The 72089-nt window shown below is 39.5% G+C and overlaps 1 pseudogene; it reads left to right on the top strand.

Moving 5' to 3' along the window:
• The first annotated feature begins 25698 nt into the window (after positions 1 to 25698).
• On the top strand, positions 25699 to 48747 carry LOC148860802 (uncharacterized; annotated as a pseudogene).
• Positions 48748 to 72089: the final 23342 nt, after the last annotated feature.

The raw sequence follows: 72089 nt of genomic DNA, 5'->3' as shown, positions 1-72089 counted from the left end.
GTCAATAGTATTTGAAAATCCAATTACAAAATTAAGATTCGATATAACTGAATCGAATTTGTATAATTCGAATATCGTAACCAGTTGAATTTGGATCGGATCTGATTCGATTCGATAAATATCTGAATTTGACCGATTATTTAATTCTTATATAATATATAAAATATTTAAATTTTTTATATAATATATATATATGGTAATTAAATTATATAATTAATTTATATATTTATATACTTTATATAAATAAAATATTTATTACTTACCTAAAATAATTAATTGGTCGAATTCGAAATGAATCAAATATTTGAATATTTAATCAAATTCGAATTTGAATATTTCACTATCCGTCGGATATCAAATCGAATTCGGATGTCAAATTTTCTAATCGGATTTGAATTCGGATATTGCCTAATTCAGTTCAAGTTTGATTCGTTTACACCCCTAACCTAAATGGCAACATATTGGCCTAAAAACTTCTACAACTAATTTAAATACTTTACATACTTATGGTATTGAAAATAAAATTATTTCTATTAATTTTGATAATGCTAGTAGGAATGATTCTAGGCATGTCAATGATGCACGAAACTCCACATCTGAATTCAACATTCGATCCTATTGTCTTGAATTTAGATGATGTCTTTACATAATAATATTTATCTATTTTAATAAATAAAATTTATATAATCATATTTATAATTATAACAAATATATTTTTATGTGTTATATTATATATGAATTTATATATATTATGTTTAATATGTTATACTTAAATTTATTTATTATAAAAGTAATTAACTTTTTTTTTGTATTTAAAAATATTAAAGCAGAGTCAGATTATATCTGAATTTGATCCGAGTCCGTTAGGATTTGATTTCAAATCTGATTGGATTTTGGATCAGATTCAAATTTTGTTGAACCCAATCCATTTACAACTCTAAATGATTTAACTACAAAAATTTTAAATTTTCAATTAAAACCATTTTTAAATGAAAAATTATTTCATATTAGATGTTATGTCATATTTTAAACCTGTGTACAACAAGTTTTAAATCAATGTTTTAAGTATTAGAAATGCAAAGTGTATTGAAAGGACAATTTTAAAAGACATATCAGGACACCTTGGATACACATGCATATTGGAGAAATATCAAGATATGCATGGATGTTCATGCAAACACTATATATATTTTAATAAATTATAAAATATATCAATAAGGCCTTAGTAAGGTACACATACATAAAAATCACACATTCTAGTGGGTTTCATGAAGAAAATATCTTAATAAACATATAGGAAGTTAGGAACACATTCAAATTTGTTTAAGTATCTAAATGTCATGTTCACACTTGACATTTTACATTTGAATTCATATTTCCTACTTCTAAGAAGCAAAAATGAAAAAAAAAAATTATCTAACTCCTTAAAATAGAAATCATTCACAAGAATGAAAGTGATAACTCTTTTTGTATTCAAATGGTTATTTTTTATTTATTTTATTTTAAAAATAAATGAAAATTCAAAAGTTAAATTCTTGACATAAAATTGTATGGGATTAAGGATATATCAAATTATATTAACCAACCATAAAACATACATTGCACAACTTCTAAGTGAATATATAATTAATAATTATTCCTTTTGAAATAAGTTCTATCTACTTTTGTTTTTAATTCCAAAAAAAAAAAGATAAATATTGAAGAAACTTCAATTGCTCTGTGAATATGATAGATCATCCATATATACAACATACTCAATCCTTATGGTCTTATCTCAAGGAAATATAAATATCGAAGAATTGATCCACTACGGTATTTAAGGCAGTTCATAAAAAGAGAAGAAACAGGCCGACCTACCGAGCAACACGGGGAGGCACCCTAGACCAGTAGGGAGCAGGAAATAGATCAAGATTCCTAAGACCAATAGGCACCAGAACGGCCCATCGGGAGGTCATCAACATGATCACCAGAGGGTCAATTGTAGTAGGGTGTACCACCTCAACAGGGAGAAGCTCAGTTTGAGACTTCGAACACGACAACGATAACTTGTTGAAAGGTTCTTGCAGAGAAGAAATAATCTACTTCACGAAAGATGACACATGCGGTATATAGTATCTGCATAATGACGCTCTAGTTGTGAAGTTAACAATAAATGATTTTGAGGTGAAAAGGATTCTGGTTGACACAAGGAGCTCAACTGGCATCATCTTTCAAGATACATTCGAATGAATAGAGCTCAGTAGGAAAGACCTACGACCAGCTAATATACCCCTGGTTGGGTTCAGTGGAGAGGTAGCCTGATTTCTTGGTTAGGTGAGGGTACCAGTTGTGGCGGGCTCGGCCCCCACTTGGTTCGTTTTGATCACAACTTCCTTGTGGTCGCCACACCCTCCCCTTATAATGCCACCTTGGGCCGGCCTATCTTGTACGTCCTCCGGGTGGTAGTGTTGACCTACTACTTAGTAGTAGACCTATTCATGGGTCGGGCTGGGTTGGGGCGGGCTTTGTATATGTATCAACAGAAAACACTCAAGGCCGAGCCCAGATCTGGCCCGACCATTGGGCCTAAGTCTTGAGCCTGAGCCTTTCCCTCATATAAAGCCCAAAGCCCAAGCCTGAGCTTGAGCCTGGCTAGAAATTTGAAAATAGATTTTTTTTTTCTTTTTTATTCATTAAAAAAGTGTTTTATTTATATTAAAAACCTTTAAAACTCAAAAATAATAAACATCTCACTATTACTTGGAAAAAAAGAGAAGAAGAACAAAGAAAAAATATTTTATGTATATTTTTATTAAATAAAAAAATATTTTTATTATTTAATATATTGTATCAAGTCGGGCTTGGGCTCGGGCTTGAGTCAGGCTTTTTTTTTGAGAAAACCCGAGCCTGACCCGAAAAAAAGTTGGGCCCAGTGCTTTAGGCCCGAGCTTGAGCCTGTGTGCCTAAAATTATGACCAAGCTCGACTTAATAACGGATCGGGCCGGACCAGCCCATCGAGCTACCCGACCCATGAACAAGTCCACCTGGTAGTAAAATTCCCTATTATTAGAGTATTGGAGTCATGTGAGGTGACCAAATCGAGTCTTGCAAATGCTACGTAGCAACGTTGAAGACCAACAACAAAATAGTCGTAGACATCGACTTGAAGCTGTTCCCAGAAAACATCGACGAGCAAGCTTGCCCAATGGAAGACACTGTCCTAGTGCTGGTCTTAGAGGCCGAGCAAGAGAAGACAACACAAATAGGAGCTCGCCTAATCGAACCAGTGCACTCCAATCTGGTAAGTTTCCTACATAATAATTTAGATGTTTTCGCTTGGTTGGCAGTAGAAATGCCAGGCATAAACCCTTTCATAATAACTCATAAGTTAAATGTTGACCCCTCAGTCAGACTAGTCCGGTAGAGGAAAAGAAACCTTTCCCTGGAAAGATGGAAGATAGTAGACGAGGAAGTAGGGAAGCTACTTATAATAGACTTCGTTAGAGAGGTCCAATATCTAAGCTAGATTGCGAACCCAATACTTGTGAAGAAGGTCAATGGTAAGTGGCGCATGTGTGCTGACTACACAGACCTTAACAGAGCTTGCTCGAAGGATAACTTCCCACTTCTGAGAATTGACCACCTGGTAGATGTGACCTCAGGGTTTGAGCTATTGAGTTTCATGGATGCATACTCCAGCTACAAGCAGATTTTGATGGACCCAACTGATGAAGAAAAAACCGCATTTGTAACAAAAATGGGCTTGTATTGTTACAAAATCATGCCCTTTGGCCTAAAAAATGTTGGAGTGACCTTCTAACGCCTTGTAAACAATGTTTTTTCTAATTTAATCAAAAATAAAGTGGATGTTATGTAGACAACATGGTTATAAAAACTGAGTTTTCAAACTCTCTAATTGACGACTAGACTGCATTTTTAACGTTTTTAAAATGTATAACATGAAACTCAACCCAAACAAGTGTGTCTTCAATGTCACATCAGGCAAATTCCTTGGATATATAGCTAGTCGATGTGGCATCGAGGCTACCCCGAAAAAATCCAAGCAATATTAGACACGAGACCTCCCAAGTCAGTTAAAGAAGTGTAAAAATTAACTAGCCGAATAACTAGATTGAACCAATTTATGTCTAAGTTAGTTGGGTAGTGTCTACCATTTTTTAAGGCCATAAAAAAGAACCAAAGTTTTGAGTGGACCGAAGAGTGTCAACTCACCTTTGATGAGCTAAAAAGTATTTAAGTTCGTCACATTTGTTAACCAAACCCGAACCTGGGGACGAGCTTAAGTTCTACCTCTCTGTGAGTGATGAGGTAGTTAGCTTGGTCCTTGTTAGGAAAGTAGAAAATTTACGACTAGCATACTGTGCAAGTAAAGTGTTGCACGCTTCTAAGACTAAGTACCCATACATTGAAAAGTTGGCCTTCGTGTTAGTGTTAGCAGTCCGAAAGCTAAGACCTTACTTTTAGGCCCACACTATCATGGTCTTGACCGACCGATCTCTGAGGCAAATCCTCAAGAAGGTCGATGTATTAGGGAGATTTTGTTGCAAGGTGCACCTTCAACTCACCGGCCCCTAAATTTGTTGAGATAGTAACCACTTTAGAGGCGTCGACCAGTGTGGCACCAGCCCTGGCCTAGGATGAGGAGCCTTGGATCTTCCATGTGGATGGCTCATCCAACCAGTGCAGAAGCGGAGCAAGCAAGGTAAAGATGGAATACACCCTCTGGTTTGCATTTCCAGCTTCGAATAATGAAGTTGAATGTGAGGCACTAATAGTCAGGCTATCACTGGTGAGGGAAGTTAGGGCTAAGCATCTTGTGGTTTGTAGCAACTCGCAACTAGTGGTTAACCAAGTGAATGGATAGTATGAGGCTTGAGAACCCGCCATGTAGGCCTACCTGGCCAAGGTAAGGGAGCTCCTACCCAACTTCCACTCTTGGCATATCTAGCAAATCTCAAGATCAGAGAACACAAAAGCTGATTCATTCTCAAAGTTGCCTAGTGTGATCAACTCTACTAAAAGGACAGTTTACATAGAAGACCTGCCACGCTCAACAATAGAAAGGGTGGCAGAAGAGGTTGTCTTCATGCTGACAATAGAGCCGAGCTAGATGGATCCGCTCATTAACTATCTACACCATGGGACCTTGCCAAAAGAGTGTAACACGGGCCAAAGGGTAAAGTGATAGGCAGCTCACTACATATTCGTGGCGAGCAATTGTACAGGAGATCATTTACGTTCCCCAGCTACACTACTTACGTCAAGCTAAAGCGGACAAAGTACTGCGAGAAATTCATGAAGGTCTCTATGGAGAACACTTAGAGGGCAGGGGGCTCGCCTAAAAAGCGCTACGACAAGGCTACTATTGGTCTACATTGAAAGCGGAGGTGATCGAACTAGAATAGAAATGCGACAAGTGCTAGCGACCCGCCAACATCCTACATCAACTTGAAGCCGACCTGAAGTATCTCACCAGACCATGGCCTTTTTCACAATGGGTAACCAACATACTTGGCCCCTTTCCACCAGTGACCGGGCAGAGGAAGTTTCTAGTCATGGCGGTTGATTATTTCACAAAATGGGTAGAGGTTGAGCCATTGATAACTGTTACAACTCAAAACGTGCAGAATTGTTTTTGGAGAAACATCATATGCAGATTTGGGCTACCAAAAGTACTAATCTCGGACAACGAGTAAGCAATTTGAAGACATCAAGTTTCATAACTAGTGTGCAGAGATGGGCATACAACAGAATTTCACCTCGGTCGCTCATCCTCAAGCTAACAGTTAGGCCAAGGTAACAAATATGGCGATTCTCCGTGGCCTTAAATCTTGGCTATCTCAAGCTAAAGGTTTGTGGTGGATGACCTAACCAGTGTCCTATGGGCCTACCAAACGACTATTAAAATGATGACCGACGAAACACCTTTTAGCTTGACATATAGAATGGAAGTTGTGATTCCAACAGAAATCAAAGTGTCAACCTTACGATCCAAGACTTACGACGAGGAGACCAATGAGGACGATCTACGGACCAACATCTACTTGATAGAAGAAGTTTGTGATCTTGCCACATTTGGACCGTAGCATACCAACGACGAGTGGCTTGGTACTATAACATTCGAATCAAGAGACACCAATTTATAATTGGTGACCTAGTATTCAGGAATGTTATGGTGCCTGAGCCCGATGTAGGAAAGCTAGGTCCGAATGAGGTAGTCCCTTATAGAGTGAGTTTTCAGAGTAACAAGTGAAAATGCATACGAGTTTGAAACATTGGAGGGGAAGCTAGTACCATGTGTATGGAATATAAACAACTTGAGGAGATACTATTTGTGAAAAAACTGTTCCGAGCTACGTCCATGAATTTGCAAAATTTTACTAAGTATGAAAATGAAGCCTAAGGGATGCCAAATTTCTAATCAGCACTAAGGCATTAGGGCCGATCTCCCAACAACTCGGCCAAATAAAACTTAAGGGATGTTAAATCACTTTTCAGCACTAAGGCACCCAGGCCGACCTCCTAGCAGCTCGACCATATGAAACTTAAGGGGAATCTCAAATCACCTCTTTGGCTCTAAGGCCCATAAGCCAAACTGCTTCTACAAGCACGTCGGCCAAAATAATTCATGCAATGCAGTATTTTAATAGAATTGAAAAATACAAAATAAGAGTAGGTAGCATGTACTAAAGCGAGTTTCATTCATGTTGTGGAGTAAGTACATCAAAAAAAGGAGAACCCTCAAGAAATAAAGTCTGTAATAAAGAAGCACGCAAGCTTTGAGAAGCATCTTACAGGAGCACATAGGATCCTAGAAACATTAACTGAAGAAGAAACCCTGCCTGACCTACTCTTCATCACCACCCTGCAGCTTGTCATTGACATCGTCTACCTCCTCGCCCTCTCGTTCATAATCTCCCTCCTCTTCCTCATCAGGAGTCAAAGGCTCCTTGTCAATTTGCACTTCTAGCTCATTCGACACATCTTTCATGGATACACTGCCAAAGTCAAAATTAGGGTGCAAGGTCTTCAGGAAGTGGTGGCAAAGCTTGAAGCCTCTTTTCATTGTGGGAACAATGTTGACAACATGCTCCTAGGCGAACTTGGGCAATAGACGAAAACATTCGATAGATGCAACCTCAGCCTAATGTACTATTGTCGGTCTTCTTCAGCGTCGTTCAACTTGTTCTACATTCTTGCATAGCAATGGTCTCCCTGGCCTCGTTCAACTTGTGCTGCATTTCAACTAGCATTCTTGGGCAACAATGGTCTCCCTGGCCTCGTTCAACTTATGCTGCATTTCAACACTCAACATGATGAACCATTGTCAGTCTTCTTCAGCATCGAACTAAATCTCCTGCATCTGAGACTGCAAAGCATCAATGTTCGCCTGCAAATTGCATCTTTCTCTTCAGCCCGAGGTGACCTGATCCAGTAGAACCTGACCCATAGTGTTCGCCTACCAGAAGAAGAAAAGTACAATTAGTACAAAGGCCATAGAACAAGAGAATAGAAGCTTCAGCAAGCAAAGAGACGAACCTGGAGAATGCATTGACTCATCTTAGCGCTGACCTCAATAGGGTCCATGCCACGATAGTATTGGACATCCTCGGGGAGGAGCATACCTCTCCCCATTCGAAAGGCCACCTAGGGATCATGAAGGCAGTTGAGCACAAAGACGTTGATGTTTGGGATGAAGCAAGGTATGTTCGAGGGGTAAGGACTAGTAGGCCGTTCCTCTTGGCTGACCTAGAATGAAGAGGCGGTAGGATCCATAGGGACCTGTTCAACGTTCATAGGGTCCCCACCTCCCTCAAGGTCGACAACATTAGGAGCAATTGCCACTGACCTCGCCTCAGCAGTGGACAAGGTACCCACCATTGATGAGCATTCAGCCATCATCTTCTTCCTAGACGTCCTCTTCTTTGTTGCGGCCTGAAGTGGTTCCATACTGATGTGGATAGTAAGACAAGTTACATGTAGTACCTCAAGTATAAAACAATAAGCACAAGAAATACCAAGCTAAAAACAATAAAATAAGTTGGATTTTTATGGGTTTTAGACCTGAACCTGAAGTAAAACTCCTCTTGGAATAGTTCCGCTATAGTAACAATGGTAGCAAGTTGGCCTCCCGTGCAGACGCGCAGCGATGGAGGGATTGGAAGGTGCCAAAATGGGTCAACTCCTCAAAACCCAAGCTCCCAGTGCTTGAAAACCCAAGCTGGAGCTGAGCTACAACTCAAACAAGAGAGAAAGAACTGAAAAAACCCTACAGAAAACAGCCCCCTTCTCTTTTATAAGACTCACTGGCTTGCTGGACAAGCTAGTTAAAATATTTACACATAAGCCCCTAGAATGTTTCCCTCTCACCAACAACTCCTTAGGAATAAAACTAACTTCAAATGAACACCTAAAAGATAACTTTTGTTACAAAAAGACCCAAGAGACCAAAACCCAACAAAAATGCACCCAATTGCCCCTAACAAAAAACCTAAATTATAAAATGATGAAAATACCCTTGGTCCCAAATTGTCAACAAAGTTATCCAAAGACAACAATTTGGGATCCCACTACAAAAAAACATGAAAAACAGAATATATTCACACATTTCTTTTTTTTTCTTTTTTTTGCCTCATCATTCCCGTTGGGTTAAAAAGAGCTCGACCCCGTGCGAGCAACAATTTTAGTAGCCTTGCACATGTTTCCATCTAGCTTCATAAACTCCTCTTCACTAATCCAAGAGTTATCAATTGATGGTTTCCCTTTCAACTTGACCAAGAACCTAAAATAGGACCCATTTCGAGTGTTGGTGACTAGACATCTTCTACACCCTCTACTTGTTCAAACTCATTAGAACTACTGAACCTTTGTGCTTGTCCTTGCCCATCCTTTGTTACTGGTTCTAGGTTCCCATGGTAATCAAAGAGGTCTGCTACATAAAATATGGGTGAAATGGACAAATCAGTTGGTAGCTCAATTTCATATTCATTGTCACCAAGCCGTCTCAGCACTTGACATGGACCAATCTTTTTCTGCTTCAACTTATGGTAGGCCCCAACAAGAATCCTCTCAGGCCGCAAATAAACCATGAATAGATCACCCTCATGAAACTCTTTCATCCGATGATGTTTATCCTTAGCTTCTTTATACCTCTAGTTGCTTTCTTTTAGCTTCTGTCATACATTCTCTTGAATCTCTCGAATGGATTCAGTTAAGGCTTTGACATCATCACTCACTCGCCGCAACCTTGCTATAGGAGCTAGATCAACAACACTTGTAGGTGACCGACCGTACACAACCTGAAAAGGAGTTTTCCTTGTAGATCTATTAACTAAATTGTTGAAGGCAAATTTAGCTTGTGGTAGGATAAGATCTCGTTGCTTTATGTAGTCTCCAACTCAACAAGTTGCCTAAACTTTGGTTCACCACTTTAGTTTGTCCATCTGTTTGTGGGTGAAATGTACTACTATATTGTAGGGTAGTACCCATACGCTTCCATAAAGTTCTCCAAAAGTGGTTAAGGAATCTTGTATCATGATTTGATGTGATAGATCTTGGCAATCCATGCAACCGAACTTCTTTGAAAAACAAGTTGGCTATATGAGAAGCTTCAGAAGTCTTTTGCAACCAATAAAGTGGGTCATTTTGGAGAAACGATCAACCACAACAAAAATAGAGTCATCACCCCTAGCTCTTCTTGGCAACCCCAACACAAAATCCATAGTGATATCAGTCCACGGTGCTTCTGGTATGGGTAAGGGAAGATACAAACCTATATTTTGGTGCTGCCCCTTAGATGTTTGGCACTTGTGACATCTATCAACATAACAGAACACATCATTTTGTAGCCTTGGCCAAAAGTACCTTTTGGAGACCATTTCAAGTGTCTTATTGCTACCAAAATGTCCCTTGCAATGCAAATCAACAATGAGTAATGCCCTCAAGGATCCTGATGGAACACATAACCTATTGCCCATGAATAAGTAACCATCATTCCACACAAACTTGGCTCAAATAGCCTTGTCACCTGTTGCATAGCTTTTACAAATAGGGCCAAAATAAGGGTCATCTTGGTATTGGTCTTTGATGGAGTTGAATCTCACAACATTAGTAGACATTGTTGATACCAAGTGAACTCTCCTACTAAGAGCATCAACTACCCGGTTTTGTTGTCCAGCCTTATGCTTCAAAACAAAATTATATTCTTGTAGAGTAACCCATTTAGCATGTCTTCCTTTTATCTTCTGTTGGGAGTTAAGGTGTTTCATTGCTTCATGGTCTGAATACAACACAAACTCCTGTTAGATAAGATAATGCCTCCAAAATTTCAATGCTTGCACAATGACATAAAACCCAACATCATAAGTGGAATACCTCCTCCTAGCATCATTGAGTTTCTCACTAAAGTAAGCAATTGAATGGTCTTCTTGGCTAAGGATAGCTCCAATCCCAACATGGGATGCATCACATTCAACTTCAAAGAGTTTGTTAAAATTAGGTAAAGCCAATACCAGAGCCTTGGTCATCCTCATCTTTAGCTCTTGGAAGCTTTTCTCAGCTGCGGGAGTCCAAGTAAACTCACATTTTTTCAAGCATTCAGTAATGGGTGCCACAATTGTGCTGAAATTCTTTATAAACCGACGATAAAATGTTGCTACCATGAAAATTACGAATTTCAGTTAAGATCTTTGGTGTTGGCCACTCTTGAATAGCTTGAACTTTTTCTTGATCCACCTCAATCCCCTTGGTTGAAACAACATACCCCAAAAACACCAATCAACCTGTCATAAAATTACACCTCTTCAAATTTATATATAGTTGATTTTGTCTCAAGACTTATAGGATTGCTCTCAAGTGTCCTAAGTGGCTATCATGATCTTTGCTGTAGATGAGTATGTCATCAAAATAAACTACCACAAACTTCCCCATGAACAGCCTTAAAAATTGGCTCATGAACCTCGTAAGGGTGCTAGGAGCATTAGACAATCCAAATGGCATAACCAACCATTCATAAAGACCTTCCTTAGTCTTGAATGTAATTTTCTATTCATCCCCCTCTCGGATACAAATTTGATGGCATCCACTCTTAAGATCTATCTTTGAAAAGACTTGTGATCTAGCCAATGTGTCTAACATGTCATCAAGGCGGGGTATGGGAAACATGTATTTAAGTGTAATCTTGTTAATGGCATGAATGTCAACACACATATGCCAACTACCATCTTTCTTTGGTGTGAGAAAAGCTAGTACAACACATGGGCTTAAGCTCTCATGGATCAACTCCTTCTTCAACAACTCCATTACTTGTCTTTGGAGCTCTTCATGCTTCTTAGAGCTCATTCTATAGTGGGTTAGGTTAGGCAATGCTTCTCCCGGCATTAAATCTATATGATGTTGTACATCTCTTAGGGGAGGAAGGCCATCGGGTAGTTCTTCAGGCATCACATCAGCATACTCATGAAGTAGCTTCTCCACCAACTCTGGAATAGGTGTTTCTTTGCTAACTTCTTTTGTAACTAGCACGTAAACAACATCCAAATTCCCATCTTCTTGAGCCAATTTATTTGAGGTGAAGAGAGTAGTGGTTGGCTTTGTTTCCTTCTTTGGAAATGAATCAAGTTGCATTGGTTTAAGAGTTATCTTCTTATTGTCTTTCACAAAGCTGTATGTGTTCTTGTCCTCATAATGAATGGTCTTACGGTCATATTGCCATGGGTGACCTAAGAGAATATGGCATGCATCCATCCATTGGGACAACATCACACCATACCGATTCTTCAAATATATTACCAATAGAAAAATTAACTAGGCATTTAGAAGAAACTCTTACCTCATTTCCTTTGTTGAATTATAAAATACGAAATGGTCAATGGTGTTTAACAATCTTGAGCTGTAATTTATCCACCATCTCTTGAGAAACAAGATTCTCACTACTCCCACTGTCAATAATCAGGTTACACAATTTCCTACTAGTTGTACAACCTATTCTAAAGATATTCTTTTTCAACCAGTCCCCTGGTAGTGGTTCTTGAGGTGCTAGCATAGAGTGTCGTATCACTAGACCTTCACCCTCAATATCCCCATCATGTTTTCTTCCTCTAAAGCATTAGCTTCAGTATTTTCAGTGACTTCATCAACCAAATGTGTTTTCCCTTCAATCCTTCTCTTAGGACATTCATTTGAACGATGTCTCAACTCCATACATCTAAAACATCTAATGGTAGTCTGCCCTTGATTGCTTTTTGTTGCATTTGAAGTTCCTTGGACTGTAGGTCGTGTTTGGTTGTTCGCACGACCCCTACCAGCCCCAACACTTTGACCTACTGATGAAGATGTACCTTGGACAACACTTAGCCTCCTCCCTGAGCTCCAACTCAGTTAAGCTTCAACCTTTAGAGCTAGCTGCTATGCATCCTTTACCTTATATGGGCAATGTAGGCTGACTTGATCTTGTATTGGCAACCTCAAACAACTAATATATCTACATGCTTTTTGCTGTTCAGTTTCTTACATTTTACTTTGAAGAGTTAATCTATTAAACTCTTTTATGCACTCCTTAACACTATTTTCCCGTTGCCTTAAATTTTACACCCTTTAGTAAAGAGTTTTCTTGTAGTCTGGTGGTAAAAATTGGGATTTCAGCTTCTCTTTCATTTTTCCCTAGGAACTCACCTTTCATTTCCCCTTCCATTCTTTTTCCCTTTGGTAATTTTCCACCAATCTAAGGCTATCCCACACATCTTTGCTGTTACAAGCTTCACTTTTCTTTCTTCATTCGTTTCTTTCCAATCAAAATGATTTTCAATGCTGTCCAACTAGTCTAGAAACGCTTCAAGTTCCAACTCACCATCAAACTTAGAAATATGAAGTTGAACACCATGACCTTGATTTGATTGTAAAGCTTGCACTATTCAGTCTTCCCATTGATGGTTGTTATTCCTTCCGTGTTGATCACTTTTAGGTTGCTCAATGTCTTCACTTGATTCTTCACTAATAATGTCAATGAGTTGTTTATCAACTCTAGGAGCTTTTCTTCTTCCTTCCTAGCCCCAAATCATTTTCTACGTCACCATCCCTAACAACATTTTGAGCTACAAGTTGAGCAAGATGTTCAATCTATTCTCGCAGTCATCTTATAGCCTCTTGGAAAACCTCTAAAGTGGCATGTTGTGGTCTTCTACCACCCCTACCACGTCCACCCCTTACAGCCATGATAATATAGAAAACACAAGAAGGAGATGAACTTTGAAGCAAATCCAAGGAAAGAACTTGCTCTAATACCACTTCATGTTGGACAGTAAGACAAGTTACATGCAGTACCTCAAGTATACAACAATAAGCACAAGAAATACCAAGCTGAAAACAACAAAATAAGTTGGATTTTTATGGGTTTCAGACCTGAACTTGAAGTAAAACTCCTTCGGAAATAGTTCTGCTACAGTAACAATGGCAGCAAGTTGGCCTCCTGCATGGACACACAGCGATGAAGGGATTGACAGGTGCCAAAATGGGTCAACTCCTCAAAACCCAAGCTCCCAATGCTTGAAAACCCTAGGTAGGGCTAAGCTACAGTTCAAACAAGAGAGAAAGAACCAAAAGACCCCTATAGAAGCAACCCCCTTCTCTTTTATAAGACTCATTGGCTTGCTGGACAAGCTAGTTAAAATATTTATACATAAGCCCCTAGATTGTTTCCTTCTCACCAACAACTCCTTAGGAACAAAACTAACTTCAAATGAACACCTAAAAGATAGCTTTTGTTACAAAAGACCAAAGAGACCAAAACCCAATAGAAATGCACCCAATTACCCTTGACCAAAACCCTAACTTATAAAATGACGAAAATACCCCTGGTCCCGAGCTGTCAATGAAGCTACCCAAAGACAACAATTTGGAATCCCACTACATAATGAAAAACAGAATACATTCACACATTTCTTCGTTTTTCTTCTTTTTTTGCCTCATCACATACTCACCATATCTGAAAAAGACAAGAAAGGTATTATCCGATCTAATATTAAATTTTGAAGTAAAATATAAAGGACATGTTGGCCGACCTACCTACGTGACTCAGGCCAGGCCCAATAAGCATATACTCGACTAAGAAATTATCTACTTGAAATTGTGGACTTACAAGGCATTGCACCTCAAGTCACAGACCTTCATCGAACTCTATGCTGAATTTCTAGCAATCCCTCCACCATATAGTGTCCATGTTCTAAAGACCTTCATCGAACTCTATGCTGAATTTCTAGCAATCCCTCCACCATATAGTGTCCATGTTCTAACTGGTCCTATGAGAAAGGAGGAAGTATTTGTTCTTCTAGTCTTTGAAGTTGGAGGGAAAGCCAATTAACAGCTTGTAATCGCGACGGAAGGGAAGATAAAAGGAAATCAACTCGGAAAGCACAACAAGGATAAAAGGTTGCAAGGGAAAGCAGAGGCCAACGACCAACACCTCCTCAAAGACACAGACCTCATTTCGATCGTGACTCCATGGAAAGTGATCTGGGTCGGTCTAGATGTAGTCGAACTCATTGGGTATTTGATATATAGTGTACAACTCAACTATACGCTCACCGGTTAGCTCAGAATGACCGAATGGGACTTCCTCCTCTTGGGCATCCACCTCCACCTTTGGTTGAGACATTGAGGTCTTGGCCTGAGAGCCCTCCTAGTCTCGTGACAAGCCCTCCCCTATCACCCATCTAAAGTTCAAAGACCGATCCTCAGAAGGACCAGAACACATAGCTACAAAGGAAGTGACTCACTAGTTGATGGGAAACAGAAAGTCAACACTAGCGATGAACAAACTCGGATAGGTGAACGAACAACAACACCTCGATAGATCTATCCTCCGATCAGTCACTCTTTGCCTCAATGAAAGCTCCAAAAACAGTGTGAGTAGGACCCTGGTGGGGACCTCTATTTATAATTTGCTGAGAAGAAAAATCAAGGGTTGAGGCACACTACCAGCGAATCGATGGCTGAGAAGGCTTCACCACGTATGAACTATTTGGATTTTGAACCTTGTGCACCCCTTTAAAACATTTAAAATTCGAATTTGCCATGGTCCTGCCTATTCTCGAGTTGGATCAAGTGGGTGAGCCAAGCGACTTATGAACCAGCCAGACCGATTACCATATTGAGAGCCAATCCCTTCATTGATCTGACGTTGACTCGGGAGTGGGGGGTAATTTGGTTCTTTGAATGACATCACGACATGTGGCTTTGAAGTGACACCTCGACATTGAGTAAGCAGATCGCCTCAGAAGGTTGGCTAGTAGCTCCTTGCCAGGGCCAACCTAAAGTACCCCGGCTTGGTCGACCTGAAGGACCTCCAAACAAGGAGCAACCTACCTCAAAGACCGGCCGAGCTAAGAAAGGTACTATCGACAACCTACAAGGCATGCTCATTGACTTGTCACATAGATCCGTTGCCAGACTGAATTCTCTAGAATATTAATGAGTTGCCCGTTAGGCCGGCCTACTCGCATCACGCGCATCAGAGTCAATCTAATGGATCTTAACCCTCTGTGCAGATTACGTAACTCATGTCATTACTCTTTTGCAACTTAACGGAAACAACTTTACGAGAGTCAGGGAACTGTTACAGGAGATCTCAGACCACTCTGACCTATAAAAAGGTCTCATTTTCACCTGAAGAGTTATGTGCGATTAAGCTCTCGCACTCTCTAGTCTCCCAAGAACTCCTAAGCATCGGTGTCTCCACCCCGGGTAAAAGCAACCTGGTCACTCCAATTTTCTCTTTCGCAGAATCACACAACTCGACCAGACTTAGCTCGGCCACCGACAAAGTGAACATCCAATTCAGCGTTCAAATCATCTGCCACGTGAGAGTCACCGGATCGCACTCCACCATAACCATTATAATGTATATTTTGGAATTGATGGCAAAATTGATTAAAATTTAGTTTAATTTATCCACCTATGGATTTAGCAACTTTTCTTGATTTTCAAAAAATGAGAAAAGTTGTCAGCCCTAGATCACTCGATGTATGGGTCAAGTGACCATTTCACTCTTCCTATTTGGGTTACTAATCCTTATAATGTACATTTAAAAATGATGGGCAAATTAATTAAATTGTAGTCTATTTTGACCACATATGAGTTCAATAACTTTTATTGGTTTTCAAAAACTAAATTCTCAACCTTAAATCAATTTTCTCTCTTTATACTTGGAATGCTAACCCACACCTCATAAAATTTTCCTTCTTGGTGCCAAAAGTTGTGGCCTTTCTATTTGGTGCCAAATAGTTTTTCACGTTTGGAAAAGCATTGCCTATTTGCTTCATACCCATTACGCATGAAATGTCTAAAGTATAATAAACTACATTAAGTTTGATCCATTATTACCCATCTCTGATGCATACATTTTTTTTTGTGTTTTTCACAAATCTCATCATTCCTCAATCTGCACTACTGTCCCAACATGTTCTAAAGTCTCTTCGGGGGTCCCAACATGTTCTAAAGTCTCAACATGTTCTAATGTGCAGTTACATTCTTATAGGTGTGTTTGCATAAACCCAACATGTTCTAAAGTCTCTTCCTTTGATCAAAACACTCTACAAACACCAACTCCACAACGACAAAACTTCAAACTCATCTTGATACAAGAATTAATTAGAGCCTCTTGACTTTTCATACGATGATAAAAAAACAAGAAAAAATATTATTAATATTATTTATATGCAAATACAACTTAATAATTAATTTAATTAAAATAATGTTGGACATATTACTTGGTCATGCAAAAAATTTTCGTCCATTGTTCTCAGGCTTGCCATGTTGAGACTCGAGAAGAATACATTAACCTAACCCCATACGGACATAAGCATGCTTGTGGTTATAAACAGTAAAATAAGTTTGTAATAATTTACTTAAAATTCCAAAATGTCCTTAATTATATATTTATCTATTTTTTATGCAATGGTTTTCCTTTTTAAACTAGATAATTCTCTAAAAGCCAAGGCTCAATCTAGAAATCATATCCTATGGACTAGTTCTCAAAACCAGATCTCACATCCTGAAAGTATCATGTGAACTGAGTTCTCAAATCAAATCAACATTTTGGTCTTACATAAGTCACAACCCCTTAAACAAGTATGTATATTTATAGAATTTTTACTTTAAGGAGATCACATCTCTCCTCAACCAACCCCACCCCAAAACATATCAATATATTATTAGCATCATCTATATTTAGAATTACATATAAGCCCCTCTCAGGGGTTAAATTTCAAATAGAAAATAAATAGAAAGAAGACAATGAAAAAAACAAAATATATCAAACTTCCACTTTATCTATACTAGAAAATGTATACGTGTGTTGCATGTGACAGTTTCAAATGATGTTGACAATAATAATATTTTAATGTTTTTATTAGAATTCAAATGATGCTGACTTCCACTTGATCAAAGCATATTGTACTGGTGGGTATGTTGTCTTTCAACCTAAAGACCTAATTTCAAATGTTCTCATGGTTTTTATCAATGTTTTCAACTTGCAGTTGAACCAAACAATTGGATATATTAGTTTGTCTCTTGGACATATTTTTTTAGTATGTATTAACCTAAACCACTTTTTTTTTCTTTTTTTGCAAAAGGAAAAAAAAATCATTGACTTGGTCAACAACCAAATGACCTTATTGGTTGAGTCACTAGCCTATTTGATCAGGTCTATGGGCCGTGGTTAAGACATTAATTAAGTTATTTATTTTTATTCATTTCCATCTTTACTAACAATAATTCTCTTTTTTTTTAAATATATTTTTACTTAATATGAAGAATATATAAAATTAATGGCATATTCAATTTTTTCTATAAAATTTATAAAGAATTTTCTATATTTTTATTTTCATTATTTAATTTATGACATAATAAAAGTTACTTATTTACTAGGAGGAAATGCAATTCCAATATATTATTTGAATATTTGTTTTTAATATTGTGTCAAATCAATTGATTAGATTGATCATTTTGTCTCCCAATTCAGGATTATAGGTTCATTTACCACCAAACCACTTGTCTGTAGTGGCATAGCTAATTAAACCATTATACATGGTTAACAGGGTCGTGTGTTAGACATTAATGCTCTTTTTCTTCCTAATTTTTAACTTTATTTAATAATAACATCATGTGTTGACCCATTTGAAAAGGATAGTTGAACTACTAACCCATTACCTAAATGGGAAAAACTATTTTGCTTTTCTAGTTGATTTTAAATCTCATATTTCATTCCCATCATTAATATAAAATCATATTTTTACATTTATTTTTGTTTAATATGATGAATATATAACATTATAAATGTATCAAAATACTTTATATGAAGCTTATATTTTTCTTTGAGAATATATATATATATATATATATATATATATATATATATGTTCTTAATATTTATTACTTAGTTATGATTAGCCCAAAAAGGTTACACTGTTAACCTGCAATCTAAATATGAAAATGGTTTCATTTTTAGATTGATTTTATATTTCATTTATATCACTCATAAGAATAACTCTTGTTTACCACACTTATTTTTGTTTTATATGATTAATATATAATATTATATATGTGTCCAAATTTTTTCCCTAATTTTTTTGTATTATTCTATTTTAAAAATTTTATTTTTTTAATTATACATCATGGGTTGACCCATTTAACTTGAAAGGTTGAGCAAGTAACACACCCCTAGATGGGAAAATGGTTTCATTTTCCATCGGTTTTAAATTATATATTCTAAGTCCATTACTAATATATAATAATAGAGATGCATTCAATTTTTTACTCTTTATTTTCTATTTTTGTATTTTTTTTTATTTCTAATTTTTTATTATTTATTTATGACATCATGGAATTATCCATTTAACACAAATGGTTGAACCACTTACCCACCACCTAGATGGAAAATATATTTCCATTTCTAGGTTTATTTTAAAAATATAAAATTTCATTTTATTAATATTATTGTGTATGAATTTATTAGAGTAATTTAATAATGAGAAACAAAAGTATTTCAATGTTGAATTCAATGAGAGAGAGAATGGGATTTATTTATTGTCTTAAATATGAGACTTAATGAGAGGTAATTAAACATACTTAATAGTATTATTTTAATTACTTTTTCTACCCTCTCAATAAAGACAAACCCAATTTAAGAAGAGGGGTATTTTAGTTAATAAAAATTCCAGAAACCCAAAACCTCATTCATACTTTTATTATAGTATAGATATAGATATAGATAGTTAATTAATGCATTTTCTACAAATTGTGCAATTGTTTGTATTGTTGTTTCTGTTATCTTATTTGGGACATTCGTAGGCATGCTTAGTGCTTAGCATGATATGTTACTCTCTTTTAGGTTAGTGCAAATTCAACCTCATTGTTAAATCCATCTGATATTCTCAATCTTTTGGACTCCCTAATGCCTATACAATCAAGTTAAAAAATAAAAATAAAAAAGTTATTGGATCCCATCATATTTGCATGCATTGTATTGTATGTGCTTCTAAGCTGCTTGTTAGAATTCCTTTTTGAAATCATGCCTTTGACATTTACTTGTTAATAACACTTTGAAGCATGCCTCTGTTATTGTGTTATGCAACTAAGAGGTATGGGCCTAAAGAATGGTATGCAACATTCTAGGCCTACTAACCAATCAAGCCAATGGATCTGATAAAGATCGTTGTAATCTCCTCATATTTTTTTTTAACTCTTCAATTTTGACTTAGAAACTCCTAAACTTCATTGGGGTTACTGGAACAATTATTCCTCTATATTTATAATAAGTCTACCAGTTCTGTTCTAATGGTTTAAAATTTCTTATCGTCTTTCTGAACAATGCTTCCTCTTTTATAATGAGGAGCAAGAAATGTAGGAGGACTCAAAGATTCTCATCAAGCGAACTAATATCGATGGAAGGAGGTGGGACAGACGACTAGAATTTCCCTTTGGGTTTTAAGAGGATTTATGTGAGTTTAGGAATAGGTGAGGGATTTCATGAGGGGTCTTTTTGTAAACTTCTAAAATGAAGGGGGGCTAAGGTTGGGGTTTTTTGTAATTTCGAGTGAGGGTTCATAGGAAGGGTGTGATGCTGATCCTTAACGTAGGGAGAGACCAAATGGCGCTTTAGTATTTTTTTTAGGGCCTGTGAACACATGAAAAATTTGGTAGCTTGGGGTTTAATTGTAATATTCTAGCAATTGGGAAAAGTGGAGTGGATTTTGGTAATTTGGGATTAGGGGTATTTTGGTAATTTAGAAGAAATGAGGTATTTTGATAATTTGACATAAAAGCTATCTTTGGAAATTTAATATGAAGGGTATTTTGGTAAATTTCCATGATGAGTGGTATTTTGGGAATTTAGTATCCTTTTGCTCTAAAGGTAATTTGTGAATTGGGTCATTGAAATGGAGTTTACGACTAGTTACCATCAAATTCTGGGGTTTGAATTTGATCCTTGATCTAAACAAGTATTTTCAAAGTTCTAAGTTTGATGATCCTGGTTTGAAGGGTTTGGTTTAGGTCATCGGATGCAGGGGTAGATAGGGCCGAGCAAAAACCAGGTAGGTTCAACGGTGGATTTTGAGGATTTGCAATTGAGATTCAGAATCTTTTGATTTTCTGATGTTTCAAAGGGAGATTAGAATGGTTTGATCGGGTGTTTGTGGATAAGTTAAGGTTCAGATAAATGGTTGAGCAGAAATCGAGTGTTGACAACTGCCCCTCTGTTGTGACATAGCAGGTTACAAAACAATAAGGACCAAAAGAAGCATATTGAGAGTTTTGCAAAGGGTAATCTTAAAAGAAGATTAATGTGAGGAAGGAGGTTTAAGGCAAGGCATTGGGTTCCCATGCGACATCTTTCCATCATGTGAATGCTAGCTTTATTATTTTGCACTTGCTTGATTGTTGGGGAATGACATATCCTCAAGGAATGGGGCATAATGCGCATGTGAAACCCAAAATATAAAAAGGACCCAGAGTTATTTCCACTTCCCATTCAATTATTACTATGATATTTAATTATTAATTTGCACTTTAATGTCAACACATAAAGAGGGTTAGTGCATAGAGACTAACATGACTTTGGAAGAAAATTTGTAAGGGTCAAAGCAAAGAGAGTGACGTGACTTCATCAAAAAAATGGTGAAGGTGAAAGCACAGAGGTTTACATGTCTCTAACGAAATATTGGTGGGGGTTAAAGCATAGAGATTGACATGACTTAATTAGAGAATTAACGTGGGTCAAAGCATAGAAGCTTACGTGACTACAATGGATGGACTATTAACAAGGATCAATGTTAAAATCATATCAACCTTTTGTTGGATTTTAATCTCATAAGAGATTAAATCCAATGGGTTTGATTGGTCAATTATATGAGAAATTGCACCTGCACACCTGGTTGAAAAATCAGTTTTTCTCTTACAAAAAAAAAAAAAAAAAAACCCAGTTTTGAACTTGTCCCACATTGGATAAATACAAGGTTTGTTTTCAGTATTTCAATAGGAACTGATTTACACTCCTTAGAATTAGTAGAGGAGAGTATGGGGATTCGATACCACGCAACGTGTGCGCACGCGTGTGTGTGGCGCAATGAGACACTTTAGAGGCGCACTTTGCTCGCACCCGCGTGGCTCGCGATGGGTGGCTTTGGTTTTGGTGCGTTGATGACCGTTGATCACCATTGATGAGATCAACGGTCACGATTCGATCGCGAATAAAAGATAAAAAGCATACTAGGGGCTATGCATTAAGCTAATCACATTATATTGAGAAAGTACTTGAGAAATTTAAGCATTTAGGGTTTAAAGAATATAGCACCCCATATGATTCTAGTATAAAGCTAGTAGAAAATACTGGTAGAGCAATTGCACAACTTGAGTATGCTAGTGCAGTAGGGAGCTTGATGTATGTTATGCTTTATACCAGTCCTGATATTGCATTTGCAGTAAGTAAATTCAGTCAGTTTACAAGTAATCCCGGTGCAGAGCAAGGGAAGGCAATTGGGAGAGTTCTTGGGTATCTCAAGAGAACTTTGGAACTTGGCTTTTTTTATTGTGATTATCCAGCTGTACTAGAAGGGTACACTGATGCAAGTTGGATTACTGGTAATGGAGATAACAAGTCCACATCTGGATGGATTTTTGTCCTTGGTGGGGGTGCGATCTCTTGGGCATCCAAGAGACAAACTTGTATATCTCACTCGACCACGGAATCCGAATTCATAGCCTCAGCAACTGTTGGAAAAGAGGCTGAATGGATTAGGAATTTATTATTGGATATAAAACTTTGGCCTAGTCCTATGCCTCCAATTTTCATTTACTGTGATAGTGAGGCAACTCAGTCAAGGGCCTACAGTGGTACCTACAATGGTAAGTTCAGACATATAAGTCTGAGACATGAATTTGTTAGGCAACTGATTCAAGATGGAGTCATCACTATAACCTATGTGAGGTCAAGTAAAAACATGGCTGATCCTCTTACCAAGGGTTTAGCCAGAGAATTGTTAAGAATGACAACCAAAGAGATGGGATTAAAACACTTTACTTAGTCACCTGTAATGGTAACCCAACCTGAATTGAAAAGCCATCAGTATTGGATTTAATGAGTAACAACAAGTTACAGCAATGTGACTGTTAGCACTGACATTGAGAAATTTCCCATCAAAACATAAACAGTGCTGTCCGTTATGATGAGAGGTTGAGATAAACTCTTAATGAAGTTCTGAAATGTGTCAAATAATGGAGCACATAGTGGAACTTCACCTATGTGAACATAGAAGTGGTGCCGCTTCTCATGAGGGTTTGGGTTTGCTCTCGGGATTGTTCATGAAACCAGGAAAGAAGCACATGACCATAACAGTGCTAAGCAAAATTTGAAACTCTTGTAGAGACTAAACATTTTTATATGTATAGGTGTCTCCGGTCTGTCTTGAGAGTAGTTGGTTTAAGGTCTTGCAAAGACTAAACATCTTTTGTATGCATAACTGTGTCATAGTAGTTTGGATTGAGAGAGAACTATGTAATTGATCAATCAATGTGGGGGATTGTTGGATTTTAATCTCATAAGAGATTAAATCCATTGGGTTTGATTGGTCAATTACATGAGAAATTGCACTTGCACACTTGGTTGAAAAATCAGTTTTTCTCTTACAAAAAAAAAAATAAAATCTGTTTTGAACTTGTCCCACATTGGATAAATACAAGGTTTGTTTTCAGTATTTCAATAGAAGCTGATTTACACTCCTTATGAAAGTCAATAGGAGCCACTTTGGTTTGACCTAAATCAAACTAGGGCATAATAATTGTTCCCTCTAGCTAATATGAGTGCATGTGATAGGGAGATTCATACAATGAACTCTCTAAAGGCCTTCCATCATTAGCATGAGGATGGGTCCTTCAGTAATGAGGAAACACACCAGAAAATGGGCTATCCATTTGTTGTCGGGCTTGTTTGAGTGTTTCATGAGATGATAGGGGGGGCATCATAGACCGATGTGGGAGGGCTTCACTAGAAAATGGGAACTCTCTCACGGTACCTTGACGTTCAAGAATATGATGGGTAAGCACTTACTGGATAGAAAGGTTTACCTGAAAATGGCTCTAAACCTTGTCTGACAGAGGCCAAAGGGAAAGCTCATATGATGAGTGGATATGATTCTTCACAGAAAGGTGGTGGGGTTATGCAGCTGAAACAGTTGGCTCCATGCACCCTATGTGGTTTCCCACATTTCTAGAGACAACACGTAGTCTCCATCACTGAGAAATGAGGAAAATCTCAGAGATGAATAAATGGAAATGGATCGTAGATTAAAATCTATATCTATGTAATGAACATGAATCAAATTAGGTTGTGGACTGATATTTTCTCTTTTATCAAAAAATGGCAAACAGATCATTTGCAAAGCTTCTTGACGACAACAAGCTTAAGGGCCCAAACTATGCCGACTGGTACAAAAACCTTATGTTGGTCCTAGCTTTTGAAAAGCTAGACAAAGTGGCAAAGAATCATGCCCTGGAGTGTTCGGGCAATAGGGATTCTGAGGCCCGAATGTGAGACTATCGGGAATGGGAGGAGAAAAACTCCCTTGCCCGGTGTTACATCATTGCCTCCTTGGACAACCTAATATAGAGGCAGTTCGATCAGATCGAACTAGCCAATGACATATTGGATAGTCTCAGGACGATGTATGAAGAGTAGAATTGTTCTACTCGACAAAAGGTCTTGAAACAGTTCATGACCGCACATATGACCAAAGGCTAACAAGTTCACGACCTTGTCTTCGAATGACGGGATACATCAACGAATTGGAGGCTCTTGGATCCGGGCTGGACCTTGTGACCCAGATAGATGCTATCCTTAATTCTTTGCCTTCTTTCTTTAATCCGTTCATTATGAATTATAATATGAACAAGCTGAATATCAGCTTGCAAGAGCTCAGCAATATGTTGCAAAGAGTCGAAGAACTGATTAGAAAGGATGAGCCTGTAGCTATGCTTGTTGAAGCTAGCAAGACAAGCAAGAGAAAAAGGAAGGCAAAGAAGTCTCATAAGAAAGCCACTAAGGGTAAGAAGTAGAAGAAAGACAAAGCATCGGATGCCTATCACTTCTGCAAGAAGACTGGCCACTGGAAATGGAACTGTCCTGCCTACCTGAAATCCAAGAAAGGTAATTTCGAAACTTGTGTTATAGAAACCAATTTATTGATTGCTTCTGCATCCTGGTGTATTGATCTTGATACAGGAGTAATCAAGATTTGATCTTGATACCAATCTTTTGGAGAAAATATTGATTGGAGCTGTATTCACAAGCCATCCTGTTGATTCTTGCGAATGGTCAAGTTCTTTTGGAAGAACACTGTTGATTCTGCTCCATCCTGCACTACGCCATCTTCAGTGGTAGCAGATTTGGATCATTCCTTGGGCGTGAACACCTCCATTGGGAGATACCGTTTCTCTGTATCAGGTATAATCCCTTCCTACTCCTTTTGGTTCAGATCTGATTTAGTTTATGGTTCAAGAATGATCCTTAAAAATATAATTTTCTAAATAGGGAATGTGATTCCCAATTGAAGGAAGAGAAAAATTTTTGAAATTCGCCCCCTTATTCCGCAATCTTTGGGTGTCCATGTGATGGATATCCTGTTCTTCAATCTCAACAGATCAAAAATCCCTTATAGTAGCTCACACTGGCAGTTAGTAGTCACTGGAAGATCCCTTAACAACTCATATTACCCTGTAAGCATTTGATTTGTTTACCCTAAAATTGTGTGTTTAAGGCTTCCGAGTCCAAAACCTCCTAGTTCGACTGGTTTTTATTTGATTGGAGCCATGTGATAATCGAATCTACTTTTGACTTCGGCGGCAAAATCAACATTTTCTCCAATTTCAGAAACCGGATTCCAGGAAACCTATCTTAGAGTGCAGCTCAAATGGTGCCGAGAACTGCATTTTCTTCCTTCTCTTCTTCGTTATGTTGTAGGCAAGCTTCTGCTCATACGGGTACTCTCTGTCTCTGTTGTCGTTCTCTTTCTTCTTTCTCTAATTATACATCTGTGCCCCATCTACCAAACTCTAAAACCGTGGAATGTTCTTCCAACTCTGATATTCCCCACGAGGGTACCCAGTCCCAGTTGGAAATTATGGTGGCGGATTTATACTGATCAAGAAAAATGAGTTCTGACGATGCATTAAGTTTCTTCAATCGAATGATTGATTTGAAGCCAACTCCTTCAGTTTATTCGTTTAATCTTCTATTACGGACAATTTACAGAAGCAAGCACTACAAAACTGTGATTTCCCTATATAAAAGGATGGGCGCTATTGGAATCTCACCCAATAGACATATGCTGACGATTCTGCTTCACTTCTATTGCTATCTGAATTGGGTGGATTTTGGTTTTTCAGTTTTGGGTAGTATATTAAAACGGGCTTATTATCCAGACACTTTAATTTTCACTTCTTTGATGAAGGGTCTCTGCATGGAGGATAGGATTGCTGAGGCAACTAATCTGCCTGAGGTGATGGTCAAGTTTGGTTATCCACCTGACGTGATAACGTATGGCTTTCTAATTAATGGACTTTGTAGAACAGGAAAGACTTCAGCAGCTTTTAGCCTGCTCAGGGAAATGGAGAAAAGGGGTTGTAGGCCTAACGTGGTTGCATACAATAATGGTTATCGACCGTCTTTGCAAAGAGGGATCTATGGATGAGGTGCTAAAACTGCTCGAAGAAATGACCCAAAAGAACATTTCCCCTGACGTTACCACTTACAGTTCTTTGATTCACGGGGTTCTGCATATCAAATCAATGGAAAGAAGCTATTAGATTTTTCTATGAAATGATGGATCGAGGAATTCCACCCAATGTAATTACATACAATATATTGATGTGTGCACTCTGCAAAGAAAGGAAAATCAAAGAAGCACATGGACTATTATTTTTTATTATCCGAAGAGGGGAAGATCCCAACATAGATTCTTATAATACGTTGATGGATGGATATTGCTCAATAGGTAAGGTGGATGTTGCAGAAAAGCTCTTTCATTTCAGGGTCACTAAGGGTCTTGAGGTGGATGTTTTCAGCTATAATGCATTGATAAATGGATATTGCAGAAATAGGAGGATGGATGAGGCTGTGAATCTGATGTGTATTTGCTTACACTAGCAAGTGCACTAGCCGCACAAGTAATAAAGTGATGAAGAGAGTATCGTTCCCATGAGGATTTATGTAGCAACTACTGTTAGTACATCAACCAACTCTTATCTGATTAGCTGAAATTTAAATCTAATTCAAATCTGAAATCCTAACTACAAAACTAGCTCTAACAAATTTGATCAAACACCTTGCAAGCAAATTGAGAAGACAAGCTAACTATGCATAAAATTGATTCAACAATTAGATCTCTAGGTCATTCGATTATATTAAGATTTAGCCTTGGTTTGGTGAAACCCCAAGGCAATGAATAGCCTCTCTCAAGCGCATGTGCATTCTATGCATGAGTGGTGATTCTTCTATCTCTAGCAAGAATCTAATCCCCATGCATGCATTAACATATAGAAATTCTATGGCATCATTTCAGATTTGAATGATCACCAACAGAATTGTGCAAGTTATCTCTAACCTTGCACTCAATTCGGTTCTTGAGTAGTAGATCTAAAATCTTAGAGTCTTTCTCAAGCACTCTAGGATTTCCAAGGAACAAATCATCCAAACTGAATTAAAGTTACCTGAATTCTCTCTCCACCAATTCAGATATTACAATTTCATAATCTGAAATTACAGGTCTAAGATTACAAAATAGCAATTCAGACCTTGCAAGTTCATGATCTAAAATTACAAATCTGAGCTTACAAAATAGTAGCTCGACTAACAGTTCTACAATTGAATTTCTAATCAGGAAACTTCAAAATTGAATATAATTCATTTGAATAACCCTAGAGAACTAATTACAAATCTGAATTTACATGAAATACCATTCAATTATAGCAAGAAAGATTGAATTAATGGAGAAAATAAACATAAAATCCCTAACTGAATTCGATTACCACTTGTGCAGAAATCAAGGAAGAAGACAACCTAGATTGATATCCTCCAATGGCTTCTTCTCCAAATTCGAAATCAACTTCTTCTTCTCTTGAATATTCTTGAATATTCTCCTCTCTTCTTCTCTCTTGCGCCAATCTTTCTCTTTTCCCCAAAAGGTTTTTGACCCTTCTCTTGAATATTCTTGAATCTTCTCCTCTCTTGCGCCTATCTTTCTCTTCTCCCCAAAAGGATTTAATCCAAAAGGTTTTTGACCCCTTTTCCCCTAGCTCTCTTCTCCTTTTATAGCCTTCTCTTTAGCCTCTTTCTCTCATCTAAAAAGTTCTCTCCTCTAGAAAGTTTGGTGTCTTTAGCCTCTTGAACCTTCTAAAAGTTGCTATTCTTAGCTCTCTTGAACTCTCTAGAAGCTGCCGCCCCTAGCCTCTCTTGGCTGCACTTTGGGCTAATCTTGAGCTACAATTTGGGTTGTTCTTGAGCTGGAAATGGGCCTCCTCCTTACTGGGCCAAATAGGCTCCCTTGGAAGGTTGTGGCTGGGCTATCTCTTTGGGCTGTCCCAAAGAGTGTTGCATGGGCTTTAAGAGCTGAATAACCCTCTTTTGACCTCTCGGCTGGGCCTTGCTCCCAACTAGGTTGTATCACCTTCAATTTGGCCTCATTTAGCATGGTTTTATGCTCTTTTTCCCTAGACTTGTCTCATTTGACAATTTCCTAAAATCAAGCTCAACTGAGGTAAGAATTCCCACAAATTGGCATCAAAACCATGCATTAACACCAGAATTTATATGTAAATTGTGCACACATCAAAACACCCCCACACTTAAGCTTTTGCTTGTCCTCAAGCAAAGACATCAGCCATAAACTGATCATCCCCCCTTTTTCTCACCATTTACTGGATGAATTTTTAGGAGGAAAATGCATTGAGTGGTCGGAAACTTGTGTAAGTATTCTGCTCCATTCTTATGAATTACCATTCTTATCACATACATAAGAGTCAAGGAAGGGAAAAATATGAGATTTTTCAAGTTCCAACTTTCACTCCCATTCAATATGTACATCAGCTCCTTGACCGCCAAAATTAACCATCACTTTGAGCTTGGTCCCAAATCTGTCACTGCACCTTATTGAGTGTTCAACTGTATTTTGTCCCTTCGAACCTCAGTCGTCACCGAATTCTTTTCTTTTCTTTCCCCCAATTTTTTGGTTTGAGTGCATTTTATACTCTCCATCTCACACGGGGTATTTTCTTCTTTCTTCTTTTTCTTTTGGTGTGAGTGCATTTTATGCTTCATCTCACACTCTTTTTTTTTTTGAACCTCATGCATTAATAGTTCAAATGTAAACTAGCTTGAATGATCATCAATTATTCCAATCAAGTGCATTCTACACATGAAGGTAGCTAGGGCCGGTCATGCTGAAAGTCATATTCAACTTCCTTAACCTCATGAATTGTGTTTGGATCATTCACAAGAGTAAACTCGGACACTTATAGTGGTCTCCCTCAACTCAATGTGTTCCCTCTTTGAATTCACCTAATGAACAGCAATGATCTTAAGGGGATTTCTAGTTTATTCGGCTTATCAATGCATGTATATAAGTGTTGGGATGATTGAGGTGCATAACTTCAGCCTCTCCCCCACACTTAAGATGAACATTGTCCTCAATGTTCTTAGTGTTAGGGAGTGAAAATGAATCCAGCAATGAGGGTAAGGGCATGAAGAGCAATATCAAGTAAGGAGAGGGGTTGAGAGGACTTCCCTGAAGATCATTATGAATTTTATAATACCTCCTTTGATGGGAAGCCCCTATCTATGAAAAATCACATAAAACTAGAAAGAACAATAGCCTACCAATTTAACATCCTAACTAAAAAAACTAAACTCAAATGCTAAGAAAAAGAAAAACAGAAAGCAAACAAGAAAGTTTATGACAGCTCATCCGAAACTCGATAGTCTAGTGAGATCAACGGTCGTCTAAGTATACAGTGGATGGAGTAGCCCAACATTCCTCCCACTAAATATGGCTTGAGGTGCTGACCATTCACCTTAAATGTGGCATGTACCGGGTGGGTGACCTCTACGGCCCCATGGGGAAAAACCTGTGTGATGGTGAAAGGCCCCGACCATCTGGATCTTATCTTGCCCGGGAACAACCAGAGATGGGAATTATACAATAACACTTGTTGGCCTACATGAAAGTCACGTCTCAATAGGTTCTTATCATGCCATCGTTTAGTTCTCTCCTTGTAAATCTTGGCATTCTCATAGGCGGTAAGTCTGAATTCATCCAACTCATTTAGCTACAGCCCGCCTCTTGGCTCCTGTGGCTTGTGAATCAAAATTCAAGAGCTTTAGTGCCCAATAAGCCTTATGTTCTAACTCAACAGGTAAATGACATGCTTTACCAAAAACTAGCTTGTATGGGGACATGCCGATGGGTGTTTTGTATGCAATTCTATAGGCCTATAATGCATCATCTAACCTGATTGCCCAATCTCTCCTGGCAGAGTCTACAGTCTTCTCCAATATTCTTTTAAGCTCCTTGTTGGCTAATTCGACTTGGCCATTGGTTTGACGGTGATATGGGGTCGCCAATTTGTGTGTAACACCATATTTCCACATTAGTCGTTCAAACTGGGTGTTGCAGAAATGGGTTCCCCTATCACTTATGATAGCACGGGGTGTGCCAAATCTGGTGAATAGCTTTTTCAGGAAATGTACTATCCTCCTAGAGTCATTTGTGGAAAAGCTATGGCTTCCACCCATTTAGACACATAATCAACAGCAACTAGGATGTACTTATTCCCAAAAGAGTTCGGGAAGGGTCCCATGAAGTCTATACCCCATACATAAAAAATTTCACAAATCAAGATATTAGTGAGGGGCATCTCATTTTGCTGGGAAATGTTACCTGTTCTCTAACATTGATCACATGAAGACACATACCTATGAGCATCCTTGAACAAGGTGGGCCAATAGAAACCTGATTGCAAGACCTTGGCTGTAGGGCAGTTGGCTCCAAAGTGGCCTCCCGCTTCTCTATCATTGTAGTACCGGAGCACTGACTCCATCTCCTCCCCGGGAACACATCTCTTATGATCTGATCTGCACATAGCTTGTACAAAAAGGGATCCTCCCACAAATAGTATTTCACATAAGAGAAGAACGTCTTCCTCTGTTGATATGAAAGGTTAGGGGAATAACATGTGCAACAAGATAGTTTGCAAAATCAGCAAACCAAGGTGATGAGTCTACCTGAATGGAGTAGAGGTGCTCATTCGGAAACTCCTGTCGGATGGTGCTGATTGTCTTCTCTTTTAAGTCTGCATTATCTAGCCGAGAGAGATGATTAGCAGCTAGGTTCTCGGCACCTTTCTTATCATGGATTTCCACATCAAATTCTTGCAGCAATAGGATCTACCTAATCAGCCTCGATTTTGCATCATTCTTGGCGAGTAGGTGCCGCAATGCCGAGTGATCTGTATACACAATGACTTTGGACAAAATCAAATATGAATGAAACTTATCAAAAGCAAAGATTACCACTAGAAGTTCCTTTTCTGTTGTGCTTCATTCAAGGTTCTACTAGCATAGTAGATCAGCTGAAAGTGTCTGTTCAATCTTTGTCCCAAAATAGCTCCTACGGCTGAATCACTCGCATCACACATTAGCTCAAATGAAAGTGTCCAATCTGGTGCAATCATGATGGGTGCATTGATTAACTTGTCCTTCAAAATGTTGAAGGCTTGTAGGCATTTGGCTGTGAACTCAAAGGCCACATCCTTTTGAAGAAAAGTAGACAATGGCTTGGTTATCTTGGAGAAGTCATTGATAAATCTTCTATAGAACCCGGCATGTCCCAAGAAGCTTCTTACAAAATGGACTAATGTTGGTGGTGGCAACCTCTATACCTTTCTGTAAAATTTTATGCCCAAGCATGATGCCTTCTTGCACCATGAAATGTCACTTCTCCCAATTTAGCACTAGATGTGTCTCCTTGCACCGCCTAAGCACCTTCTCCAAATTGTTCAAACATGCATCAAAGGAAGAACCAAAGGCTGAAAAGTCATCCATGAAAACTTCCATTAACTTTTCAACCATATAAAAAAATATTGATATCATAGACCACTGAAAAGTTGTTGGAGTGTTACACAACCCAAATGAAATTCTCCTATAAGCAAAGGTACCGTAAGGGCAAGTGAAGGTGGTCTTCTCTTGGTCTTCCAGTGCAATTGGGATCTAATTGTAACCTGAATAACCATCCAAGAAACAATAGTACTCATGCCCGGCTAGCCTCTCTAACATTTGGTCAATAAATGGGAGAGGAAAGTGATCCTTGTGTGTGGCTTCATTCAACTTTTTGTAGTCAATGCATACTTGCCACCCGGTGACGGTTCTAATCGGGATGAGTTCATTTCTTTCATTTGGAATAATGGTCATGTCACCTTTCTTGGGTACTACTTGCACGGGGCTCACCCAAGAATTGTCAGAGAAAGGATAAATAATTCCGGCATCTAAGATCTTAATGATTTCAGCCTTCACCACCTCCTTCATGTTTGGGTTCAGGCATCTTTGGGGCTGAATTGAGGGCTTGCTACCATCTTCCATCAGAATTCTATGCGTGCATACCGATGGATTGATGCCCTTGATGTCGGCTACCTTCCAAGCCAAGGCTGTCTTGTATTCTCGTAACACTTAATAATTTTTCTTTTTGCAACGGGCTCAAGGCTGCTGATATGATTACCGGTAGAACTGATGATGCCTCTAAGAAAGCATACTCCAAATGAGGTGGGAGTTGCTTTAGTTCAAGGGTGGGTGGTTCTTGAGTTGAAGGCTTGCTTGTTGGCATTGGTGATCTGCCCAAGCTCTCCAACTTGAGAAATCCTTTCCCATGGAACTGTGGATTGGCATTCAGGTATGTTGCCATGCAATTAACCTCTTCATTTTCTTCCTTTGCAACTCCTCCTTATAGGCAAAGTTCAAGAGGATCTGCCATCCTATTTACCTGAAAGCAAACATCAATTGCATAATCAATAACATCAACCATGTAACAAGAATCATCACTAGAGGGTTCATGTTTCATAGCATCAGACATTTTAAAAAGTATTTCCTCATATTGAATCCTAAGGCTGATTTTTCCTTGTTGGACATCAATCTACCTTCTCCATAGCTAAAAAAGGTCTCCCTAGGATGAGAGGAACATCAACATCTTCTTGCATGTTTAATACAATGAAATCAACTGGAAAGATGAACTTATCTACTTTAACAAGCACATCTTCTATAATTTCCCTAGGATGCTTGATGGACCTATCAGCCAATTGCAATGCAACTCTTGTGGGTTGGGGTTCTCCCAATCCCAATTTTTTGAAAATCGAATATGGCATTAAATTTATGCTATCTCCTAAATCACATAATACCTTTTCAATTTTTAAACTACCAATAGTACAGGGGATAGTGAAACTCCCTGGGTCTTTAAGCTTTTGGGGCAGCTTGTTGAGAAGGATTGCTGAGCATTCTTCATTTAGAGCAACCGTAGCCACATCTCCCAATTTCCTTTTGTTTGCCAATATCTCCTTTAGAAATTTTGCATAGTGTGGCATCTGGGCTAAAGCATCATCAAAAAGAATATTAATACGTAAATTTTTAAATACTTCAAGAAACTTACCGAATACCTCTTTAAATTTGTGTTGCTTCAACCTATTGGGAAAGGGAACTTATGGCTGTTGGTGTTTTTCTTGTTGCGGTTCAGATTGCTCCTCCTTCTTGTTTCCGGTTTCAAGGGGTGCATCTGCATTGTTTTCAGCCCTTGCTTTCTTCTCTACTTCCAGCAGCTCCTTACCACTTCTTAAAGTGATAACCTGCACTTGTTCTCATGGATTCACTTCTGTATTGCTTGGTAGAGTGCCCGGTATTCTTGCCGAAATCATTTGCGACAACTGCCGAACCTGATTTTTCAAGTTCTTTATTGAAGCCTCTTGGTTCTGAAATCTGGTTTCAGCACTGGCTATGAACTTGATCATCAGCTCCTCTAGGTTAGATTTCTTTTCCGGTTGATGGAAATTTTGGGGAAAGGGCTTCGGTCCATGCTGATTTGGCCATGACTGATTCGGGTAGCCTCTCCATCCGGGGTTAAAGGCATGGTGGTGCTAATTTCCCTGCTGCCTTGCAAAGTTGCCAACAAAATCAACCTATTTTGTGGACTGCCTAAACTGATTGCCAACTTTGCATTCAATGCTGATGTGACCTCCCCCACACCAATTACATGTCATAGACTACGCATTCATGGTTGCCATCTACATCTCATCAATTTTCTTGCTAAGTGCACCTATTTGCACATATAGAGCAGTGTATGAGTCCACATTGTGAAGACCATGCTACTTCTTCACTTGTGTTCTCTCTGAATGCCATTGGTAATTATCAGTTGCAATCTCCTCTATGAGTGCATGGGCCACTTTGGGGGTCTTATTGTTGATGGAGCCCCCAACTGCCGCATCTAGGATGGTCTTGTTGGCTTCGGTTAGACCATTGTAGAAGGTTTCCTTAACAGCTCCTTATACCGCTCCCATGACTCATATAAAGATTCTCCATCTTGTTGGAAGAAAGTGGTGATGTCATTTCTCATCTTTGTTGTCTTGGATGGAGGGAAGTACTTGGAGAGGAATCGGCTAGCCATCTCATCCCAAGTGCCTATAGATCCGGCCGATAATGAATTCAGCCAAGTCTTGGCCTTATCTTTTAATGAAAATGGGAATAACCTCAGCTTAACAGCATCATCACTCACCCCATTATGCTTGAAAGTGTCACAAATCTCCAAGAAATTGGCTATGTGAGAGTTTGAATCTTCATGAGCCATCCCACAATACTGAACTGTGTTTTGGATCATTTGAATTATGGCTGGTTTGATCTCAAAACTATTAGCAACAATGGCTGGTCTTACAATGCTTGAAACAGCTCTGGTTAAGGTTGGTTTGGTATAGTCCATCATAGTTCTTGGTTCGGCCATCTCTTCAATTTCAGCTCTAATTTGTCTAGCAGCTCGTAAGTGGATGCAGAGGGTTCTTTCAATCTCTAGGTCGTAAGGGACTTCCTCCAGTTCAGGTCTGCTTGTCATTAACTATACAAGTCAAAGCAAGAAAAAGACTATGTACTAATTCAGAATTGAAAATAATTAAACAATTAGCAATCCTAATCTAACAGCAATTTACAAGGCAAAGACTGAATGTTATCTAAGAAGACAAAGCTTTAAACACAATAACAATCAGCAGGCTGAATATGGACAGATCTGAACTCTGATATACTAGCTTGAAATCAGAGAAGTAGCCTATCAACTCTAGCAGATTGCACACTTGAAGCAAGAAGAGCAGCCTGACATAGAGACAATCGGCAAGAAATTCTGATTTCAACAATGAAGATTAATATACACTGATCTGGATATCAGCCTAAGATTTTTTTTTCTGTGTGCGATCTGATTCTTGCACTCAGCACTGAAAGCTAATGTGTATAGATCTGAACTCCACTGATTTTATGAGATATAAAGAACCATAAATTGATTCAACTGGCAATACTAGATTAGCAATCAAAACTAAACAAATCAGCAATAGAAGGGAAACTACAAATATTAGAAAATACAGATCTGAATCCTACTTCAAATAAAAAATATATCAGATCTATTAAACCAGAAATGGAACAACAGGCTTTTAAATGAGAAACTAGAACAACAAACTGAGAAAGAGGCAATTAACACTAGGCAAGAAAACTACTCATATCAGCAAGGGAAGTTATTCCATCTACAGATCTGAACCTATCATACAACAGAAATAAAAATCAGATTACCTAGTATAGGACTAGAAACATTCGGCAAGAAAAAGAGATTACCTAAAATAGTAGATTAGTGTGTGCAGATCTGAATTGTAATGTATAGAACTAGACTATCTCTATCAGCTATACTACTGAATTAGAATAGCTATAACTTTTTTCTTCTGTGTGTTCAGATCTGAATTCTGATTTTAGCAATGAAAGTTAATGTATATAGATCAAAACCACGCTCTTTTTATAAAATAAATAGAACTAAAAGGCAGCTACACTATTAAGACTAAACAGAAAACAAGGATAAAGCAAATCAGTAATAGAAAGAAAATTATCTATAACAGCAATGGAGGCTACAAAACACAGATTTGAATCCTAATATGTAGAGTTAGAAATCAGATTAACAGTGGCTAATAGTTCCTAATATTGCTGCAATAAGTCCCCGGCAATGGCGCCAAAAACTTGATGCGTATTTGCTTACACCAGCAAGTGCACTAGCCGCACAAGTAAGAGAGTGATGAATAAAGTATCATTCCCATGAGGACTTATGTAGTAACTACTATTAGTACATCAGCCAACTCTTACCTAATTAGAAGAAATTTAAATCTAATTCAAATCTGAAATCCGAACTACAAAACTAGCTCTAACAAATTTGATCAAACACCTTGCAAGCAAATTGAGAAGACAAGCTAACTATGCATAAAATTGATTCAGCAATTAGATCTCCATGCCATTCGATTAGATTAGGATTCAACCTTGATTTGGTGAAACCCCAAGGCAATGAACAACCACTCTCAAGCACATGTTGATTCTATGCATGAGTGATAATTCTCCTATCTCTAGAAAAAATCTAATCCCCATGCATGCATTAAAATATAGAAATTCTAGGGCATCATTTCAGATTTGAATGATCACCAACAGAATTGTGCAAGTTATCTCTAACTTTGCATTCAATTCGGTTCTTGAGTAGTAGATCTAAAATCTTAGAGTCTTTCTCAAGCAATCTAGGATTTCCAAGGAACAAATCATCCAAACTGAATTAAAGTTACCTGAATTCTCTCTCCACCAATTCAGATATTACAATTTCATGATCTGAAATTATAGGTCTGAGATTACAAAATAGCAATTCAGACCTTGCAAGTTCATGATCTAAAATTACAAATCTGAGCTTACAAGATAGCAGCTCGACTAACAGTTCTACAATTGAATTTCTAATCAAGAAACTTCAAAATTGAATCTAATTCATTCGAATAACCTTAGAGAACTAATTACAAATCTGAATTTACATGAAATATCATTCAATTACAGCAAGAAAGATTGAATTAATTGAGAAAATAAACATGAAAGCCCTAACTGAATTTGATTACCACTTGTGCAGAAATCAAGGATGAAGAAAACCTAGATTGATCTCCTCCAATGGCTTCTTCTCCAAATTCAAAATCAGCTCCTTCTTCTCTTGAATATTCTTGAATCTTCTCCTCTCTTCTTCTCTCTTGCACCTATCTTTCTCTTCTCTCCAAAAGGAATTCGCCCAAATGGAATTCTCCTCTCTTCTCCTCTCTCATCTAGAAAGTTCTCCCATCTAGAAAGTTCTCTCATCTAGAAAGTTCTCTCCTCTAGAAAGTTTCACGCCTTTAGCCTCTTGAACCTTCTAGAAGTTGCTATCCTTATCTCTCTTGAACTTTCTAAAAGTTGCCACCCCTAGCCTCTTTTGGCTACACTTTGGGCTGCTCTTGAGCTACAATTTGGGTTGTTCTTGAGTTGCAAAGGGGCCTCCTCCTAGCTGGGCCGAATAGGCTCCCTTGGAAGGCTACGGTTGGGCTCTCTCTTTGGGCTCTCCCAAAGAGTGTTGCATGGGCTTTAAGGGCCGAATAGCCCTCTTTTGACCTCTCGACTGGGCCTTGCTGCCAGCTGGGCTGTATCGGTTAGAAAGTTTTGTATGCCCTTAGCTTCAATCAGTTTTGATGTACTTTTGATATTTAGTGTAAATAAATAAAGTACATGTTTGATTCATGTTGTGTGGTATATTTCTGTGTAATACCCTTAAACTGGATAATTAAAGAGACTCGTGTTAGTTTAGAACATTCACAGTCGTTGGATAAGTCTGGGGAGATTTATCCTATCAAGGTTGACACTGGTGTGCTACCAAGTGTTGGGGTTGCTTGCCTCAACCGCTAGGGTGAAACCCAAGGCACATGCAGTGTAGGATTACTTCAATCCTTGAACTGGACCAGATTTCCAGTATTGCCCTAGACCTTGGAGATTGATGGGAAAAACTGGAATGTTACATCTGACCCCTAGATCCGATTATGGTAATGCACTGGATGTCGGATTGGGTTGTCTTTGATATGCCAATCAGTGAGATCCTTAGCGGGGACCAAAATCTAGGAATGTTGGGACAGTCTGAGAATTCATCTGAGGGTGATCATAGTGACAGGATCAACCCCTTTGTTGGACAAAGGTAATGATCGGGGATGCACTCTCTCTGATGGAAACCAAACTGCCGTCAGTTGATTTCAATCGTTGGAATTTTGTTTTGCAAAATTTATATATATGATATTCATTTATATGGTTTCAAAACATTTGCAAATGGTTTTAATTCCCGGGATCCATGTGAGTAGAGAGTGCAGCACTGTTCATTGGACCCGAGGGAGAGGTCTTCTCTTGTCGGGCAGTGCTTGATCATTATGGGCTGAGAGGTTAAGTGTATGACCGTTTAGGATAATACCTGATGGGCTAATCTTGCATTTGCCCATAGTCCCTGGGTTTTAAAAGATGGCTTGGCCCAAGGACCACTTAGTGTAAGTGTTGGGCCCATAGGGTCCATGTGATGGGCTCAAGGAGTTCACTGGGCTTTCTAGTGAATTCGGCTAGGCCTTGTAACAGAGGCTAGGCCGAACCCATGTGGCTGATATGTAGATCAATGCTTGGGTCCCATGTCATACAAAGAAGCCCAACTGGGCAGCAGTTTGGAAGACTATTGAGCACTTAATACATATTAGGCCTAAAGCCCATTTCGATCTGGGCTGATTTGATCAGTCACTTAAAGGGGCGGATCTGAGATAGGTTAAGCCCAAAAGCTTATCTAATCTGCAGATAAGATTAAGAGGAGTCCTAATCCAAATACAGATTTGGATAAGGGAAACTCCTAATATGATTAGGAGGTTTCTTAATCACCAAGAAAGAGGAGGAAAACCCTAATTCGAATTACTTGAATTCGACCCCTAGGTTTTTTAGCAGATCACTCTGCATTCTTGAGAGAAGATCTCAAATAACCCTAGAGAAGAAAATAGCAGTTCGCCACCTTCTTCTCTAGCATTCTCCTCCAGCAGCCGTCGCCACCTTTTCTGCCAGTTCGAGTTCTCAGTTTGAGAAGATCAAGAAAGGTTCTTGATTGTTCGTGTGGTGCTCACAGTCTTCCATCGAGTTCTTCAGAAGAACCTGGTTCGTGGGATGAACACTGCTAGTTCGGCTCCATCATCACTGTGTCATCTTCAGTGGGAGCTGATCTTGGGATCTTCTTTGGGCGTGAACACCAACGTTGGGAGATACTGCTTTTCTGGACTAGGTATAATCCCTCCATTCTCTTTTGGTTCAAATCTGGTTTGGTTTGGTTCAAGTAGGATCCTTGAATTTTGATTTTAAAATCAGGGAATGCGATTCCCAGTTGGAAGAAAGGTTGGAAATTTTGAAATTTGCCCACCCATTCCGCAAACTTTTGGTGTCCATACGATGAATCCAACCATTCTTTAGTGGTATTAGAGCCACAGGTTCGAATCTTGAACCAAAAGATCAGATATGAACCTGTGCAATTCGGTAGAAGTTGTTCTATCCCGGTATTGCGAAGATTGTAGTTTTGTTTCAAGAAATTGTTTCTTGTTGTGGGCGATTGATCTGAAATTAATTTTTATATAAATCTGATTATTATTTAGAATTGTTTTTTATAATTTTTTTGATTTATGGGTTGTTCGTATAAGAGGAGATCGAATTCTTGATTTGCGTAGGGAAACTGCGATTTTGTTGTTTATGGATTACTTTATTACATTTGGTTTGTAAAATAATTTTTTTTTATTTTTAGACTGAATGTATAGGTATTCGATCTGATGTAATTATTAATAGAAATTAGGATTTCTATTTATTTTATTTAGGATCAAAGATGGCGGTGCAGAAAAGGAGAACTCGTAGAGGAGGAGATTTCGCAGATGGGAGAATTGCTATCTGCGATTTGCAGTTTGTGAAACTGCAACCTGTGATCTAACCTCTGTTTTGCAGGAAGGATTGTGCGAACAGCCCTGATAGACTAATTCTTGATTGTTCTTTTATCAGAATTTAATTTCAGATTATTTTCTTGAATTAAAGATTTAATTAAAGATCAAACCCTATACCCATTCGAACCAAGATTGATTCAAATTTTTTGGACCAAATATAGGGTTTGTTCACGGCTGAAAGTCAACACTAATTTTCCCACTAAATGGCCTGAGGATTGATATTTAATTAAATGGTTAATTCGGCCCAACCTGTAAAGGCCCAGTTTTAAATGGTTAAAACTGTTAATAGCCCACTCTACAGATAAAGCTATATGGGCCAAACCCATGAACCCTAATTCGGCCCATATACCTAGATAATATTAAATAGTTAATATTATGGATTTAAAATGGGCTTCAAATGGGCTTTAAAAATAATTAATTGATTGGTTCAATTTATCCTTGCATGTGATGTATGGATGTGTGATGTGCTACGTACATGGGCCATAAGTACTTGGTCCACGCTCAATCGACAGTGGCTCTTGCGCACACCATGGCTGAATGCACATCATTGCCACGGTGTCCCTTTTGATCATTGGATGACCTCCCTTAGTGATGGGCCCCACACCTCATCAAGAGGTTACATGCTGAACCCTAGCCGATTTGGGCCCACCAAAATCTGATTTTATGAAAGTTAGTGGGAGCCACTTGGGTTTGACCTAGATCAAACTATGGTGTAATTGATTGTTCCCTCCAGCTAATATGAGTGCATGTGATAGGGAGATTCATATGATGAACTCAATAAAGGCCTTCCATCATTAGCATGAGGATGGGTCCTTCTGTAATGAGGAGATGCACTAGAAAATGGGCTATCCATTTGCTGTTGGGCTTGTCTGAATGTTTCATAAGATGATAGGGGCGTCATAGACCGATGTGAGAGGGGCTTCACCAGAAAATGGGAACTCTCTCACGGTACCTTGGCTTTCACGAACATGATGGATATGCACTCACTGGACAAAAAGGTTTACCTGAAAGCGGGTCTGAACCTTGTCTAACAGAGGCCAAAGGGAAAACTCATATGATGAGTGGATATGATCCTTCATAGAAAGGTGGTGGGGTTTTTCAGCTGAAATAGTTGGTTCCATGCACCCTATGTGATTTCCCACATTTTCAGAGACAACCCGTGGTCTCTGTCACTGAGAAAGGAGGGAAATCTCAGAGATGAATAAATGGAAATGGAACGTAGATTAAAATCCATATCTATGTAATGAACATGAATCAAATTAGGTTATGGACTAATGTTTTCTCTTTTATCAGAAAATGGCAAATGGACAATTTGCAAAGCTACTTGATGAGAACAAGCTGAAGGGCCCAAACTATGCCGACTGGTACAGGAACCTTATGTTGGTCTTAACCTCTGAGAAATTGGACAAGGTAGCCAAGAATCCTGCCCCAGATCGTCCGGGAGATAGGGCTTCTGAGGCCCAGAGAAGAGAATACCAAGAATGGGAGGAGAAAAACTCCCTTGCCCGCGGCTATATCATTGCCTCCTTGGACAACCCAATTTAGAGGCAATTTGATCAGATCGAACTTGCTAATGACATATTGGACAGTCTCAAGGCAATGTACGAAGAGCATAATCGTTCTACTTGGCATAAGGTCTTGAAACAGTTCATGACCGTGTAGATGTCCAAGGGCCAACAAGTTCACGACCATTGTATCCGGATGATGGGTTATATCAACGAACTGGAGGCTCTTGGATCCGAGCTGGATTGTAACACAGATCGATGCTATTCTCAACTCTCTGCCTCTATCCTTAAATCCATTCATCATGAACTACAACGTGAACAATCTGAGCGCCAGCTTAAAGGAACTCAACAATATGTTACAAAGGGCTGAAGAATTGATTAAAAAGGATGAGCTCATTGCCATGCTTGTTGAAACTGGCTAATCGGGCAAGAAAAGTAAGGCAAAGAGAAAGCCCCAGAAGAAGGTTGCCAAACCCAAGAAACAGAGGAAGGATAAGGCATCAGATGCCTGTCATTTTTGCAAGAATACCGGCCATTGGAAAAGGAATTGTCCTGCCTATCTGGAATCCAAGAAAGGTAAATTCGAAACTTGTGTTATAGAAACCAATTTATTGGTAGCTTCTGCATCCTGGTGTATTGACTCCAGGGCTTCAACTCATGCGTGTAACTCACTGCAAGGGTTCAAAGTAAGTAGAAGGCTGAGTGAAGGAGAAGTCACGCTCTACTTGGGGACCACTACAACTGTTGCAGTTGCGGCCATAGGAACCGTGGAGTTACGTTTTAGAGAATGAACTATTGTACTGAAAGATTGCCTTTATGTACAAAATTTAAGAAGAAATTTGATTTCTATCTCAAAACTTTGTGCATATGGTTATTCTGTCTTCTTTAGTAATATGATTACTATTAAAAGAAATAACAAATTCATCGTATACGGGGAACTGGAGAATGGTCTCTATGTTTTACATCCTTCTCTAGAAACTAACATAACCAAAACTACGTCGGCTGAAATCCCTAAGAAGAGAGCCTGAGATACAGTTAATCCCATGTGCCTGTGGCATTACCGACTTGGCAACATCGTGTTGACCGAATCACAAGATTGGTAAAGGATGGTCCCTTGGATTTTCTAACTGTAGAAGATCTTCCCACTTGTAAGCCTTGCCTGCAAGGCAAGATGATGAAACGGCCATTTAACGGTAAGCCTGAAAGATGTACAGGCACGCTTGACCCTATACATACTGATGTATGTGGTTCCCTAAGTTGTTCTTGATGATGAGAGCTTAGGAGCAGTGGGAGATGTCCCACAAGTTCTAGGTAGTGACCAACCTAGAAGATCCACTCGGGTATCCAGGAGGAGAGATGGACTCAATGGAGGCCAATGGAGTCTGGACTCTAGTAGATCCGCCCTCCGGATCAGCCCCTTTCTTGGACAAAGGTAATGATCAAGGATGCACTCTCTCTGATGGAAACCAAACTGCTGGCAGCTGATTTCAATCGTTGGAATTTTATTTTGCAAAATTTATATATATGATATATATTTATATGGTTTCAAAACGTTTGCAAATGGTTTTAATTCCTGGGATCCATGTGAGTAGAGAGTGCAGCACTGTTCCTTGCACCCGAGGGAGAGGTCCTCTCTTGTCGGGTAGTTCTTGATCATTATGGGCTGAGAGGTTAAGTGTATGACCATTTAGGATAATACCTGGTTGGCTAATCTTGCATCTTCCCACAATCCCTAGGTTATATAAGATGGCATGGCCTAAGGACCACTTAGTGTAAGTGTTGGGCCCATAGGGTCCATGTGATGGCCTCAAGGGGTTCACTGGGCTTTCCAGTGAATTCGACTAGGCCTTGTAACAGAGGCTGGGCCGAACCCATGTGGCTGATGTGTAGATCAATGCTTGGGTCCCACACCATACAAAGAAGCCCAACTGGGTAGCAGTTTGGAAGACTATTGAGAACTTAATACATATTGGGCCTAAAGCCCATTTCGATCTGGGCTGATTTGATCAGTCACTTAAAGGGGCGGATCTGAGATTAGGTTAAGCCCAAAAGCTTATCTAATCTGCAGATAAGATTAAGAGGAGTCCTAATCCAAATACAGATTTAGATAAGGGAAACTCCTAATATGATTAGGAGGTTTCTTAATCACCAAGAAAGAGGAGGAAAACCCTAATTCGAATTACTTGATTTCGACCCCTAGGTTTTTTAGCAGATCACTCTGCATTCTTGAGAGAAGATCTCAGATAATCCTAGAGAAGAAAATAGCAGTTCGCCACCTTCTTCTCTAGCATTCTCCTCCAGTAGGCACCACCACCTTTACTACTAGTTCGAGTTCTCAGTTAGAGAAGATCAAGAAATGTTCTTGATTGTTCGTGTGGTGCTCACAGTCTTCCATTGAGTTCTTCAGAAAAACCCGGTTCGTGAGACGAACACTATTGGTTCAGCTCCATCATCACTGTGCCATCTTCAGTGGGAGCTATCTTGGGATCTTCTTTGGGCATGAACACCAACGTTGGGAGATACTGCTTCTCTGGATCAGGTATAATCCCTCCCTTCTCTTTTGGTTCAAATCTGGTTTGGTTTGGTTCAAGTAGGATCTTTGAATTTTGATTCTAAAATCAGGGAATGTGATTCCCAGTTGGAAGAAAGGTATGAAATTTTGAAATTCGCCCACCCATTCCGCAACCTTTCTGGTGTCCATATGATGGATCCTACCATTCTTTTAGTATCACCTTCAATTTGGCCTCCTTTAGCATGGTTTTATGCTCTTTTTCCCTAGACTTGTCCCCTTTGACAATTTCCTGAAATCAAGCTCAACTGAGGTAAGAATTCACACAAATCGGCATCAAAACCATGCATGAACACCAGAATTTATATGTAAGTTGTGCACACATCAGAATCTGTTTGAGGAAATGCATCACAAAGGATTGAAGCCTAGTCCTGCTAACTATACTACTATTATGCATGGGTTATGCCAAGAAGGGAGAGTTGATCCTGCCCAGGCTCTCTTCAATGAGATGAAAGACAAGGGAATTTCTCCAGATGTGATCACATATAATTGCATAATCAACGGCCTTTGTGATTTGGGTTTGCTGAAGGAAGCCACAGAGTCTATGAATGATATGGTGGATAGAAGAATTTCACCAAATGCCATTACTTATAGTTCTGTGATCCATGATACTGTAACTTGGGACTGTGGCAAGAAGCGAGTAGATTGTTTGGTCAAATGATGGATCAAAGAATTCAAGCTGATATTGTAATATTTAACATACTGATGAATGCTCTCTGCAAGTATGGGAAAACAAAAGATGCACAGAGATTTTTAGAGATGATGATCCAAAGAGGGAATCAACCGGATATAATTACTTATAATACATTGTTAAGTGGATATTGTTTGGCAGGGCAAATGGATGGTGCTCTAAAGCTTTTTGATTCCATGGAAGCTAAAGGTCTTTATGATTCTATTAGCTACACTGTACTGATAAACGGGAATTTCAAGAGTGGTAAAATAGATGAGGCTATAAGGATCTTTGAGAAAATGTCTTATAAGGGATTAAAGCCAACAATTGATACCTATAATACACTACTTGGTGGACTATGCCAATTTAGGAAAGTTTAGGCTGCACAGAATCTCTTCAATGAGATGGTGGAACAGGGGATATCTCCAAATGTTGTTACTTACAATTCTATAATTTATGGACTTTGCAATTCAGGGATGTTGGAAGAAGCCACAAGTGTTTTCGATGAGATGGTCCATAGAGGAATTACACCAAATGTGATCACATACAATCATTTAATCCAAGGTTTTTGTAATTCAGGGCAGTTGAAAGAAATGATCAGATGTTTCTATAAATGATGGAGCAGAGAGTTTCTCCTAATATCATGACATTCAACATACTAATAGATGCTTCTTGTAAAGAAGGGAAGAGTAGAGAAGCACATGCACTGTTTGTTCAGATGATTCATAGAGGTGAGGAACCCAATAGAACATCATATAAAATATTGATTGGTGGATATACTTCAGTAGGCCTAGTGGATGATGCATTGAAATTATTTCACTATATGCTGGCTGACGGGCTTATACCAGATGATCTCACCTGCAACATGTTGATTAATGGCCACTGCAAAACTAAGAGAATAGATGAGACATTGAGGTTCATTCAGGAGATGCATGACAAGGGATTGAAACCAACAATTAGTTATTATAATACACTACTAAATGGACTGTGGGAAAGTGGTCAAGTTGAAGCTGCAAAAACGCTCTTCAATGATATAGCACCTGATGTTGTTACATTTAACACAATGATCAATGGCCTCTGCAAGAGGGGGGGGGGGTTTGCAAGAGGCAAATGAGTTATTCTCACAAATGGAAGAAAAGGGTTACTTGCCTAACACAGTGACATTTAATACAATTATCCATGGCATTTGTCTAAAGAATGAGATGCACAGAGCAATGAAGTTTCTCCATAAAATGGCAGAGAGAAATGTGCCACCAGATACCTGTACACTCTCCATCATTGTTGACTTACTTTCAAAAGTTCAGTATCAAGAAATTATGGAATCACTTCCTAAAACATTTTTACCCGAGGAAGAGCAAGAAGGCGATATAATGAACATTTCATCATTAATACCATCTATTAAGGGGCATCTAACATCTGGTGATGATTTGGGCAAATTATATATCAAATTAAAAAAATTCATTGAGCTCCATCATTGTTGACTTACTTTCAAAAGTTCAGTATCAAGAAATTATGGAATCGCTTCCTAAAACATTTTTACCTGAGGAAGAGCAAGAAGGTGATATAATGAACATTTCAACATTAATACCATCTATTAAGGGGCATCTAACATCTGGTGATGATTTGGGCAAATTATATATCAAATTAAAAAAATTCATTGAGTGAAGGTGAGTTATCTTTTTTCATAAATGAAGAAAATTTTCCTTTCTGGAATTTGAGTTAGAACTGATGCATTTTTAAATATGGAGCAGATCAGATGGTTGACCTGTTGGAATGACCAAACTCCATTTCTATGGTTCAGGTTAATCTGCAGGCTTTAAATTGGTAAGAAAATCATTGACTTGGTCAAGATCAGCCTGTTTGTCCCATTTCTAATTTATCATCTAATTTTTGAATGGCCAAAATATCAAACTTTTATACTTATCAGGAAAATGCCAAACTTTTATTAAGCATGAATGTTGTTAGGTTCCTTTATTTATTTTATCCATATTTTATAAATTTATTGCCTTTTTATTTTTTAATCTTATTTTCATTTTTTTATCAATTCTTTCATGTAGTTCTATTTTTGTGTTGTATGAAATATAAGACATCAAGGCCATATTCTATTCTTTAACTTGGTGGACATGTGAATCTATGTTAAATCTAATGTAGAATGCTTATATGTGTGTGTGTGTGTGTATATATATATATATATATATATAAAATATCTTCATAGATTTTCTGTCTCTCAACTTTGTAGTACTTTGCAAAGTCCATCCATATTGCAAGCCAAAGTTGCTGACCTGAGCATTTTTTTCTACAGGTGGAGAGTAGAGACATTGCTGGTTTCCCAGAACAGGTAATGAATTCAGTGAAGTCTCCGGTATTTCCACAAATCTCATGATGATTCCTTAGATTTTCACTACCTAATAAATTAACATTTGAAATAAATTAGATGTTGCTGTACCAATTAAATTAAATGTAATCATCTCCCGCATGGGATTTCTTTATATAACTAGATTAGATGTTGTACCATGTACCAATTAAAGAAAAGAAACCTTGCAGTGGTCTCATCACCATAGTAATTTATGATTTCCTTTATGATCCTCAGGTTTTTCTTAGGAAAGTGATTGAACTTCACGACAAGTACTTATCCTATGTTAATGGCTGCTTTATGCATAATGTAATCTTTTACAAGGTTGGTTTTCTATGCATTTTTCCTTGGATCACATTCTTTGATCTATTTCCCTTTGTTGGATTTTATGCATCAAGTTTCATTTAGTTGAAGTTGATGCTCATTGGCTGTTTTGAATTGAAGGCAATTAACGAAGCTTTTGAGGTTTTCTGCAACAAGCAAATTGCAGGAATCTCCAGTGCAGAAAAATTTGCAACATTCTGTGACCATATACATCCTCAAAAAAGGTGCATAAATCCAGTTCAAACAATCAAACTTGAAAAATCAAAATTCATAATCAAATTCCATTTTTATTTTCCATGGACTTTTATTTTTGTTCTTTAGATCTTCCATAAACTTGGGTAAGGTATGCAAGATAGTCATTTTGGACATCCCATCCAAGGGTGTGAAAGATTTCCATTTTTTGTTAACTTGATGCTTGACTCTTACACAATCTAATTGATCATGTCCTGAAGTTAAAACCAATTCTTTATTATAGGCTTAAGTCAGAAAGCTGGGGAAAAGTCACATCCATAGCAGTCCAAGTTGGGGTGTAGGGTCAAAATTATGTTTGAGTTCTTTCGCAACTTTTACTGATACTGTCATTATTTATTCTCAGTTGTCAGGACAACTTCTTTCAGCTTATGGGTATGGTGCTCCAGAGTTTGAATCTGGTATTTATACTTACTAAAGTGATGTTTACAGCTTTGGAGTTGTAATGTTAGAATTTCCTACAGGGAGAAAGTCTTATGACAGGTTAGAAATGTACATCTGAACTTGTTGGCTTTGTTTTTCTTTTCATTTTTTTTTTTTTTTTTTTTTGTAATGGCTACTTATTCTCTTCTTAAAACAATATGGATAGGTCACAGCCTCGAGGAGAGCAACATTTGGCAAGATGGGCCATTAACCAACTCCATGATATTGATGCATTGTCAAGGATGGTTGATCCTTTCCTCAATGGAGCTTACCCTGCCCCTTCTCTCCACATAATTATTGTGCGTTGTTCATATTTACTGCTTGTAATGTTAACTGGGTACATTATCAAGCAACCAGATATAAGAGGAACAGCTCTGTAGCAAGTGAGGATGATATGGAGCCAGAGGTCAATGGACGTATTGCTGGTGCTGTTAGGCGATATATACCCAATGATACATGTGATCCTCCAGGGGCCATTCTTCACTTTTATCTTTGGGATACATATGATGCTAACAGGTAAGTTTTTGGAATCTTAGTTCTTTGAGCTTGAGTTATTTGCATGTTCTCATCTTGTAAGTTATGACACTTTTTCCCTGTCCTGGCCAAGGACAATAATATGCCCCAGTCATTTATAGAAAGCAGCAACATTTTCTATAACATCCTCTAATAATCGTTCTATTTTTGGGGTTCAGCAAGGTTGATGACGATCATATCTTGAGGAAATTTCAGCCCAAGAGCATCTGGTATCTTATTGTGCTTGGTTCCCTTGCAACACTCATCGTGAATATATTTCCCCGCATGCATTTCGTCGTCTCAAAATCAGAATCTCCTTGTGAGAAAGAAGAGTTGAAACATTGCAGTTTGAACAATGAGGGATGCCCATCAATTGGAGATGAACTGCAAATGTTCAGAGAGATCAATTTGAAGCCAAAAATAGAGGAGACTCAAGAAAACAAAGGAATAATCTATCAGGTAGTGAGAAATTTGACTCTAGAACTTATTACGTTGTGAAGAGAACATTTCTTGTACAAACCAAGAATTTACCAAATTGAAATTAAGAGGTGTAGGTAATGGTGTTCGCTTAGAACATCAAAACATAAGAGGTGTTAAACTAAAACTGTGCAAATGCCTACGATGAGTCCATTGACTCATAGCACATCTACAATGAATTCACACCCGAAATAGGTGCAATGAGTCCATTAACTCAAACCCATCATAGAATCACGATAAACGCAGACTCACTATAGATTAGAAACAAATCATATTAACATGCATTGTTAAATAACGTGTGTGACGGAACACCCCATGGACCTAATGAGGACAAGCAAGCTAAATAGTGATGTCACCCGCACCGCGTCGGTTTAAGAGGGTTAAAGAAAGTAGCCTACATGTATTATGAGAATTCTCAGATGAAAGGAAAGTTCATCATCGAGATATCTTGTAAGACATGTGGTGAAACCCTAGCAATGTTCCCTGACAACTGACATCAAATCCAAGATTCTCTTTCCTAATGGGAATAAAAAATTTTTGGTTCCTTCCTTTCAGGAACTTGGGATCTCTTCCTATAAATGGGGGTCCAATTCGTAACGGGATAATCATTCTATCACCTCATTTTCCCTAGCCCTTTAGCCTACCTCCTGCTCTTGGCTTTCCTTTGTCCTTCAAGGAGACCTTGTACGTAGCCTAACCACTTTGCTCGCATTAGAATCTCTAGTTGTTCCTTGATCATAAAGGATGGCCACATGTAGGATCAACCTTTCCCCCATTCCAGAAGAACACGATAACAACCAAGAAGACGTCAACCCAGAGACTGGAGATCAATTTGATATGGAGTAGACTGAGCAAGTTGACATCAAGATACTCTCGAACAAAGTTTATGAGTTTGAGTCCCGTTTCGATCGCATGGAACAGATGTAACAGGAAACGAGAGCCACTTTGCAACTTCTCCTCTAACAATCAGCCTGGATTGAACGATCCCCTTTTATTCCAGCTACTCCTCTTGCACCCACCCCCACCAGCCACCAGATTGCCAACTAGAACCCTACTATACCTAAGCAGCCTGCCAAAACTAACCCTATGCCTTCACACACTAACCAACCCAACGTTGAACAGCCTCGGGTCACCCCTCAGACCAACCTAATGACAGAAGCACCACTCAGCCACGATGAATTGAAGGAATGCGTTCAAGGGCTAATGGTGGAAAATCAGAACAGAGCCCAGGCCTCCATCTTGCAAAAACCCTACTCTGACCAGATCCTTTACAAACCTTACCCCACTGATTATGCCCTTCCCCAGCAATGGCCACAATACGATAGGAAGAAGGGAAGCCCGCAAGAGCACATGAATAAGTTCGAAGATGTTTTGGGGTCTTTCGCTCTCGACGGAGATCTAGAAGTCAGAAAGTTCTCCAAGTCTTTAACCAAACCAGCCTACACTTGGTTCGTCAATCTAACTATGAGCAACATTGACTCATGGGCAGAGTTGGCAAAGAGGTTCTTGTCCAAATGGTTCACCCTAGAGCAAAGACTGACAATGGCGGACCTGCGCAATACAGAGCAATGCGTAGGGGAGGATCTTTTAGCATATGTGATGAGGTTTCAGAAGCTGACCCACTCGGTCTTCGACAAACATGTCACCGAGAAAAGCTTTGTTGAATAATGCGTACAAGGCATGCAGCCTGCCTACAGGATAGGCATAGAGAATGTGGAAGTTGAAACCTTCAATCAACTATGGAAGTGCGCGGACATGCACTGTCAAAAGCACTAGTTGCAGTATACATCAACCACAAGTTAGTATGGGAAGAATGAAGCCTATGTCGTCGACAGGAAACCTTGCAACACTAGAGGACCTAGGCAGGGGCCCTACTATTGCAACAATAACCAGGGCAGAAGAAATGGTGCACTAGTCCCTCCTCCCTTTTGCTTGCACCAAAGAGGAAGTGATCATGATCATGAATAAGCTTGTAGAAGATTGCCTCATCAATTTGCCGCCACCACTGGCAGGGATTGACCCAAAGAAGGAGAGGTATGAAGGAAGGTGGTGCAACTTTCACCAATCGCCACACCACGACCTGATGGACTATTTTTTACTATGGAGATAGTTCATATAGAAGGTGAAGCTAGACGACTTTGTCAAGAGGAAGCCAGCCCAGGTAGACACGAACCCCCTCCCTATACACACCCAAGGAGAGAGTATCAATGTAGTCGAAGCAACAGGCTAGGATCACCCAGATATGCTAATACAAAGGTTCGAGCAGAGTCCAGAGTTACAGCAGTTCTTCACTAAGTAGGGGGCCAACACCTCGACAAGAAGGCTCACCATCAAGGCATTAGCGGAAATGTTCAGGAGACCGTTGGAGCCCCACTAGTCTGGTAGGTCAAATGTGGAGTTCACCCAAGACGACATGCTCGCCACTGACCCCCACCACAACAGGCCTTTGTACATCGTGACAAAGATAGGGGGTTATGAAATGAGGCGATTGATGGTCGATCCAGGCAGTTCCGTGAACCTGATATTTGTCCACACCATGAAGCTAATGAGCATCTAGAAAGAGATGGTCAAGGGGATACTTATGGAAATGATAGACTTTAATGGTAACACATCCATCACAGAAGGATCCACTGAGTTATCGGTTGCGATAGGGCCATTCACTATCACCCAAGATTTCTAGGTGATCTCGGGGAGAATAGGGGACATGTGGTAAGGATCTCGACAACTCACGTCCCTTTTGATAAAATAGAGACTCATCTACAGGATGCAATCTACTATATTGTGTTGGCCAATGAAGGTGAAACGAGAGTGGCCAAGGCCAACACAGTAGTTGAACAACCCAACGAAGGCAATGCAAGATGGAAAGACACTATTAAGGTTCCAACTGGTGCACGAGATACTATACCATAGATTGGCAGATGGAATTAGAACAAGATGCTTAAGGCCCAAAGAGATAGAAGTGGTCTTAAATGAAACCCACAAAACCTACTATGGAGATATAACTAGCACACTGCACAGAAGATCGCAAAGGTTGGGGTACCACTGGCCAAAGATGAAAGCAAATGCGGCCAAGATTCAAAATGACTACGAGAAGTGCATCCTGGAAGCAGAAAAGAATGAATGCCTTATAGTTGGTGAAGCAGACTAGAGAATCATGTACATAGAATACATTGAGAACAACACTACACCTGCCGATCCAGTTATGAAGAGGAAACTCTTAACCAAAGCCAAAAGGTTCTACCTTCATGACGAAATTCTATATAGAAAATCTTACATTGGAAAGCCTCTGCAATGGCTAGCCGATGAGGAAATAGAAGGAGCGTTAGATGCAGCCCATAGCTCTGAACCAGCCCCACACCAGGGACAGTCAACCTTACATAATCACATCTTGCACCTAGGCTTCTACTGGTTGAAAATATTGGAAGACACCCAAAAGCATGTGCGGAGGTACCACGAATGCTAAGTACATGTCAAAAGGATGCATTGACCAGGCAATGACCTCCACCCAATCATCCACCATGCCTTTCCACACCTAGGGGGTAGATTTAATAGGAAAAATACACCCACCTTCCCGAGGATACTGTTTCACCATAGTGGCCACAAACTACTACAGCAAATGGGTAGAGGCCATACTCCTAAGAATTTAGGCAGAGAATATCACAAACTTCCTTAGTCAACACATAGTCCACCGATTCAGAGTCTCAATGAGGATTTTGACAAATAATGGGTTATCTATAAAGAATCAGGAAGTCTGGAACCTGTTGTGGCAGTATGGGGCAAGACTAGCACATCTACAACCTATTACCCACAAAGGAATGGGCAAGCAGAGGCAACCAATAAAACCTTGCTGAAGATGTTGAGTAAGATGGTAGCAAAAAACTAGAAAGACTAGTCAGAAAAGTTGTCTAAAACACTCTGGGCTTATCGCACAACAATTAGAAAAAACACATAGGCAACACCCCTACTCATTGGTATACGACCAAGAAGCTGTTTAATTGGTAGAGATACAGACAGTGTCTGCTCGAGTAGCCTATGTAATGGGAAAGCAATTTCGAACATAGGATATGGACCATTTACTCAGTGACAAATTAGAATGCATAGAGGAAGAAAGAGAGAAGTCATTGCAGAAACAAATCAAATACAAATAAATAATGGCTTATAACTTCAACAAACTAGTGAAGCCCAGAAAATTCAAAGAGGGCGACAAAGTTCTTAAAACAACACTCCACACCAGGCAGGGTAAATCTGCTAGAAAATTTACACCTAACTGGGTTGGACCATACATAATCCAAGGTCACCCAACTAGATACTATGTACTCAAGATTGTAGACACAAATGAACAAGATGAGGCTGTGAATGGTCACTAGTGGAAACCATATAATGATTAGAGATATAAATTGTCACTCTAAAATCTTGAAGGAAAATCACGGCATGTCTTATGTACTTATCATTAGAAAAAGCATGTTGTACTCAAAGCAGAGCATGTCATGAATTCTTTGTACACTCTGAATCATGAATAAAAGCACATTACATCCTATACATATTATTTCTCTCAAATTGTATGAAACATTTTTTCCAATTGTGTCTACTATATATATATATATACATACATACATACCCTGGCAACCCCAGGCACAATTTCACATACCCTGGCAACCCTAGGTACGCTCTCACATACCCTGGTAACCCCAGGCACGATCTTACATAACCTAGCAACCCCAGGCACGATCTTACATAACCTAGCAACCCCAAGTGTGCTCTCACATACTCTTGAAGGGAGGGGAAATCCATTACATGGACGCCCAAAAATTGCAGAATAATTGGGCGAATTTCAAAAATTATTCTCTCCCTTCAACTAGGAATCGAATTCCCTATTTAGAAAATCATATTTTCAATGATCATTCTTGAACCATAAACTGAACCAAATCTATACCAAAAGGAGTAGGGAGAGATAATACCTGATACAGAGAAGTAATATCTCCCAATGGAGGTGTTCACGCCCAAGGAGGGATCCAAAATCTGCTCCCACTGAAGATGGCACAATGCAGGGTGGAGCAGAATCAGCAGTGTTCTTCCAAAAGAACTTGATCTTTCTCAAGAATCACCTGGACGGCTTGTGCATACAACTCCCACCAATCTTTTCTCCAAAAGATTGGAATCAAGATCCAATCTTGATTTCTCCCAAGAACTAGAGATCGAACTGCTGTAGGCGGCGACTGTACGAAGGAGGTGGCAAGAGAGTATTTGCAGGGTGCAGATTCTCTCTTCTGTGATTTCAGCTCTGAAGACAAGACTATGTATTGCTTGCTTGTGTTGATGTCTAAAGGCTGTCGCCCCTCTTCCTTTCACCGTAGTTAAAATTCCTACATCATTCCCAATGAGTAGAATGTCATGTACATACAGAACCAAGAAGGTAACCTTATCTCCATTGTACTTCCTGTAAACACAGGGTTCATCTGGATTCTACTCGAAGTCAAACGATTTGACAGCAGAGTCAAAATGGATGTTCCAACTTCTAAAAGCTTGCTTAAGTCCATAAATGGATCTATTGAGTTTACATACCATGTTTTCCTGACCCGCAGCTATGAAGCCTTGCAGTTGCTGCATATAGATATATTTAGTAAGATCTCCATTCAGGAATGCAGTTTTGAAATCCATCTTCCAAATCTCATAATCATGGTATGCTGCTACAACTAGCAGGATCCTAATGGATTTAAGCATGGCCAAAGGCGAAAAGGTTTCCTCAAAATTGATGCCCTCTTTCTGAGTGTATCCTTTCGCCACTAGACGAGCTTTGAAGGTCTCAAACCTACAATCGGGGCCCTTCTTCCTCTTGTAAATCCATTTGCTACCGATTGCTTTTACCCCAGAGGGTGGATCTACTAGAGTCTAGACTCCATTGGTTTCCATTGAGTCCATCTCTACTCTCATGGCCTCCACCCACTTTTGGGAATCTATGTCCAACATAGCTTCCGCATAAGTCACGGGATCCTCCTCACTAGTCAAGGTTTCTACCAGGTAACTATCCTAGTCATAACCATAACAGACTGGTGCCCTGGATACCCGAGTGGATATTCTAGGTTGGTCACTACCTGGAACTTGTGGGACATCTCCCACTGCTCCTGAGCTCTCCTCATCAAGAACAAATTCCTGACGATGAGTGTCCAAGATGTAATCAGTCTCCAAGAATTGGGCATTTCGACTGCAGAACACTTTCTGCTCACTTGGGTCATAGAATAGGTAACCTATAGAGCCTTTTGGGTAGTCTACCAATAGGCAACGACTGGTCTTGGATTCCAACTTGTCTGCACTCGTTCTTTTAACGTGCTGGACAACCCCAAATCATCAAGTGTCTGACACTTGGTTTCTTTCTAGTCCAAAGTTCATATGGAGTGTTTGGAAGCGATTTTGTTGGAACCCAATTCAGCATGTAAATCGTAGTCTCTAATGCGTAACCCCAAAAGGATGTGGGTAACTCTGAGGGTATGAGAAGTGACCAGACCATATCCAATAAGGTCCTATTCATCTTCTCTGAAACACCATTAAGTTGTGGGGTAGCAGGAGGAGCTAATTGTGATACTATCCCATTGTCCTTTAAGTAGTCCCTAAATTCGTCAGAGAGATACTCGCCACCTCGATCAGATCGAAGGGCTTTAATTTCTCTCTCCAACTGTTTCTCGACCTCTTGTCTAAACTCTTTGAACTTTTCAAAGGATTCAGACTTGTGTCTCATTAGGTACACGTAACCATATCGTGAGAAATCATTTGTGAATGTGATAAAATACACGTGTTGATTCTGTCTCCTAACACTCAGGAGACCACATACATCAGTATGTATTAGGTCAAGTGTGCCTGTACATCTTTCAAGCTTACCGTTAAATGGTCGTTTCGTCATTTTGCCTTGTAGGCAAGGCTCACAAGTGGGAAGATCTTCTACAGTTAGAAAATCCAAAGGACCATCCTTTACCAACCTTGTGATTCGATCAACACCGATGTGGCCAAGTCGGTAATGCCACAGACACGTGGGATTAATTGTATCACGAGCTCTCTTCTTGGGGATTTTAGCCGACGTAATTTCGGTTATGTTAGTTTCTAGAGAAGGATGTAGAACATAGAGACCGTTCTCTAGTTCCCCATATGCAATGAATCTATTATTTCTTTTAATAGTAATCGTATTACTAAAGAAGACAGAATAAGCATTTGCACAAAGTTTTGAAACAAAAATCAAATTTCTCCTTAAATTTTGTACATAAAGACAATCTTTCAGTACAATTTTTCCTTCTCTAAAAATTAATCCACGGTTCCTATGGCCGCGGCTGCAACAGTTGCAATAGTCCCCAAGTAGAGAGTGACTTCTCCTTCACTCAGCCTTCTGCTTACCTTGAACCCCTGCAGTGAGTTACACGCATGAGTTGAAGCCCTGGAGTCAATACACCAAGAGGCAGAAGCTACCAATAAACTGGTTTCTATAACACAAGATTCGAAATTACCTTTCTTGGATTCCAGGTAGGCAGGACAATTCCTCTTCCAGTGGTCGGTCTTCTTGCAGAAGTGACAGGCATCCGATGCTTTGTCTTTCTTCTACTTCTTGGGTTTGGTAGCCTTCCTCTAGGGCTCTCTCTTTGCCTTCCTTTTCTTGCCCGATTTTCCAATTTCAACAAACATGGCAATGGGCTCATCCTTTTTAATCCATTCTTCAGTTCTTTGCAACATATTGTTAAGCTCTTGCAAGCTGACATTCAACTTGTTCATTTATAGTTCATGATGAATGGATTAAAGGATGGAAGCAGAGAGTTGAGAATAGCATCGATCTGTGTTACCAGATCCAGCCCGGATCCAAGAGCCTCAAGTTCATTGATATAACACATCATCCGGAGACAATGGTCGTAAACTTGTTGGTTCTTGGACATTTGCGTGGTAATGAACTGTTTCATGACCTTCTGCCGAGTAGAACGATTATGCTCTTCGTACATTGTCTTAAGACTATCTAATACATCCTTGGCAAGTTCAATCTGATCGAACTGCCTCTGAATTGGATTGTCCAAAGAGGCAATGATATAGCAGCAGGCAAGGGAGTTTTTCTCCTCCCATTCTTGGTATTCTCGTCTACGGGCCTCAGAAGCCCTATCTCCCGGATGATCCGGGGCAGGATTCTTGTCTACCTTATCCAACTTTTCAGAGGTCAAGACCAACATAAGTTTCCTATACCAGTCGGCATAGTTTGGGCCCTTAAGCTTGTTGTCGTCAAGAAGCTTTGCAAAAGATCCATTTGCCATTTTCTGATAAAAGAGCAAACATCAGTCCACAACCTAATTTGATTCATGTTCATTTCATATATATGGATTTTAATCTACGATCCATTTCCATTTATTCATCTCTGAGATTTCCCTCCTTTCTCAGAGATGGAGACTACGGGTTGTCTCTGGAAATGTGGGAAATCACATAGGGTGCATGGAGCCAACTATTTCAGCTACATAACCCCACCGCCTTTCTATGAAGGATCATATCCACTCATCATATGAGTTTTCCCTTTGGCCTCTATCAGACAAGGTTCAGAGCCGTTTTCAGGTAAACCTTTCTATCCAGTGAGTGCTCACCCATCATGTTCATGAACGCCAAGGTACTGTGAGAGAGTTCCCATTTTCTGGTAAAGCCCCTCCCACATCGGTCTATGACGCCCCTATCATCTTATGAAACACTTAGACAAGCCCAGTAGCAAATGGATAGCTCATTTTCTGGTGCGTTTTCTCATTACTGAAGGACCCATCCTCATGCTAATGATGGAAGGCCTTTAGAGAGTTCATCATATGAATCTCCCTATCACTTGCACTCATATTAGCTAGAGGGAACAATTATTACGCCCTAGTTTGATTTAGGTCAAACCAAAGTGGCTCCCACTGACTTTCATAAAGTCAGATTTCGATGGGCCTTTAATCGGCTAGGGTTCCGCACGTAACCTCTCGATGAGGTGTGGGGCCCACCACTGAGGGAGGTTATCCAATGACCAAAAGGGACACCATGGCAATGATGTGCATTCAGCCATGGTGTGCGCAAGAGCCACTATCGAATGAGCATGGGCCAAGCACTTATGGCCCATGCACGTAGCACATCACACATCCAAACATCTCATGCTGGGATAAATTGATCCAATCAATTAATTATCTGTAAGGCCCATTGGAAGCCCGTTAAAAATCCATAATATTAACCATTAATGTTATCTAGGTAAATGGGATGAATTAAGGCTACTCAGTTCTGCCCATATAGCTTTATCCTTTGAAATGGGCTTTTAGCAGTTTTACCTATTTAAAATTGGGCCTTTACAGGTTGGGCCAAATTAACCATTTAATTAAATATCAATTCTCAAGTCCAAACAGTTTTGAACCAATCTTGGTTCGAATGGGTCTAGGGTTTGATCTTTAATTAAATCCTTAATTCAAAAAAATAATCTGAAATTAAATAACTAATAAAAGAAAATCAGGAATCAGTTAATCAGGGTTGTTCGCACACTCCATCCTGTAAAACAGAAGTTAGATCACAGATTGCAGTTTTACAAACTGCAAATCGTAGATAGCGAATGTCCCATCTGCGAAATCTCCTTTCTGCGCTGTCATCTTTGATCCAAAATAAAATTAAATAGAAATCCTATTTCTATTAATAATTACATCAGATCGAATGCCTATACATTGAGTCTAAAAATATTAAAAAAATTATTTACAGACCAAATGTAATAAATAAATTCATGAAACTGTAAATCTTGCAGCTCTGCCTACGCAAAGCAAGAATTCGATCTCCTCTTGTACGAAAAGTCCATAAATCAAGAAAAGCATATAGAACTATTCTAAATAATAATCAAATTTATATAAAATTAATTTCAGATTATTTGCCCATCAATTTTGGGAACAAATTTCCCAAAACCCATATCTGCGCAAATTGTGTATAATGTCGTCTCCCTATTTGCGTAGGTTCAGATCTGAAACAGAATGATTCAAGATTTGAACCTTGCTCTAATACCACTGAAGGGAGGGGAAATCCATCACATGGATGCCCAAAGATTGTGGAATAAGGGGGCGAATTTCAAAAAAAAATTTCTCCCTTCAACTGGGAATCGAATTCCCTATTTAGAAAATTATATTTTCAATGATAATTCTTGAACCATAAACTGAACCAGATCTGAACCAAAAGGAGTAGGGAAAGATAATACCTGATACAAAGAAGTAGTATATCCCAATGGAGGTGTTCACGCCCAAGGAGGGATCCAAAATCTGCTCCCACTGAAAATGGCGCAGTGCAGGGTGGAGCAGAATCAACAGTGTTCTTCCAAAAGAACTTGATCATTCTCAATAATCACCTGGACGGCTTGTGAATACAACTCCCACCAATCTTTTCTCCAAAAGATTGAAAACAAGATCCAATCTTGATTTCTCCCAAGAACTAGAGATCGAACTGCTGTAGGGGGCGGCTGTAGGAAGGAAGCGGCAAGAGAGTATTTGCAGGGTGTAGATTCTCTCTTCTGTGATTTCAGCTCTGAAGACAAGACTATGTATTGCTTATTTGTGTTGATGTCTAAAGGCTGCCGCCCCCTCTTCCTTTTATAGACTTAAAGGGATCAGCTCCTAATCCCATTAGGAGTTGCTAACCAAAATCATATCTAGATTAAAAGTCCCTTTAAGATAAGGGATAACCCTTATCTTATCTACAGATTAGATCAGCCATCTCCTAATCTAATTAGGAAGTTTCCATATCTAAATCTTATTTAGATCTTGGACTCTCTAAGTTGTTAGAGTGTGGGCCAAATCCTATCAGTTGATCCATCTCAGATTTTGCCCCTTAAGTGACTAATCAAATTAGTCCAATTCGAAATGGGCTTAAGGCCCATTTAAGGTTATGTATTCATTTAGCCTTCCAAACTGTTGCCCAGTTGGACTTCCTTGTATGGCGTGGGACCCAAGCATTGATCTACACATCAGCCACATGGGTTCAGCCCATCCTTTGTTACAAGGCCTGGCCGAATACACTGTTATGGATAGTGCACCCCCTGAAACCCATCAGATGGGCTCTATGGGCCCAACACTTACCCTAAGTGGTCCCTGGGCCAAGCCACCTTGTAACACCCAAGGACTGTGGGCAGATGCAAGATTAGCCCATCAGGTATTATCCTCAATGGTCTTACACTTAACCTCTCAGCCCATAATGATCATACACTGCCTGACAAGAGAGGACCTCTCCCTCGGCTGCAAGGAACAGTGTTGCACTCTCTGCTTATATGGACCCTGAGAATTAAAACCTTTTGCAAATCATTTCGAAACCATAATGTATATACTTTTATATCTCATATAAAATATATTTTGCAAAACAAATCTCAACGATTGAAATCGGTTGTCAGCAATCTTGGTTTCTATTAGTGAGAGTGCATCCCCGATCATTACCTTTGTCCAACAAAGGGACTGATCTTGTCACTATGATCACCCATTCAGATGAATTCTCAGACTGTCCAACATACCCAGGTTTTGACCCCCACTAAGGATCTCACTGATTGGTACATCAAAGACAGCCCAATCCGACACGTAGTGCAGTATCATAATCGAGTCTAGGGGTCGGGTGTAACTTTCCAGTTTTGCCCATCAATCTCCAAGGTCCAGGGTAATACTGAAAATCTGATCTAGTTCAAATATTCAATTAATCATACACTGTATGTGCCTAGGGTCTCACCCCGGTAGCTGAGACAAGCTACCCCAACCGACTTGGTGGTGCCACAGTGTCAGCCTTGTCAGGATAGGTCTCCCCAGACCAACCCACTGGATGTGAACATTCTAAACTAACACGAGTCTCATTAAGTGTCCAGTTTAAGGGTATTACACAGAAACATACCAAGGGAACATGAATCAAATATGCAATTTTATTCATTTACAATAAACTCATAAAGTACATCATTTTGATTGAAGCTAAGGGCATACAAAACTGTCTAACAACTCTGGCAACCCTAGGAAGGCCCTAGCAACCCCAGGCACGAGCTTACATACGTTACCAACCCCAGGAAGGCCTAGACAACCCTAGGCGCGCTTTCACATACCTTGGAACCCCAAGTGCGGTCTTACAAACCCTGGCAACCCTAGGCGCGATCTTACATATCCTAATAACCCCAGGCGCGCTCTCACATACCCTGGCAACCTTATGTGCGATCTTACATACCCTGGCAACCCTAGAAAGGCCCTGAAAACCCTAAGAGCAATAGCGAAGAAAAATAGGTAACATTCTAAAATGTGATGAGTTACTCTAGCACCTCCAGAGGGAGGCCCGACACACACCAGGTATGATGGAAAAACCATACGATACATTATCTCTTTAAGTATGTATAATCACCCTAGCAACCCTAGGAAGGATTTCACAACTTTGGGCACAGAGAAAAATCTTGGCACTTAGACCTTTGAAATGCAACGAACTATCTTGGCAACACCAGGCACGATCCAATCTAACACTCACATATGCAATGGAACTTAGCTCTCTCCAATGCTATATCAAATTAATTCTCAATTGGGATGACATTCAACTCTTGCATATGCGATGAAATTTCATTTTTTTTTCTCAAAGCACGATGACATTTCAAAGTGCGATGACATTCAAATTTCTCAATATGGGATAACATTTAAACTTTTCACATGCTATGACACTTAATAAGATATAACTTTCACATGTGCAGTGCAATTTAACTTTCTCAGATGCAATGATATTCAATTTCCTCAAATGCGATAGACTTTTAACTTTTGCGTAAGTGATGAAACTTAATTTCTTCAAACAAGATGATATTTCCCTTTCTCAAGTGTGATAGTCTTTAACTTTTGCATATGCAACGAAATTCAACTTTTTCACATGTAAAAATATTCAGCCTTTTCAAATATTTTTACAACGAAATTCAATGAAATTCAACTTTTTCACAACGACGCGATGAAACATCTTGGCTCGACAACCTCAGCCACACTAATGGGCCTTGGTACATGAAAACCCTCAGCAAGGGCAAAGGTAGAAGAATATTACAAAACCCACATTCGTGGGATATGAGGAAAGTAACCTGATTACAACGGAACACTCGCAATTATGATGGCAAGCTACTCGCTATGCCAAGGTAGTAATTTGTTAAGTGCAAAGTGAGCATATGAGCCATATCACCACTAAACAGTAGCCCAAATCATTTAATGGCATACAGGGCCTAAATGACTTACTGGTATCACATATAGCCTAATCAGGCTTACTAGCATTGTGATCAACCCAGCAGGCCCACCGACATCCTTCCCTCCTGTCTCATAAATATACAAGGGGGCAACAACCATAAACAATTCAAATAAACATACATAGACATGTACAAAATGATCCTTTCATTAAACAAAGTCATTCAGCTTTATAGAATACAAGAGTATATCAAAACTTATTCCTTGAACCATTCATTCCTCACTTGAGTTATCTCCTCCAGACTCTGGTGCTATGCCTCGATCTCTGTCTTATACTTCATATTTCCACACAATCTTCTGTTGACAGGCACACTCGTCAAATAAGGCATTTAACTTTTCCTTAGCCTTTGCAAGACTCGCCTCGACAACCTTGTGGCATTGGCGAATCTCCCTTGAAGCTTATGCGGTCAGAGGCTTGGACTCCTTGAATCCGGCCTTCCAGAAAATATGCGCAAGACGAATCACTCTCTCCTCAATTCAATCCATCTTCAAGCCCATAGAGGCAAATGGCGAACAAGTCCTGAGCCAGCTAGCAAAACCAGACCATGAAAATTCTTCTATAAACTGACCCATAATACAGTTCATCACAGCCGCAATAGTGTTCAACGATGCACCAAGACCATTGTTGGGAGGTCCACATTAGGTAGCCACCCTTTCTAAACGATTAAAGAAGCAGACTTTGCCACAGAGACGGAAACAACATACTTCTCGTTCTTGGGAAAACCCTGAATAGCAATAGGCTCGACGATGGAGTAACCTAAAGGAAGAAGCTCACATTTTTTATAGTACCATTCGAGTTCACGATGCACATACACCAGCTCCTCTGCAACTGACATAGGCTCTAATGGCGATGGGACCTCAGAAGCTACAAAATCAGACCTAGGTCGGATCTCAAGAGGTACATCTAGTTCAAATGAAGCCCCAGGATGTTGCAATGGAATCACACTCACTTCTACAGTTTTGTTTTGATGTTGGGACCGTGATGGTGAATCTATATACGGTTCCACATCATAGGGTCTCTACTCCTGCTCTCCTAAAGTGGATTGCCTTGATACAGGGACTGGCTCTTCGGGGCAGTAGGTCACGTCTATCGGACTCTAGGTAGGATGCTCTAGCATCTTAGACGCTAGCTAATCTTCTTGGCTGACCTCAGTTAAACCCATTGGAGCATTGGGGGGTTGCTCCTTTAGGCCCATAGGAGTTTGTTGCTCTCGCACAGGGCCAACAGGCACAAAGTCACCAGCATCACCCATTCCATCCACTCTCACACCTCCTAAGTCCACAGGACACTCCACAAGTGTATCCTGCCCCTCCACAGGGGTTACAGAGACTTCAACTCTTGCACCAAATGCCTAATAACAGGCGAGACTGCCACATTAGAGAGGTTTACTTCACGAACTTTGCTAACTTTGTATTTTGATGCCTTAAGGGCATCATTTTAGGGGTATTTTAGACATCAGATTGACTAATCTTACCCTTTTTCTGGTTAAATTCAATGTTGGGACCTCTGAGGGTTCATGTACAAATTTTGAGTAAAAACTGGAAAATTTACAGAGTTCTCTACAAATTTTGGGAAGCTGGTGAGAATTCCAGCTGAGAGAGGGGATGTTTCTATGCAAAACTGAGCACAAGAGAGCGCCTCCTATTTGCTAAACCCAGAAAGGCGCTCCTCCTACTATATTAGCATACTCTCCTCTCCTTAACAAACCCTAGGGCACCTCCCTACTCATTCTTTTCAGCTCTAACAAACCCTATTCGCCCCTAACTGCTAAATCTTCACCTTCCACTCCTCCCTAATATATAACCTCAACCATCTAAGCCTTAGCAACCTCTCATACCCTTAGATCTTCACTCTCTATCTCAACAACTCACCCTAGGGTGCCACTCACTCTTTTTAATCTCCACCTTTCAGCTTTAGGCGACCAAATCTCCACCATTCAATCCTAAGAGCTTAAATCCCAACCTTCCATACTTATAGGCGCCCTCTCCTTTACACTCTAACCATAGGATCCCTCTAGTTTAATCCTAACCCTCAATTCCTAAACCCTAGGGGCACCCATTTATCTCTAATCCCAAATTTGTCAACCATTCTATATAAAAATGACCCCAAGGGCCCTAGAGAAGGGTTTGGTCAATTCACCCAGTTCACAAGGCTAAGGTTTCTTGAGGAGTTCAAGGGTTGTAGAATGGAAGGATGCCTAGATCTTGTCAGGAGAGTTTCCTACAAGTAGTCCAGCCAATCTGCAACTACAACCACTAGATTTGATCAGCCATCCCTTTCATTTTCTTTATTTTCTTTTATGTTACTTTTATTCTAGCAATCTTTTAGATTTAATTTTTGTTCATTTGTGTGTTTTGCATATTTGAATTTGTTCATTTCAAGGCTAAGGCGTCTCGAGGGGTTCGAGAGCAGGACGGAGGGGGAAAGCGTGTATTCCGTCTTCTCAGATAGCTACAGCCACTGGATCCGTTTCACAGGATGTAGCAATCGAAGGCGGGGTTCCGGAACACTATCGAAGTGCACACAAAAAAAAAAAAAAAGAAAAATATTGGGTAGCGATTCAGGTATGGTCATCTCAACTTATTTCTGATTTTTCTTTTTATTTTTGAATTTATCTTGGTAGATTAGTGTTTTCTAAGCTTTGATTATTTATTTTTATTTTTATTTCTTAATAGATTCGGCTATATTTTTTTAGGGTTATTTTTTCTTTTTGTTTCGTCTTTAGATCTAGTTTTTATTTTCGTTTCAATTCTTGAGCGAATTCGATTTCTGTTTAGTATAGTTAGGTTCTGTTTTTTTTTTTTCTTTATTTTCATATTAGAAACTCACTTCATTTCTTTGATTTTTTTGTCGCATATTCTTATTTTTTTTATTTTCTGTTTCATCCTTAGAGTAGTGATCTCCCTTGTTAGTATTTATTTATGTAGTTATTCATTTTTTTAGCATAATTAATCCTTTTATTTTCTGTTTGTTGTAATTATTTGTTGCCTATTTATAGGCTACCCAAAAGATTCGGTGGGTTATCTATTCTATGACCCAAGTGAGCAGAAAGTGTTCTGCAGTCGAAACGCCCAATTCTTAGAAACCGATTACATCCTGGACATACTGTTTATTTTAATAATATGATTACTATTAAACGGAATAACAAATTCATCGCATGCGGAGAACTGGAGAATGGTTTCTATGGTCTACATCCTTCTCAGGAAACTAAGTTAACCGAAACTACGTCGGTCGAAAATCCCAAGAAGAGAAATCGTGAGACAGTAAATCCCACGTGCCTCTGGCATTACCGACTTGGCCACATCGGTGTTGACCGAATCACAAGGCTGGTAAAAGATGGTCCTTTGAATTTTCTAACTATAGAAAATCTTCCCACTTGTGAGCCTTGCCTTCAAGGTAAGATGACTAAGCGGCCATTTGACGGTAAGCCTGAAAGATCTGCAGGCACACTTGACCTAATACATACTGATGTATGTGGTCCCCTGAGTGTTAGGAGACGGAATCAACACGTGTATTTCATCACCTTCATAAATGATTTCTCATGATATGGTTGCGTGTACCTAATGAGACACAAGTCTGAATCCTTTGAAAAGTTCAAAGAGTTTAGACAAGAGGTCGAGAAACAGTTGGGGAGAGAAATTAAAGCCCTTCGATCTGATCGAGGTGGCGAGTATCTCTCTAACGAATTCAAGGACGACTTAAAGGTCAACGGGAAATGTCACAATTAACTCCTCCTGCCACACCTCAGCTCAAAGGTATTTCAGAGAGGAGGAATATGACATTGTTTGACATGATCCGATCACTTCTCGTCCACTTAGAATTACCCACATCATTTTGGGGATATGCATTAGAGACTTCTATCTACGTATTGAATCAGGTTCCAACCAAATCGGTTCCAAAGACTCCATATGAACTGTGGACCGAAAGGAAACCAAGTGTGAGACACTTGAAGATTTGGGGTTGTCCTGCACACATTAAAAGAATAAGTGCAGACAAGTTGGAATCCAAAACCAGTCGTTGCCTATTTATAGACTACCCAAAAGATTCAGTGGGTTATCTATTCAATGACCCAAGTGAGCAGAAAGTGTTCTGCAGTCAAAATGCCCAATTCTTAGAAATCGATTACATCCCGAACACCCATCATCAAGAAATAGTTCTTGTTGAGGAGAGCTCAGGTGCAGTGGGAGATGTCCCACAGGCTCCAGGTAGTGACCAACCTAGAAGATCCACTTGGGTATCCAGACCACCAGTCCGATATGGTTATGACTAGGATAGTTACCTGGTGAAAGCCTTGACTAGTGAAGAGGATCCTGTAACTTACGTGGAAGCTATATTAGGCATAGATTCCCAAAAGTGGGTGGAGGCCATGAGAACTGAGATGGACTCGATGGAGACCAATGGAGTTTGGACTCTAGTAGATCCGCCCTCTGTGGTAAAAGCAATTGGTTGCAATGGATCTACAAGAGGAAGAAGGGCCCCAATGGCAGGATTGAGACCTACAAAGCTCATTTGGTGGCAAAAGGGTACACTCAGAAAGAAGGTATTGATTATGAGGAAACTTTTTCGTCCGTGACCATGCTCAAATCCATTAGGATCCTACTAGCTGTAGCAGCATACCATGACTACGAGATTTGGCAGATGGATGTCAAAACCGGATTCCTGAATGGAGATCTTAATGAAGATATCTACATGCAGCAGTTGCAAGGCTTCATTGCTGCTGGTCAGGAACACATAGTATGTAAACTTAATAAATCCAAATATGGACTTAAGTAGGCTTCCAGGAGTTGGAATATCCATTTTGGTTCTACTGTCAAAACGTTTGACTTTGTGCAGAATTCGGATGAGCCCTGTGTTTACAGAAAATCCAGTGGGGATAAGGTCACCCTTTTGGTGTTGTACGTGGACGATATCCTATTCATTGGGAATGATGTAGGAATGTTGATTTCGGTCAAGGTATGGCTATCACAGCAATTCTCCATGAAAGATCTTGGAGAAGCTTCATATATACTGGGTCTTCGACTCTATAGAGATAGATCGAAGTGGATAATTGGATTATCCCAGGCTGCTTACATTGACAAAATTGTCAAAAGATACAGCATGGAGAACTCCAAGAAAGGAAATGTCCCTTTCAGGCATGGAGTCACTCTCTCCAAGAAGATGTCTCCCAAGACTTCTGAGGATATTGAGGGCATGAGAGATGTTCCTATGCCTCAGTCGTAGGAAGCATCAGGTATGCCATGCTGTGCACTCGCCCGGACATAGCTCAGGCGGTGAGTGTGGTAAGCAGATTCCAGGCCAACCCAGGGCAGGAGCATTAGACTGCTGTGAAGAACATACTTAAATACCTTCGAAGGACAAAAGAGTTTTGTCTGGTATTCGATGGTAGTTCACTACAAGTTCTAGGCTATACCGATGCTGATTTCCAGTCGGATCTAGATGATAGAAAGTCTACATCTGGGTATGTTTTCATGACAGGATCGTGTGTTGTTTGCTGTAAAAGCAGCAAACAGGGGTCCACTGCAGACTCCACAACCGAGGCCAAGTACATTGCCGCAAGTGAAGCTGCCAAGGAAGCCGTGTGGATGAAGAAATTCATACACAAATTGGGACTGATTCCATCCAGCACATCACCCATCCCGTTGTTGTGTAACAACAATGGAGTGATCGCCCAGGCTGAAGAGCCTCGGGCTCACTCGAAGTCAAATCACATCGAGAGGAAGTACCATGTACTGCGGGAGATCATTGGTAAAGGGGATGTCCTAATTCAGAAGGTAGCATCAACGGACAATGTGGCAGACCCATTGACTAAGCCACTGACACAGAAGGTGTTTGAGAAACACGTGGAAAGTATGGGACTCTGGCTTGTACCGGATTGGACCTAAGTGCAAGTGGGAACTGTTAGATAGTTTTGTATGCCCTAAGCTTTAATCCAATTTGATGTACTTTTGACATTCAGTGTAAATAAACAAAGTACATGTTTGATTCATGTTGTTTGGTATATTTCTATGTAAGACCCTAAAACTGGACACTTATAGAGACTCGTGTTAGTTTTAAATGTTCACAGCCATTGGATAAGTCTGGGGAGATTTATCCTGCCAAGGCTGATACTGATGTGCCACCAAGTGTTGGGATGGCTTGTCTCGGCCATCAGGGTAAGACCCAAGGCACATTCAGTATGCGATTGCTTGAACCCTTGAAACGGACTAGATTTTCAGCATTGCCCTAGACCTTGGAGATAGATGGGCAAAACTGGAAAGTTACACCTAACCCCTGGACTCGATTATAACACTTCACTAGGTGTCGGATCGGGCTGTCTTTGATATGTCAATCAGTGAGATCCTTAGCGGGGGTCAAAACCTGGACATGTTGGGGTAGTCTGAGAATTCATCTGAGTGAGTGATCATAGTGACAGGATCAGCCCTTTTGTTGGACAATGGTAATGATCGGGAATGCACTCTCTCTGATGGAAACCAAACTGCCGGCAGTTGATTTCAATCGTTGGAATTTTGTTTTGTAAAATTAATATATATAACATGTATATGTACGGTTTCAAAAGATTTACAAAAGGTTTTAATTCCCGGGATCCATGTGAGTAGACAGTGCGGCACTGTTCCTTGCAACCGAGGGAGAGGTCTTCTCTTGTCGAGCAATGCTTGATCATTAAGGGCTGAGAGGTTAAGTGTAAGACCATTTAGGATAATACCTAATGGGCTAATCTTGAACCTACCCACAGTCCCTGGATTTTTATAAGATAGCTTGGCCTAAGGACCACTTAATGTAAGTGTTGGGCCCATAGGGTCCATGTGATGGGGTCAAGGGGGTCACTAAGTTTTTTAGTGAATTCGGCTGGGCCTTGTAATAAAGGTTGGGCCGAACCCATGTGGCTAGTGTGTAGATCAATGCTTGGGTCCCACGCCATACAAAGAAGCCCAACTGGGCAGCAGATTGGAAACTAGTTAAACACTGAACACTTAATGGGCCAAAAGCCCATTACGAGCTGGGCTGATATGATCACCCATCAGCTGGGGCGAATCTGAGATTAATGTTAGTAAAAAGGATTGGGCTTATGACCTTATCCACTCTGGGAGACCAAATTCAAATCATATTTGAATATGGTAACCTCCTGATAAGATCAGGAGTAAACTAACTTAATCCACAGATAGGATTAAGATTATCCCCTATCCAAATATTGATTTGGATGGGGATAACTCCTAATTAGGAGGATTTCTTAATCAAGAAGAAAGGAGGAGAAAGCTGAATTCGAAAATACCAGATTTCGAACCAAGTTTTCCCAAGAGAGAAGAAAGTCTTCTACATATAGAGATTAGATCTCAAAAACTCCAAAGAGAAGAAAAGTTGTTCAGCCATCTTCATCCCAGGAATTCTCTCCTCCATCCGCCGCCAATCCTTCTTGCAAGATTCGATCTTTGTAGGAGAAAGAAGTCAAGAAATCAGTTCTTGACATCAGTCTTGCAGAGAAGACTGAAAAAGGATTCAGTGTTCGGAGTTTCCAGTGGGTTCTTGCGAAGGATCCAATGTGTAGGACGCACCATGTTGGTTTCATTCCATCCACAGTTGTGTCATCTTCAGCAGGAGCGGATCTTAGTATCTTCTTTGGGCGTGAACACCAACTTTGGGAGATATTGTTTCTCTGGATCAGGTATAATCCTTCATGTTCACTTTTGGTTCAGATCTGGTTTGATTATGGTTCAAGTAGAATCATTGAATATTGTATTCTAAATTTAGGGAATATGATTCCCAATTGGGAGAAGGTAGGAAAAATTTTTGAAATTCACCCATCATTCCGCACCCTTCATGGCATCCATTAGATGGATCCTACTATTCTTTCAAAATTAACTCTTCATAAAAATAAAAAATAATAAAAACATTAATTACTAAGCTTCTAATTGCATTGTCAAATCATAATCTTCATTGGATATTCCAATAGAAATTATTTTCTAGTTCATTTATTTAATATTTAGGGTCTGTTTGTTTTATAATCAGAATTGTTATATGCCAGAATCGAAATGGTCTATTCGCATAGTCTGTTTGGTTCATATAGGAATCAGAATGAGAATTAAAGTCCGTTGGATTGTGATTTCATTCCGAGGGAAAGGGGAGGGAATGTCCATTTCTTCAAATGGGGGAATGCCATTCCACTAGGAATGGAAAGGATTTCAGTTCCACCCAACCAAAAAGTTGGGAATCAGAATGGCTCCTTTCAATTCTAGACCCTTATTCCCGCGAACCAAATAAGCCTTTATATTCTCTGAGTTTCATTGCAGGATTGAGGTTCATGACTTTAGTTAATAGAATCTAGATTTATTAAATATCTAATCAAACCAAATCTAGATCAATAGTAACATTCAATCAAATTTGACCCATTAAGCCCTTTATTTGCTTCTTTCAAACCACCCATGAAATGGGCACAAATAAATTAACATTAAAGATGGCATGTGATGTAGGCACATCCGGCTAGGCCAATGGGGAGCCTACATGCGCCAGGCAAGCACGGAGCAGAACCAATCGGGTCATGAGCAGAGCTAGTGTCAGCACCTCGTGTTGGCGCTCCCAAACGATCGTGCCATCGGTATGGACTGCATCCAGCCAACAGAGGTCACCTGCCCCCTAGCAACCTCAAGTATAAATAAGAGGTGACTCCCACAAGATAAAGGATCCCAGAACTTAGCTATCAAGCACTCTTCTTACTCTCTAAGATCTCCTGCTCTTTAGTGGCCTCGTCTTTGGTGCCTGCACCCAAGGCCTTGTTAGACAGTGTATGCCCTTTGCTCCAATCAGATGGATGTACGTTAAAAATTTATTGTAAATGAATAAAAGTACATAATTGATCCATGTTATACTTGGTGTGTTTCTATGTAATTACCCTTAAACTAAATACTTATGAGACTCGTGTTAATTTAGAATGCTCTCAACCGTTGGGTAGACCTGGGGAGGTTTATCCTACCAAGGCTGACACTAATGTGCTACCACGTTGGTTGGGGTAGCTTGTCTCAGCTACCAGGGTTAGACCCAAGGCACATGTACTATGTGTTTTCCTGAAACAGTGAACCCGAACCATTTTCCAGTTATGCCGTGAACCTTGGAGAATGGTGGGCAAAACTAGAAAATTACACCTAAACCCTAGACTCAATTGTTGTTGGGAGCTACATGTGTGGATTCTGTATCAAGTATTGCTCTCCTTTTCTTTTGGTTTCGGATCTGGTCCGATTTGGTTCAAGAGTGATCCTTGAAAAATGTAATTTTTTTAACTACAGTGAAGGTATGGCTTTCGTAGCAATTCTCCACAAAAGATCTTGGAGAAGCCTCCTACATCATAGGACTTCGACTCTATAGAGATAGATCAAAAAGGATAATAGAATTATCCCAATCTACTTACATTGACAAGATTGTCAAAAGATACAGCATGGAGAACTCCAAGAAGGGATTTGTCCCTTTCAGACATGGAGTCACTCTCTCCTAGGGTATGTCTCCCAAGACTCCCAAGGAGATTAGGGCATAAGAGAGGTTCCCTATGCCTCAGCCGTAAGGAGCATTATGTATACCATGTTGTGAACTCGGCCGAACATTGCTCAGGCTGTGAGTGTAGTAAGTAGATACCAGTCAAACCTAGGACAGGAGCATTGGACCACTATAAAAAACATATTGAAATACCTTTGAATGACAAAAGAGTTATGTCTGGTATTCGATGGTAACTAACTACAAATCCTCAAGTATACTGATGCCGATTTCCAATCAGACCCAGATGATAGAAATTCTACATCTGGTTATACATTCACGATGGGGTCCTATGTAGAAAAATAGTCCAAGACCCAGGGCAAACACATTGCCATAAGTGAGGCTGCCTAATGGATGAAGTTGTTCATCTTGGAATTTGGAATCCTACCATATTACTCATTCCATTGTTGTGTGACAACACTCGATCTATGGGAGATTGTTAGTAGAGGGGACGTCTAGAATCAGAAGTTAGCATCAACGGAGAATGTAGCATACCCATTGACTAAGCCACTGACACCGAAAATGTTTGAGAAACACATGGACAGTATGGGACTCTGGCTTGTACCCAATTGGACCTAAGTGTAAGTGGGAGTTGTTAGACAATGTATGCCCTTAGCTCTAAT

This window comes from Nelumbo lutea, chromosome 4, assembly GCF_056320005.1.
Source record: "Nelumbo lutea isolate HS-2025 chromosome 4, American lotus-T2T, whole genome shotgun sequence".
Lineage (NCBI taxonomy): Eukaryota > Viridiplantae > Streptophyta > Magnoliopsida > Proteales > Nelumbonaceae > Nelumbo > Nelumbo lutea.
This window is presented reverse-complemented; position numbering and strand designations above follow the sequence as displayed.